Source organism: Lepisma saccharinum, chromosome 14, assembly GCF_977018435.1.
Source record: "Lepisma saccharinum chromosome 14, izLepSacc3.1, whole genome shotgun sequence".
Classification (NCBI taxonomy): Eukaryota; Metazoa; Arthropoda; class Insecta; order Zygentoma; family Lepismatidae; genus Lepisma; species Lepisma saccharinum.
Genome location: NC_139242.1, coordinates 20,724,547 through 20,796,635, shown reverse-complemented (window position 1 = coordinate 20,796,635; position 72,089 = coordinate 20,724,547). Strand labels below are relative to the sequence as shown.

Genomic DNA, 72,089 nt, shown 5'->3' with positions numbered 1-72,089 from the left:
TTACAACCTGCCACATGTGGAGAAATTCATACTCTCTTGTATCTCCACGTTTTTCTTCAGTAGCATTGCCCATTCCGACGATATTCAAATAAATGCACACATGGTGCGAAACTGTATCTCCTCAACTTAAGGCCAGCAACCTAACCATACTAACTGAGCGTTGCAAGTGTTAGATAGGCCTACATTCTTGGTGCCGCGGAAAGATCTTGAAGCACTAAGGGCGCCGTGAGACGAAAACCTTTGGGAACCCCTGGCGTAAATGATTGTTCAACTGTTAAGAATATCTATTTAGGAAGCTAGGAAGGCACATACTAGGGCGGCAGATGCGAACGTAAGCGCGGTTCACTCCGGACAACTATACTCTGCCCAGGTATTTCTGGAGCGGGCGAACGAAAGCGAGTCTCTGCGCAAGCATAGTGACTCAGGAAGACTGACTGATGAACGCGTGCGAGGGAACGGGATTGCGGGGAGGGCGAAGACCGACTGCAGTTACCAGCCTTTCCAGCAGCGTGTACTCCTTCGCTCCGCCCACTCAATCTCTCCTCCTTCTTGCACGGCCTTACTCCAGAGATACCCGGGACAAATTATACATCGTGTGTTATTTCTTAAAATTTACGAAGGTTTTGTGTTCTGGGGTTAAAGGGGGTTCATTTATAACTTTGGTTATACCGAGTTTGAAAATTTTGAATTGAATTGTTGTTTTAAGTCAACTTTATGCACAGAACGGCTATTGAAAATTTTGATTTTCTCAAAATTTCAGAGGGGCTCTATCCCCATCAGCTCCCCCTTGGGTACGCCAGTGCTGTTACTCCTACTTAAATTTAGATCCCTTTCTGATTAGCACATAGACATACACGCCACGATGCCTAGCCAGGTCAACGAAACCGTTTAGCATCATTATTATTCTTTTTGCCAGAAATGATAAACGGAAGTGAATGTTTCCATCGCGGGGGCTGTGTTGTGTTCTTTGCATCGTCATTTGCGCTGCGGAAATGTAAACTGCAGTCAAATTGTTCGTAAACACTTGAAAAAATAACAACAACGAGACGGGCTTACCAATCCGTGCCTTAAGTGCAAGAAAAGAGGGCGATTTACCGCTTCAAGTATCTCATTTTTAATGTACACTGAATATTCATTGTTCCCAGGCGCAGTTTCGCAACTCCAGCTTAGCCTCTCTCCTACAAAGGTTAATACAGTGTTGCCGGACCTACTGAATTGTCAGGAAAATTTTCTGTTTTTAAGAAGAGTTTACTGATCTGTTGAACTTTTTTATTTCTTTAATTTGTGGACAGCAATTTAGGCCATGGTTAATAAATGCATTTTTACATGGTAGACAGGGATGAGCGTCGTCAGAAATTTCTGTAGGGAGGTCAGGTCATTAATGAAATGTGAATAGTAGAAATAATAATTTATATTTTTATAATCAAATAATATAAACCAATAAAATTCAAGCAATTTTATTCAAATGTATTATTATTGTTGTATTCTTGGGGAGAATACCTCCGTTGTGTAATGGTTAGCGCGCTACGAAGTCAAGTGTCCCGGGTTCAAATCCCCGTCTAGGCATGGGTGTTCTTTGTAAAGGTAAAGTTCCCCGTGCATGTAGCACCGTGCCATGAAAGCACATTTTTAAGGGGATATGGGGGTTGGGCTCCACACATTATCGATATCATTTTGGAGGTAATGTGATCAGAATCACGCTCGGGCCGCCTTTACCCCATCGTACCCATTGATTTGAGGCCGGATGAACCCCCTTCATGCGAGGACAAGGGCCTTAGATCAGCCAATCGGGAATCGAACTTGGGTCTCCCGCGCGGCAGTCAGACGCTCTCTACCGACTAGACTACCGCAAGAGTGTACCTTCGTCAATTTCATCTAGGGAGGAGCAATGTATTCTGGAACAGAACCACGGCAAAGAGTGGTTATCAATAGACAATGAATAACCACCAAGACCATTCACCTTGTAAGCACAAACAAATCTGAAACACTCGGGTGGTGGGAGTGTAGCCTGTGGGACTCTTCAGCTGCAAAGAGAGTGAGTGGGTTCGTTGAGCCATATCTGGCTGTTACAGCAAGCAGTTCAAAAATGGAAAGAAAGTTGCTGAGGAAGTAGAAAATAAAAGTATGCCTGAATCGTACGACGCTATATTTCCTGCTGGGTTTTCCAGTTGGACTTGGGACTAGTTGTCTGGTACTTGCTCAGTTTTCGCCTCACACGACACTCGTTATCGACTTTTGTTCCCACAAGCATGGACGTCCGCAGGATTTTTTTCCAAGATACATTTTCCCCAATAATAGTGTTGTTCCCTCAAAAAACATTGCTTAAATTTGAATTTAGCATGTTCGTGCAATAATTAACATACATTATTGTGCCTGAAATTAAATTATATGTGTGAAATATATAATTCTTGGTTGACTTTCATTTCCAGGGCGGGGCACGGCCCCCCCTCTTGCCCTCCCTTCCGGACTGCCATGCCCACAAGGCATTGCGCAGACGAGAAACTTGAGGAAGAACATTGACAACTGGATCTGATGAAATCTTTTAGTTTCAACTATTTTAAACCAAATTTTATATTTGTCAACAAGCCTAGACAACGTAATTGAACAAATAATCTCTGTGATTATGCCATAATGTATATATTAATATTAAATTACAAAGGTAGATACAGATATTAAAGGTAATAATCAAAATCTAATTATTGATAACAACTCGTTTGAACCAGTTTCCAAATTCAAATACTTAGGAGTAATATTAACAAGTGAAAATTATATTAAAGAGGAAACAAAATTTAGGCTTAATTCAGGAAATGCATGTTACTTTTCTCTTCATAAACTTTTGTCTTCTCGTTTAATATCTAAGAAACTAAAAGTTAAAATATACAAAACAGTAATTTTGCCTGTAGTATTATATGGGTGTGAAACTTGGTCCCTTACATTGAAAGAGGAACATAAATTGAGAGTATATGAAAATAAGATCCTTAGGGAAATCTTTGGACCTAAAAGGGATGAGGAGACAGGTGAGTGGAGAAGGTCACATAATTTAGAACTACATAATTTGTATTCATGTCAAGATATTATTAGAATAATTAAATCACGAAGACTTAGGTGGGCAGGCCATGTGGCACGAATGGGAGAGGAAAGAGGAGTTTACAGGATTCTTGTTGGGAAACCTGATGGTAAGAGACCTGTAGGAAGGCCAAGACGAAGATGGAGGGACAACGTTGAGATGGACCTACAGGGAATCGGTAGAGATGGAAAAGAGTATATAGATCTTGCTCAAGATAGGGACAGATGGAAGGCCTGTGTTGTTGCAGTCAGGCACGTATCCAGGAATTCCTCTCGGGGTGGGGGGGGCTAAACTCCATCTTTTTTAAGGGGTATAGATAGAACCTCACAATTATATGTTTAAGGCAGTAGTGGCAATTGGGTTCAAAAACGGGGAGGGGGGGTGCAAGGAAAGTTTGCTTTATCTTGGCAGACAAGGCTTAGCATTAAGAGGCCATAGTGATAGTAAAAGTGTAAAGTGTTCCCCCAGCGTATAGGGGGTGTGGGTGTGTAACGCCCCACACTTTCTTGATCCGGTCGTGAGTGGGGGTGATGTGATCAGCACCACGCCCCTGACCGCCTTTACCCCCCAGGTTTCCCCAGGTACCCATGTTATTCGACGCTGGGTGTGCGCCGGGGCCGCTTCCACCGTTAGAAAAGTTCCCGGATTTGAACCGGCCGGGGATCGAACCCGGGACCTTTAGCATGGTAGTCAGACGCGTTACCGACTGAGCCACCGCGGCCACCCACACATAGTGATATAAATGTGATATAAATGGGGAGCAAGTATCCCCTAAATCGTAACCACTGTTTAAGACTGTCATTTTAATCGGAACGTGAAATCGGAACGTGAAATCGGAACATTTTTTACCAATTGACCCTCTGTATCCATGCACTAACATTGTGTGTCGGAACTACCTCAGTATTTGTGTATGACCATTTCTTCTCATCAGGCATCAAAACATCTATATACCACCAGAAGTAATTGTTTTTATAAAGCTGTTGCACATGCACGGGACAACGCGAGATTCAAACTGTGGGCTACGAACTGGACGCAAACAGTTCTGGAATATTTCTCTCTGATTCGAGCCTCAACATCATAAATGTGTCTTGTTCTCCCATGTTTGCAGCTCTTATAAAAGCCGAAACCCACCAAATTGTTCATATTCAGGTATAAGCACTCGCAAGTGTTCAAAATTGTCTGTCATAGCTTCCGCAGTCTTGTCATATATCGGCACGAAACAAAGGGAGTCTTCTCGAAACTAATGCACAGTGAAAACCCTTCCGTTCCCAACACATGTAATGTTTTGTCTCCCGATATGATCAAATGCTTACTCATTTATATCCAGTTATGTGCCCAAGGCAGGATTGGTTGTGTCCTAACCCAATTTTACCCAGTATTCCTTCAAAAGAAAAAGAACATCAAAGACAGGAAAAGATGGCAAAATAAGGACTGACCACCAAAAATAGTATGCGTAAACCCTCTCCCTTCCGAAAATCCTGGGCACGGCTCTCTTTATTTCGAACACATTTTTTTAAAAATCAACTTACCAGAAGTTTTTGTCATTTCGTATTGGAGACTTAAGATCGTTTTTCCTGCAGGTTTCGCACTTAACTTTAAGAAAGCCGTAATTTTCCATCCTTGTGACTAATCTTCAAGACTTAGGAAGATTTCAGACTGAAGGGACACGCGATACATGTCGTTTGGAATGAACCAATCAACAGCAACGTTTTACACCGTAGCGACACAAAAGGCCGCACAAACCCACTTTCGACTTGTGAAATCCTCAGGCTACACGGTGTGAAACTCGCCACTGTCATAGTCACCTAGAAATGGTAGCTCTTGTTGACCACACAACAATAATTCTTCTCGAATGCCCCTCAGTTTTCTTCTCTCTCCTTTATTATCTGTGCTTGTTCACTATACAGGCAACATCTTACGATTTGACATACACAGGATATGTACTATGTAGACATTTGAACTAAAAATCAGTCGAAGTCAAGGGTGGCTCATGGACACTGACTGATCACTTATCGACTGTATGAACTGAAATCTCATCTCATTAACCGATTATGTTGTGCAGATCAATCGGGGAAATTGAAGCCGCGTATTTATATCCTCATTGATATTCTAGAACGTTCAGCAGATAAAACGATTCGTAAATATTGCCAGTAGTTCGATTCCTTCTCTTATTCAAGAACGTTCCCTCTCTCACATTCCAGAGATTAAAAATTGCAATGAATCGCCCTACGTCTGGCGCTAGCTTTGTTGTGCAGCTTCCAAATGCTGACAAGTCTCTACATAGTGCTCAAGTTCGCTGCGACAACAACGAAAGCGCAAGAAAAGTTTACGTGCAATATCTACCGACTGCTGGTCTCCCTCCCACACTGTTCCTCCGTCACCTGTTATAGCGTGGAGGTCTTAGACCAGTATTGGGGTGACGGGTGATCAGCCCGACGAACCCCCAGCCGTTGTTGTAGGTCTTCTCGACCGGGTTACGCTCACTCACTCGGAGCTTCCCAATTTCCTCACGATGGTGGGTTGCCACCGGCCCTATACGTAGGCCGAATAAATTCCGACCAGAGCCGGATTCGAACCTACGCCGTCCCGCAGCGAACGATCTCAAGACGAGTGAACGCCTTAACCCGCTCGACTACTTATCTCCTCAAATTATCGTCACATTATTCAAGAAGCCAAAACCATAATATTATCTAGCGTAAAGAGAAAAATTACCTGATAGGGGCTCGAGCCCCCTGTATCCTATATTGGATATGTGCTATTAACAATAACAGGGTTATAGAACATTTTCCGTCTTGCCCCGATAATTATTTATCTCAAATTATCATCACATTACTCAAGAAGCCAAAAACCTAATTATATGTAGCGTAAAAAAAATTCTGAAGGGGGGCTCGAGCCCCCTATATCCCACCTTGGATTCGTGTTATTAATAATAACAGGGTTATATAACATTCTCCGTCTTGCCTCGATAATTATTTCTCACAAATTATCATCACATTATTGAAGAAGCCAAAAACCTATTTTTAACTAGCGTAAACAGAAACATTTCCTGAAGGGGGGCTCGAGCCCTGCGTACCCCACCTTAGATGCGTGCTATTGACTTGCTTCGATAATTATTTACCTCATTAAATTATCGTAACATTATTCAAGAATCTAGAAACCTAATTTTATCTAGTGTAATGGGAAAAGTTTCCGGGAGGGAGGGCGGGGCTAGACCCCCTGATCCCCACCTTGGATGCATGCTACTAACAATAACGGGGTTACAGAACATTCTCAGTCTTGTCTCGATAATTTGTTTATCTCCTTAATTTATCATTACATTATTTTATTTTACACCACAAGAAGCCAAAAACCTCATTTTATCTAGTGCAAACCGAAATCTTTCGGGAGGGGCTCGAGCCTCCTAAGCCCCCCCCCTTGGATACGTGCCTGGTTGCAGCCATGAACCTTCGTGTTTAAGAAGGCTAGAGACTTAGTTAGTTAAAGGTAGATATTAACGTATAAAGTTTAAAGAATAGAAAGCTATTTACGAGTAAAATTGTTAGGATCGTGCATCGAGAGAAAATATGATAACCAAGGTATACTTAACATGCTTTCAATGAATTCGGGTATGAGATTCGTAGGATTCATTTTTAAAAAAATCACAGTGGTAAAAATAAAGATTTTACCGGGCATAAAGCTCACGAAGGTTGAGAACCACTGATCTAGAATAGCAATCGTCCAAATTTCTGTTTTTATTGAATTGCCACTGGCAACATTGGATGAGTGTCTCGCACGCCTGCCGTAAGCTTTCTCCACTGCGACTGCAACGCCCGAGTCTAAAACACCAGTTCAACAATCCGTAGTCACCAAGGTCAATCACACGCGTGGCTTTATGGCAGAAAGAGAAAGTTGCAAACTGCTCCACGGATACCTTTCTGCGCCCAGGAGAGGAAAAAAATCGAATTTACGGCCTCAATGATTCTCACGGACAAAAGGTGGCGCTCGTATCGACATCATTTCGCAATGTCGCACGAGGAAGGCTGAGCCAGCGACAACCAAGAACTTCACAGTTACCTTACAATGTCTTTTGTTGGAAGCTGACATTGTTGAGCTTGCGTTACGGTTCTTTTACGTGTACTCTATGTTTCAATGATGACATTTGTGTAACGGTGAAGAGGCTTATATACAAGCTTCCGTCATCGCGATGGTTTGAGAGAGCTCTCCCACATGCACGCTACAGATCTGAAACAGGCATCTTTTGAGATGCGTACAAAAGCCTGAACGCTGAACCACCCATGACGTAAATGACGACGTATGACGCACACACTCCAGTGAGAAAGCAGGGGAAAAGACGCTCAGTGGAGCACTTGTGGGATAACTGGAGATGGCTGTTCGAATCCGTCTTGAACGGATTTGGGCTTCGGTATATATTCCTCGGATCTATCGCGGATCCACGGGGAGGGCGATAGGGGCGGTCACCCCTCCCAACCGCAATTTTTTTTTGGATATATTATTTAGTAAAATATTATTTTTGAAGACTCAAATGCTCTTTTGTTTAACAGGATAGAGAATATATATTTTTAATGTTTGAAATAAGTCCACTTTATGCTCATGATAGGCTAATCCAAACTGGACCTACAGGTTAAATTTGGATCCAAACCATTGTGCAACATGCTTGCCATGGGAACCGAACCCGAGAGCCCTTGATAATGTTTTTGTTTGTCTGTTTCTGTTTATTCGCTTTACGCCTTATATCTAATGGTTAAATTTACCGTGGCAGTAGGAAGATTTATGATAATAACAACAATCTACTCCAGCCTTGATTTTTTGCAATACAATATATACTCAAATCTCTAGAACATGGAAGTCAGTTTGGTTCCTGTTTACAGTACCATACATTGTTTGCATAACATAATGGAAGTATAGGTTAGAATGGATTCTCGGCGAGGTGTGGTATCCGACTGAAATTCGCCCCTCCCAACTGTAACATTTGTATCCCCCCATTGATCCCTGGATCTCATCCGAATCTGGAATCCTGTTTCAATATCCGAATTTTCCATCCACAACCCCTTCTGCCGAGTAGAAAGAGAGAAGGAAAGTGTGTGCGTATGTTTGTGAGAGAGAGGGGGAGAGAAAGAGAAAGAGAGAAAGGAATTGAGAAAGGGGAGAAAGATAGGAGGCAGAGCAAATGGAGGAGAGAAGAAAAGTGTGTGTGTGTGTGTGAGAGAGAGAAACAGAGAAGGAGTTTGTATCTGTGTGTGTGTGTGTGTGTGTGAGAGAGAGAGAGAGAAAGAGAGGAGACAGTGCAAATGGAAGAGAGAAAAGTGTGTATGTGTGTGTGTGTGTGTGTGTGTGTGTTTGTGAGTGACTGAGAGATAGAGAGAGATGGGACATATAGAGCAAAAGTGAAGCAGAGAGGTAGAAACAGGCAGACAGAGAGGAAGAGTTGGAGATATGGAAACAGAAGAGATGAAGAAAACATGCGAAAAGAATTAGAGAGAAACTTTCTTTTTAAATAAACATCAAATACATGAAAAATATTGCAAACGATAGTCTTTAGATGCTTCATGAAACCATGAAGCTAAAAAGTAGCTCATCCAATATCCTGGAAGTTGTAGACGACAAATTACAAACTAACACCGCAGTAATGGTTCACCTAAGGATTCTCCAAAACAAAGTCATGTCAAGAAAATCTCACAAGGAAACGAAATCGTCCAAAGACAATTCTATAATTACGAGACGACAACTTCCTTGTGAGTTGCTTGAGAAAACTTTCAAACGAAGGGACTTTTCCACGAAAAAAAGAAAGCTGTGTAATGGACACGCTTGTTAAATCTGTAGGACGCATATGTCACTAGCAAAACCTGTCGTGATGGAGCAGTGATTGATGGAAACCAAACTCAAATGAGAACGGAAATGAATGGTGGAGAGCGGTTCTGTGACCTTTCCCACCTATTGGTTTTTTTGAAAAAAAAAATTGCGATTAATTTCCGATTCTGGTCAACATAAATGGTAAGAATCCTTTGTATGGCTAGACCCTTCTCTGTATGCCAACTTTGAGTATATCTCAAGCTCAAGGACCAGTGACGTGCGGTGACGTCGACACTTGGGGTAGCTATCAGTGGCGTGCCCAAGGGAGGTTGGTGTGGGCCATAATCCCCATCCCCCCTTTAGGGCCCAGTATTCCTAAAAATAGAACGTCAAAGAAAGGAAAGGATTGCAAGATGAGGAAGGACTACTGAAAAGAAGCACACGTTAATCCCACTCACTTTCGAACCCTGGCCTGTGCACGAGTGTTCCTTTGTAACCACTTTTCATCCGTTTAATTTAATCAACGTTCATCGTCATGGCAGAACTTAGGTAAAGTGATGGAAAACCAACGCTAAAGAAAGGAAAAAGAAAATACAAATAATTTACTCCCAGTGCATCTGCATGGCACTGTGAAATCACTAGTCCAGAGTTCTCTGTTTATGATTGTTCCTCGTGACTTCCATAAGCTCATTAGCTACTTATCGCGATTAAATCTATACAGCTAGAAAAAGTGATGGAAGGTGGCAAAAATTAAATATATTAGAGGGGATGAACAAGTAACAAAACACACTTTTTTGTAGTTTCTTCGACAATATTCATTTAGCTTTTTTAGTTTTGGGATACATTTTTCATTCCAAATTATTTCATTATTCACTGCAGAGTACAACACATAGGAACAAGAATGCGCGCTCGTCACGGGTTCGAATCCCGGCCTGAATTGTTCTTTGAGAGGTCCTTCATCAATTTCATTATATTATTTTATTGGAGGCCAAATTATTAGTATATTTAAATAAAACAATACTAAAACGAGAGCGAGAGAGAGCGTGAGCAAATATTTGTTATTTAATCATTATATATTCCATATTTGAAAAAAAAAAACATAACATTTTTGTCTGCACATAATACAAGTACGTTCCCATTCATATACAAATAAAACTACATCTCATATTATACATACATATTGTACAACGTTTAAAAGGTTGTATAAATACAGAGAACATAAGTACTGCAGAAAATTTTCCCCCGAGTTCTTTAGAGGATTTACCAAGGAATCGAAGGGAAACCAATCCCCTATCTGTCCTATAGGAGATAGACTGGAGGACCTGAAACCACGGGCTTTCAACCATTGGAGCGGGGGGCGAGGCAGCAAGGGAGGTACAGGCAAAAATCTTCCCTTTCCCTTCGGGGGGGGGGGTTGTCTATACCTGGATCTGGTAAGGCGGAAGAAGAGCCAGCTAGGGTATTCAGCCTTGCCAGCTGATCACATCGAGGGATGAGAAGTGCGTGGAAAGAAATGTTGCATATGAACTAAGGCTTCAAGATAATAAATATTGTGATTTGAAAATAATTAGAGACGTGAGATTGATTGATCTATCTCTTCTAGACTAGCTACTCCTCAGTTCACGTCACTGTCAAGAACTAGGAAGGTATTAGTGACTACTAGGGCTAGGATTTTCATGACTTAGCATATTTTTTTGTTAAGGGTGACGTGTTGTTCCATAAATATATAGATATTCATAGTGTGAAGAAATTAATTGAATGAAGGTGCTTAAAAAGCATATTTGGCCATTTCTACGTGATAGAGCTTATTTTTGATGGATTTTCGGTCATATTCAGCATATTTTCGCTTTTTCAAGAAATATAGTCATTTTCGAAGTGGATTCGTTCTTACTGTCATGTTCACTCGTGTTTTTTTGTTTTTTTTGGACTTCAGCAAAATTTTCTTTACTTTTAATTGAAAATTTACAGAAAGTATTCATTGTGGCCCAACAGGGCCCATAAAGTGAACTAAAAATAGTACGTAGCTATATAAAAATATTTGAGCTTAAGTTAGTAATTGATGTTTAAAACTCTAGTTATAAGGGCATATTTTTGAAACTATAGTGCATATTTTGTAAAATTTTAGGTCATAAGAGCATATTTTATTTTGCATATTTTGGTAATTTTTAGGTCATAAAGATCCTAGCCCTATTGATGAGAAAAAAGAGGTTCTTCGTTGTGGAGTGGTTATCACAGCGCACTACGACGCCAGGGGCCCCATGTTGGAATCCCGGCCTGAGTGTGTTTGTTCTTTGTGAGTGCCCCTCCATCAATTTTGTCATTTCATCACTCATCCTTATCTTCGCGATTAGTCAAAAGTGGCAGAAAAGCCAAGTAAAATAAACAAAATAAAAAAAAATCAAATGAGATGGATACACTGCGCTTACCACTCGACACACTGAAACACTGTTTCTTTCCTTTCCTTAAAATTTTCACACGGTGCACCGTTAATCAATGTTCTGTCTTGGGAAATTATATAAAATTTTCACGCCTGCACATTCTTAAATACTGTTGTGTGGAAAAGAAAATTATCTGCTTAAAACTTCGCTAATAGTACCTTTGTAACCAACTCCCGCTAACGCTAACACAAAATGGTATTTCGCAATCTAGGCGCTAAAAGTCTGTGAATAGTTGGGCATTATTTCGTAAAGTTCGTAAAGTTCGTTCACACCCACCATGATTGCGCATTGTCTGTTTGACGTGTGAGAGTGTGTAATCGTACACATATGCTCACAAATATGTAATATAGTGTGAGTATATGTTTTAATATATGTTTATTTTAATTCATGCACAGGGAGTTTTAAGAACATTTCCTCCAATTTATAAACATACATTTTATAACACTCCATCACAAGGTAAATCTTCTAGTTACAAACTCGGCAATAAAGACCAGACAAAGAAAACGATATTTTACAAATGCATATCTTGAGGAATATGGGGAGTACTTTACCAACATCCCCTCCCCAGAGTCAGCGTCTGTGTATAATTGTTTAATAGGAATTTTGTGTTAATAGATACTCTAAACTTTGTTTTTAAAATTCCACTTCATTGGTTGACTGATTTTCGTTCAGTCAGAATCATACACAAGTACAATATGTACAATGATACTGAACAGGTCAAATGTATATTTCAAAAGATTTAATTAATAAAAATCAGCGTACATACTGCCTAAAGGTGGCAACTGAGACACAAGTAAATAAAATATGACAATTACACCATCACCATTAAATGACCGTGGCGGAGTGGTTACAGCGCAACGACGCCAGGGGTCCCGGGATCGAATCCCGGCCTGGGCGTGTATGATTGTGAGTGTCCATTCATCAATTTCATCATATCATCACTAGGTACCGGATTTTTATGCACTAAAAAACGTGTAAATATGCATGCACCAATGCAGAAAAAAACTTGCAAAATATGCATTACAATACACACAAGATTTTCATTGAGGGTGTAAAATCTGATTCCACACAACTTTTTAAGTAACAAAAAAACACGTTCAATTTACATTACGTACATGTAATTTTATTGAAAAGACTCCAAAAAAAAGAACTACAAAACATGCAGAAGAGGAACTTTTACTCGTTATGAAGAGGATGTGAGGTGCTCACATTCAATTTCCAAAGCTTCGGATTCTCTTCTGTAGCAGTTTAGAATTAGATGTTTTAGGTTTTCCAGCGTCAGTCGTCTTCTGTTGTCTCGTAAGATGTCCTTGAAGCGGGAGAAACATCTTTCCACATCACAGGAATTTACCGGTGCATGTTGAAAAGCAGCAATTTGCTCCACTGATAAGGACTTTGTCGCTAAGGGTCCACTGCGTGTACCTGCTAAAATTTCTTCAATGTCACAAATTTCTTTATACCCTGGTTTTTTTCAAATTATGCTGTGCACTTTTTCCTTCCCTGTTTCACCAACTTTTCCAGGAACCGAATTTAGTTTAGAGATGGTAGTTTTGAAAACGTTCAGCAAATCACTTAGTGATGAACTGCTTTTTTCCAGAGAGGTAATGCCCGATGTAAGATGAGAGAAATGAGCTTAAATGAAGGCAAGATTACCTTCTATGTCTGCGTGTTTTAATACTTCCTGAGCAATCTGAATCGATGCTGCATTATGGGGATCAAATGTACTAACAATATCCCTAACCGTTTCTAAATGTTCAGCATAATAAATGACAGCATTGAGCCATGGGAAAATGTCGCTTTGGCGTCAGGATTAAAATTTGCACACAAATATTTAGAAAAATGTAAAATAAAATAGTTTTATGAGGAAAATATGCAGTATAAAAGGAAATCTTCCAAAATAGTATGTCCGTTAACAAAACAACCAAAATATGCATTTATATGCACCATAAACTCATGTCTAAAATTTGGGGAATGACTTGATTCGAACATTTAACGAAGTGTGCATACTTTATGGTTGCAATAAAAAATATGCATTTGCATGAAAATCCGATCCCTAATCATCACCCATCCCATCTTCGCAAATTAGCCAAATGGCACAAAAAGTGAAGTAAAATAACGCAAATCAATCAATCATTACCTAAATGAAGCATAAACCTCAAAGGTATTAAATGGCAAGCGGAGAAAACGATAAATTACGAAAACAGCAAAATACAGTTTTAAGTATGCGATAATAGCAAATATACATAGAAAATGATTAAAGAGCAAGATACGCGTTAGAGCTTGTTATATTAAAATGTTATGCTTAAAGTTTTTTTTTATTTTTTATCAGAAGTCTTGTCAGAAAATCATTGAGGTTGTAAAACAAGCTGGATATCAGTATCTTATGTAATACAATTTGTTTACATTTCAAAAATTCCTGAGGAATCATTAATACATATGTATACTCAAGTGAGCTAGTGAATTGTGGGTCTTAAAAAGACTGTGATATAAAATTCGTATTAGCAAACACACAAAACCATAGAGAATGGAGCAAACTAAATATAGCAACTTTGCTGCGGAAACATCTGTTGCATTTGCGCGTTACGTTGAAGGTGAAAAGCAATTACTCTCAAAGCAAAAGCAGATATCTTACAATGTTGCGAACTATGCGATTTTGAAACGATGTGTGGTTCTTTTTTCAAACGCACACACATCGTAATACAAGTAACATTTTACCTCCTTGCTAGGTTCTCATGTCGTTTCACCATAATTAGTCTGTATTCATTTGCATCAGAAACACGCATCGCATTTTAACAAGTTGTGGCCTTCTTATAGATGCCCGATACATGTAGCCGAGGGACAAATGTCAGTATTTTTTTTCAAGGACGTTTCACATACGTATTTGCGTGCTTTTATACATCCTTGGCTAATAGCGACGACGAAAATGAAAGATGAATTGCTAAGAAGCAGGGGCGGCTCAAGATAAAATTTTCACCCGGGCGAGGTGGTTGGCGCCCTCCCACTTTCCACCCTTCCCCCCTCCCCATCTGTCTACCCTTGTCCTTCTACTTTCCACCTTCCTCCAATAAAAAAGAATGACCATGTTATATATTTACGATTTAATATTTAAAATACTTTAATTGTTACTGTTCAAGACCACATCTATTGTAGGTATGTGTTTATTTAATATTTAATACCGGAATTTATTGGTACTGGTAGCTGTTTTACATAATGGTTTTACTGGGACTACTTTAACACAAGAAAGAAATTAACAAATTTGGGATGAAAAGTCGCTTGGCAGTTTTTTGCCCTCAAAGGGCTATTACGTCACGGAGTTTATTTAACACACGCGCGGAAATTAATCCCACCCCTAAAAGTTATTCCGCTTCCTTTGTAAAAGGAAAGAAAGTGGTAAAATCCTTGTTTCTTAGAAATGTTTTTAGCTCCATTTCAGGTAAGATCTTGCTTATATGTAACATTCGATGTTGACAACACTGTCTCCATTCAGTATTGTAAACATCTTTATCGCACAATGTTGTTGAGATTCAAGACGAATAATATCCACCTGATATCTCCTTCCTCTTATCTACGACGTCATAAAATGAAAGTTTTACAGATACTATTTCTTTGGTTGATATGGAATGGACAAAAGAGAAAATGGCTTTTGTTGAGGAATTATTGAAAAACGCTTAAATACTTACAAGTTAAAACCTATCAAGTTAAAACCTATCTTCAAAAAGAGAAACCTTGCATCGCTTATTGCGTGAATTTCCAAATGTAATTTTCTCCTCCCTTGTAACTGATCAGCTGTAGTTCATTATGTTTCAGTACTTGGGCTCGTGTCGATATCATCCTTCAAGGACATACCGAAGGAGGTGACTGTAGCCCTGCGCCATGTCTGGTATCTTCACACTCTGTGCGTGCGTGTGCGCGTGTGTGTGTTTGTCCTGTGAATAATCATAAAACGTTTTTGGTGCTTAAACTCGACTTGAGTTTTAAAAATGGGGGGCCAATGAGGCACATTTTCCCCAATAAGAGTGTTGTCCCTTCAAAAAACATTACTTCAATTTGAATTTATCATATTCATGCAATAATTAACATATATTATTGTGGCTGAAATGAAATTATATGTGTAAAATATATATTTTTTGGTTGACTTCCATTTTCCAGGGGGGGGCGTGGCCCCCTCTTGCCCCCCTTCAGGACACCTATGGTTACCACTACGCCATCTAGGACTGGGAGGCCCTGGTGTTTAAACTACCCTACTCGAAACACGACGAATTTCTATAATACATAGTTGCACAGAAATTGTTAAAACTTCCAGAAGCAGGAAGTATTTTCTGTGTTACAGTTTTCGTCACAAAACTTAAGTCAGCTTTTGTAACAACGTGCGGGAACATTTTACAGCGGCAACTGTGCGAATGAACTCGGTGACATAATAGAAGGAAGGAATTACAGCACAATTTTCAGCAGACTCGGTTCTCAGGGCATTGCATCACGCTCTTTCCTCGATAGTACCCTCTGGAACCACAAACAAGGTGGGAGACCGGGGCAAGTTGATACAATTTGAGAGTTTGATTTTTTTCTTATGTTGCTAGCAAGAAAATAAAACATGTTATTACTCGAAAGTTTAGCTCTTTCCCTTTAAAAAGAGCAAATACAAATTTTACAGATAGCTATAATTTGTAAGCTCATGAGAACCTAATTAGTAAAACAAGACACTAAGTCTCAACTTGACCCGTCTTGGGGCAAGTTGATACTGGTAAGGGGCAAGTTGATACTGGTATGGGGCAAGTTGATACTGGTATGGGGCAAGTTGATACTAATTTGAAGTAGGTTGATAACAATGTGACAGTTTGACTAAACAAGACAAAATACAACGGAATAATTTTGAATTAAATTTTAGTATTCAACAAAAACATACAAACATGAAAAAAGGTCGTATGATGATAAATAGCCTACATAAAATCAACCACTATCACTTTTTGTTATGCACATATCTGATTTACAACGAACACAGGTGTACATAGAGCTATCATATCCCATCTACTGCAGGAAATGCATTGTATCCATATCTCACCAGGATTAGAAGATGAATATGGTTTGAGGCATATTCGGCACAAGCAGTCTTCATCTTCTGACTTTGATTCTGAATTATAATTCTTCAAATATTTCCTGTTAGGTCTTTATATAGATGTTATATTATCTTAGTAGTATCATGTGTCTTATCATTAATTTAAGAAGAAAAGTACGAAGGGATAATAGGAAAACTTCCAATGTTCTGAATGTAGCATAAACTGTTACGCCAGATTGGGTTCCCCTGTGTATATAAGGCAGATATTACGGACTTAATTAATATCAAATTATTGCAAATGATAATCTGTCCTGACATAAGTCTACCTTGCTACCGATTTTTAATTTATGATTTCATTAGCCGATAGTCGATAGTCGTTAGTCGATAACGATTCCACGGATGCAAATTTGAAACCTCTGACTACTCCAAAAGTTTCATAACCTACGCTCTTATCATTTGTCAATAGAGGCTTTATCGCATCCAATACATGTGCGTTTATTGATTAGCTCACTCGCTATGAATCTTTGATTCACCCAAACTAACCATGTGATATACACTACAGAGGATGTTAGGGTAAGGCCATTGTTGCTTTCTATTATTTCTTTTTAGAATTTTAGTACGATTTTAGTATTTCTATACAATGACTTCAAAACGTGTGTATGTAAGAAAAGGGGAAATATTGTGTCAGATGTTACGATTGGCCTGTCCTGGAAGCTTTCCTAAGCCGTTCTGCAAATTGTAGACTAGTAAATCCATCGTTAATGCGGCAGAAAATGGTTTGATAGAATTATGGAGCAGGTTTCTTAAACTGGTTTATTACTGGACCAGACTTGGTAAGAATGTATAACCTGAAAATCACAACGAACATCAGGATATCTCGAAGAACACACACGCACGCAAAAGGAGAGCGTAACTTCTCAACGGAACTACCGAAACTAACATTATTTCACGCACAAAAAAGCAAAGGACCAATCAAATATCTGTAGTAGGAATTGTAGCTTTCCTGGGGACGTAATTCGAGCAAGTGTTTTCGGGCTACCAGCCTGGTTAAATCGGTGTTAGCTTCCAATTCGAAAACACCTATTTGAAATATCTCTAGACTATTTTGAAAAAAACTGTGGTACCCTGGGGATACCTCAAAATTTTAAATGGAAGGAGACTGATTGAGTAATCGTTTGCTCGACACGTATGATTGGTTTTGATTCGGCTTTTCTGCCATTTTAGTGAATCGAATCGCGACGAACTGAGTCCTCCCCAATGACGTAGTTGGTAACGTAGTTGCCTTGTAATCAAGGGGTCCCGGGTTCGATACCCAGTGGAGGCACATTGCACAGTAGTTCGAATCTCACGTTAAACTGTAGGTCAAGTCCCTATTAGCCTATATGTGCAAACAATTAATCGCGACGAAGTTTCTGCATGGGTCACCATATTCGAATGGTGGTTTAAAAGCTACTTTTTCTTATTTACATTAATGTAATATTGCGATAGATATCGGTTGCACATTTCAATACAGTAACCCCATGCCAAAAGAAACGTCTTGTACAAAATTTCAAAATTTGTTCAAAATCATTTTAGGTAACATAAGGACACGCACACGCACACGCACATTGCCGTCAATGATCCATACGTGGGTCACTGTATATGCCTCTGGTTTCAGAAGTCCATGACCCATAGGTGGTTCAACTGTACGTAGTATGTACATGTTGCCTGAGTTTGTACTGAAACCCGCTCTATGAACAGAAAGGCTAATCTGGACTGGACCTACAGTTTAAAGTGGGATCCGAACCACTACGTGTTTCCACCGGGTATCCAACCCGTAGTAGAACATGTTGTAGGATATAAGGAACTGTAGGAAATATCGTTATATGTACCGTACAAGCAGTCGCACATCTTTCAACTCTGAAAAACCATAATGATAGTGTCACTATAATCCAATCACTGAAGGCGCCAGAAAATATGAGTGATGAGGCAGATAGGGAGGAGGTATTTTATGAGGGGGCTAACTAACTAACTAATTCCCTAGCCTTCTTAAACCCGAAGGTTCATGGTTGCAGCAACACAGGCCTTCCATCTTTCCCTACCTTGAGCAAGTTCTATATACTCCTTTCCATCCCTACCGATTTCCTTTAGGTCCATCTCAACGTTGTCCCTCCATCTTCGTCTTGGCCTTCCTACAGGTCTCTTACCATCAGGTTTCCCAACAAGAATCCTGTAAACTCCTCTTTCCTCTCCCATTCGTGCCACATGGCCTGCCCACCTAAGTCTTCTTGATTTAATTATTCTAATAATATCTTGACATGAATACAAATTTTGTAGTTCTAAATTATGTAACCTTCTCCACTCACCTGTCTCCTCATCCCTTTTAGGTCCAAAGATTTTCCTAAGGATCTTATTTTCAAATACTCTAAATTTATGTTCCTCTTTCAATGTAAGGGACCAAGTTTCACATCCATATAATACTACAGGCAAAATTACTGTTTTGTATATTTTAACTTTCAGTTTCTTAGATATTAAACGAGAAGACAAAAGTTTATGAAGAGAGAAGTAACATGCATTTCCTGAATTAAGCCTACTTTTTATTTCCTCTTTAATATAATTTTCATTTGTTAATATTACTCCTAAGTATTTGAATTTGGAAACTGGTTCAAACGAGTTGTTATCAATAATTAGATTTTGATTATTACCTAACACTTGGTTTCGGCCTGTAAGCATATATTTAGTTTTCTCTTTGTTAACTTCCAAACCTATCTCTTTAGCAGTTTTCAAAAATATTTTAGCATTATTCTTAATTGTATTCACATCATCCCCCAGTAAGTCTACATCATCTGCATATGCTAACAACTGAGTCACACCATTTAATTTTAGTCCTTCTTTAGTTTCTCTTACCTTCCTAACAGCATATTCTAAGGCAAAATTAAAGAGCAATGGAGATAACCTCCTTGTTTTAACTCATCATGAATTGTAAATTTGTCAGACATATTAATACCCACATGAATTTTACTTTCTGTTTCACTGGTGCATATTTTTGTCATACTAACAAGCTTCTTAGGTATTCCAAACTCTACTAATATATTATATAATTTCTCTCTTTTGACCGAATCATATGCTTTTTTGAAATGAATGAATAGCTTATGGACATTTTGATTATATTCCCACTTTTTATGAGGGGGCTGTCACATTTAATATACTGGTCCTCTCTACAATACAAAAGTTCCTATTTGGACTAATATAGCGTTTATTTACCTAGTTTATCTTCTTTGCCGGAGGTTAGGACAGTGATTTATCCACATGGCCCAAAATTTTCACAAAGCAAATGAATGGTGATTCTGGCTCTAAACTTACACTTATATCCCCTAAATATAAACTTAACCTCCCTTTCCCGATCGAATTTTCTGGATTAACCTATGATTAGGTGAGCGGATTGGACCAAGAGGCAGTCGCCCCTCTGGCGCAGTCAATGAACCCAATGGCGATTTGAATCATCGTGACTCGTGAGCACAGATTTCGTAAAGTAAGTTTCCCTAGTTTCGCAGTTACGTTTCAACCCCCGTCCCGTAAACACGTGCGCTCTGGTGAAGACGCCAAGGGCTTGTATAAAATAAATCAAACAATCAGTCGGTCCCAAGGCTTTTCATATCTTCTGTGCTTCGATTGACATTCACATATGAGATTCTATTTACATTTCAGGAATGCCGAAATTTGTGCAGTAAATTGTATTTCACATTACTTGTCTTAAGTAATGCTTTCGTCCAACAAAGTTCTCAACAAGAATAATGAATATTACACTCTTTGGTTCTCAAGACTTGCGCGGAGAACCACCGAGTAACGGTTGCGTCAACGAAGCCGTTTTGCTCGACTGTATCTGGCAACTGTGTTGACACTGGCATGTGTGGCAGGAAGGTGGGACTGATTGTCGATGTGATTTAGTTTGTTTATATAATTATTTTTAGTATTATTCCGTCCATTCAGGTGCCTTCTTTTAATGATTTAGCAAAAATTTTAAGGGGCTAGTAGTAAAGCCTCGGAAACCGTCATAATGTTGCGTTTTTTAAGCAGACGAAAAGGACGTAACGCCCAGAAGAACTCGACTCAACCCAAATCCGGACAACGGCCAATTCTCAGTAAACATCTTTTGCCTTGTAGAGTGATCCTCTTGGATGGAACGGACTTATCAGTTGATCTTACGGTAAGTTGTGTTTTTTCCCTTAATTTTTAAAAAATGTTTGGCGTACAGGAATAAGATAGATTATTTTAAGAACGTGGTCGAAAGACACGCACAGCAAGTTGACCTAGAGGCTATATCAACGCTTCCTCGTAAACGCTGAACGAGTTTATGCACACGGAAGATATCTTATTGTTCAAAATATCTATATTCATATTCGAGAGAATGACTCATGGTACATATATATGATTAAGAGGAAGACAAGTTGTGATTAATCCGAACTATAATTCACAAAACAGCGAAATGGCAACATAATGGGACTTTTGGTTGGACAAAGGATAATAACAATGCAATGTTGAGTGGAGTGTTTTCATATAAAGTTTCTGAAACATAATAGCATTGCACCGTACAAAATACGAAAACATTACATGACTGTTTTTTTCATGGAACTTTGAAGCTTTCAAAATAAAATGAGACGGACAAATGAAATTATATCTCCAAAAATAACACTGATGTCATTTGGATTTTTTTTGCAGGATAGGCAATTTTAGATTAGAAATCTTCTAATTAAAATGACAGCTATGTGTAGGAGTGTTTACTCTGATAGATATTGTCTTAGAGCACACACACACAACATTAGGTATTTAGACAATTGCACAGAAATACACTGAAGTAATTTGTTCATGGCCCATAAAATTTTTGGAATAATATTTTTGGTAACGGTTCAGATTGTTTTATGATTTCTCCTAGCACAAAGACTAATTATTGTAGAATTTTGGAAATCAGTGTCACACGAAATTTGAAAATTCCTTAAAGTAATGAGCACTGTTTGGACTTGAAAAAAAGTTATTTATGTTGAAAAAAACAACTTGAAAATTACCTTACGCACTTCTCATGGACAAAATATGGAGCGATTTTACAATACCGGGAATTTCTCCATTCTGTTTGAAATTCGGCATACTCACTAAATTAGGTCTCCTAATCACGAATCTGAAGTTAAAATTTGGTGCTCACGTGTCAAACTTGCAAAATAAGAGGGTCAGTCATCGCAACCGACAATGCACAATTGCTCATTATTTATCACAATATTTTCCATTTCGAATACTTAAAGAACGAAATATATATATTCCTGATATTACTACGACCCTAAAATTTAACTATGTTTCCTAGCCTAACCTAACCACGTGCCAATGGTTCGTGGGCTAGCGCCAATGGTCCATGGGGCTAGCCATTATTCAGCAATTTCTATCCGTGAGCGCCAAATTTTAAGTGCAGATTCGTGATTAGGAGACCCAAATTAGTAAGTATCCGAAATTTCAAACAAATTTGAGAAATTCCCTGTATTGTTAAATTATACCCAAAATATTCTGTCAACAAGCGACAGTAAATATCATAGAAGTATGGGAATGAATGTAGAAGTAAATCGGAACCTTAATATAATGCATTTTGGTACTTTATGTTAATGCTAAGGGAACCAAATCTAACCTGCCTAACCTAACCACGTAAGCATATATTGAACAAAATCTTAAGTAATCGCTAAAACTCTGCAGTATGTTGTAACAGACATACATCGAAATCGAACCATGTAAAAATTGCATTCATAGCATGATGAAATCGCAATAAAACAAAAGGAACTTGGGCCAATAAGGGCATACCTGTTTACATTATTCATGGACAAATAGATTATGTTCCTTACATGTGCATCTGCCCATATCGTGTTGGGAAGTGTTTACTGAAGTAATGTTAATGCTAACAGCAGTCTTCCTGCTAGGAGAATTTGAAAAAATCAGAATCACAGATGAAATTGTTGCTCCATAAGAAATAATCCAGTCTTTACACTCCCAAATACTTTTGTGTGTGAAGAGTTGTGGGGTTCTCTGTCCTTTTATATGGCTGCACTGATTGTCTGGAATTTAGTTTTTCCCCCAAAATTTATTATTTGACTGAATTATTTAACATCTGTTTTAGATTTTCTGATATGTTTTTAGCAACCAGGGCTTCCCTATGCATCAACCCACCAGTGTTGTGGTAAATACAACACCTTTCAAACAATCAGTATTGTATATAACAAACTATTTTAAGCCTTTATGTACATCAGTGGTGGTGTGTACCATTTAGAAGATGAACAGTATGTCTTCAACAGTATTTCTCTTGTGTACACATCAGTGGCGTGGGGTGCTAAATCAGACAGGGAAACAGGTGACCTGCACTTGCCCCCCCCTTCCCCTCCCATACCAAGTAAAATTCAACCCTTGTTGAAATGAACCAAATAAACATACACGATACATATGTTACAAATTGTCAGAAGTGGCATACATGAACCATGTTAAAATTATGTCAATACCAATGTTAAAGAAAATGTGATATAATGTAAAGAAAACATTAAAACAAAATTGTCCATGCGCAACAAAGAAAAAATTAATGAAGGCAATTTAAGAGTGATCAGAGAAAAGAATGTTTTGTCGAATTCTGTTTCATCTCCTCTATTTGTAGATTACATTAACATTTTTTTTGTAGAGTTGAGCATTCTTGTAATTCAAATGTCCTCAATGCAATAATGGCAATCAGATGGCTGAGTTTTTTCATGACGTTCAGTAGATTTGTAGAAATTGAGAAAAACCCAAACTGTTCCAAACTCCCTTCTCGGGAACAAACAAGGACAACAATAATTTGCCACTGGAAGAGTATCCAGTTAATTATTTTACAGAGTTGTAACTTGTTTGAAAATGCATTGTGTATGTTTTAGTTTTTAATTCGGTTAGGATAGGTGTTGGTTTGCTGTCTTTTCTGTAAAGTTCAATAAACTATAAGCTTTCGTCTTCAGCTGGTCGATCATACAACATTTGCAACCCTATGCTCGCAACATTCACTTTCTTGTCCTGCCACTGTGTGCATCTTGGCTTGGGGCTGGTGGAACAGGTGGACGCGAGCTGTTCCCTCGAAAACTATTTCGCAGTGTTTAGCCAAGGCATTTAGCAGATGCTTAGACTGTAGAAGATTTTTCCAGTTCGTTATGAATGGCAGACACAATTTTGCAATGAGATTATGAAAATTTAGACTTACTACACTCAAAACTATCACTACGATGCAATTGAACTTTAGCACATAGAAATAACTCGAAGGAAAACAAATTCGGTATGTCTCTCGTGGGGAACAGCTAAAGAGTTCAGCTTCCGTGGTGGGAGGTAACACCATAGGATCAAGAGAAATAATTCTGTAATGCAAGTAATGCGTACATACAAGAAAAAGTATCAGTTTTGAAACAAACCTTTCTTCAAGCTCTTTCAGAGCCTTTGGAGGGACATAATAGCCCCTTCTACTTCGCTGCACCTTTTAACACTCCCTGCACTTACCTGTCTATTTGGTTACAATGCATTACGTTCTGGAGCACATGGCACATGCTAGCCGTTCAATGAATGTTGAAAGCAGCAGGTATTTGTTGAAATTTCTGAATTTGAAGCTCACCAACACCAACATTCTGATAGTACAGTATCTACTTGAGTGAACACAATTTCCTTGCATCGGTACAACACTGTGATGCACCTGCGCTACTCCTTGTGTGAGAAACTGCAATGACCTAGAAAGGATGAGTGCATTATGAACCAGACCCTGTGTCAACCAAGTTAATCCATCTATGGAAATTGTTTTTAAAATTAAATTAAATCAGAAGGAACAGACGCAGTAGTAGCAGTCACTGGCATACGCATAATTTATTTTCGGGGGTGCTGCAATTGTAAAGGTGGCTAGCTACTTTCTAGGGAGCGGACAACACAGTGAGATATTTAGTTTTTTAGAACTTTCCACTCTCAAAAATGGTAATCGGGGATAATTACAAGTGAGTTTTGCATTTACCACCCTATTCTTCCTGAGATTTTCACTGTTTTAATTTGAAAATGTTGATTTGTTTAAAATTTCGGCTGCGTTCGCTAGTGGTGGCAGTCTTCAATTTTGGAAAATAACACATTTTGTAAAAATAGATCTGTTATTAAAATATATATATATGCAGGGCAAGACAGCCAGAATTTGTGGAAGCAAATATTTCAATATGGATTTTGTATGGTAAAATGTTGAATTTAATTTCCAATTGTGTGATGGTGTTCACAAGTTGCTCACGAGTATGAGAAATGTATTTGTACTGGTGATGTTTCAGTGATGTTAATTCTTAACATTTTAATTCATTGTATTGTGTAAATTCTTGAAAATGGTACCTGTTCTTTTGTCCAATAAAATTTACGTTTAGTTTCATATTATTCACTGAAATCAAATAATTCAACTGTTTAATGTTTCAGAAAAAGGCAGTTGGAAATGACCTCTACGAGCAAGTATTTTATTCCCTGGATATCATTGAGAAGGATTATTTTGGACTTCAATACACAGACGCAAACAACGTGAAGGTAACTGAGTATTGCGGTTAATTTCGCTCTTTTTATAACATATTTGACAAGTATATGAATATAAAGCAAAGTTTAGTAATGTAATATGTAATACTGAGTTGTTTGTATCTATATTATGGAAATGTGTTCATTTTGTAGCAGTCATAATTTAAAATGTTTAAAAAAGGGCAATATATGCATATATGTTGTTAACTTGAAGTTCTTAGGGTAAAAACACAGTGAAACAAAAGAGAGATTGGTGCTGAGGTAGAGACAAGTCAAGAGAAACACGAATACAGGTAGGTCACACAATGAGGCACTTACAAGAGAAACAATGTGCTGCATTTCCTTTCAGTTTGAAGGTGAAAATTGTATTGAACTGTTAAAATTAAATTTATCGGTTTATTTACACTTATGAACTGTTTGTCTCATGGGAGCAACGTCTTTATAAACAACAGATTGTGATACAAATTAAGAGTGTATTGTACAATCCACCTGTTGCTACACTGAGTTTTCAACCTTAGGGGAGATATAGTATAACACAACATACATATGTATGTATAAAATATATTTCTTGTTCATTGAGAAAATGTGTTCCCTTGCTTTCGATGCCTTGGTGCCCGTATGTTTATTTGAAATTCACCAATGGAATCGTAATTTCTGTGCATTTAACTCATTTTGATAAAACATTAAAAATGCTAACCAAGGCAAATTTTATAGTATAAAAAATTAGTTGGAAGTGGTCGAAAAAAGCCCAGCTTTTTAGTTGGGCTTTTTTCACAAAAGTGTCTCAAATCAATGAAAATGCAGGAGTTGGCAGTATGTTTCGTGTATCTCCCTACTGTAAAATAGACACTCATTTCTAAATATGAAATTCGTAGCTAGACATACAGTGTTTTCAAGAAAGCTGGCTTTTTTGAATGAGTGGTTCTTTCTGAGTGTTATCTTCATATTTCGGTAGGCTTATTAAATATATCGTTGTAGTATAAACATATTTACATAACTAGAGTAGTTTTGTATGTGTTTTTTAATAGAACCTAATAGTATGATATGATTTTCAATAAAGTGAAAAGTAAAGTGTTCCCCTGTGCATAGCACCACGCCATGAAGGCGTATAGGGCGTGTGGGGGTAACGCCCCACACTTTCTTGATCCGGTCGTGAGTGGGGGTGATGTGATCAGCATCACGCAATGTTTGAATTTATTATACGAACATGTACATGAAGCAAAAAAGAAAATACTGCTATACCTTTTGAAAATCTAGTATCAAATCTCTTTACTTTAAATTTTGTGTTCAGTAAGATATATTTGTATTCTGGCTTTCCAGAACATCATGTATAATTTGGTTAAATGGCCGCTAATCCTGGGCACGGAGCAACAAGTGATGTATTTTGGCTGTTTGTTGCAGTGGTTTTCAACCTTTGTGAGACCACAGCCCAGTAAATTTATTTCTTACAAGTCAATGCCCTGATCCCAAGAATTTCACTCATAAATACATTTCTGATCTTTAAAGTTTCTATTGAAATTAATATTCACCCTTAATTAATATTAATATATAAACTATGATATAATCATAGTTCAATTATGTATAGACTTGCTGTCAAATATAAAATTAAATTTAAATTAGTTGTCAACCCCAGGGTGCAACGGACCTTTTGCAGACCGGCTGTTGAAAAACACACAAACAAGACCGAGGCAACACTGAAGGAGCTTTCAGACTGAAGTCACAGATGACAAGCGACACAGTCTCCTTCAGTATGTAGCAAAGCATTCACCTTGCATGCAAGAACAACAGACTGAAGTGGCATGATGCATATCATTGAGAAAATAGTATAGTCCGAGTAACATGCAAGTGACATGTTTAGCTCGTTGTCGCACTTGGGTTCAAAAGGTTGATTGGATTACTGAGGGTCTGCTTCCAAGTGACACATGTCACTTGTTTCTTCGGTCTGAAAGTTCCCTGCTAAAACTGTACAGACCAAGTGACAAGCGACACTTGCAGCTTATGTTGCTTTGGTTCGAAAGATTGCATTTACTTCTAAGGGTTGGTTTCCAAGAGCCACGTGTCGCTTCTGTCTGAAAGCTCCGTTAAACAGGATATATACACACATTCACTTATTACGTATACTTCTGCATATGTGTTGTGAACAGTAAAGATTTTTAATTGTCCCGAAACATCAAATCAAATAAAACACGGTTTAAAATTACTTACATGAAATTTAGAAAATTTCGCACTTCCGCATTGCACAATTTAATGGTTAAATCCTATTAATTTCGAAGATCCACTGTCTTCATTCACAAAAGGGTACGGCATAATAGGATTTAACCATTAAATTGTGCAATATGGAAGTGCGAAATTTTCTAAATTTCAAGTAAGTAATCAAATATTTTGTTTCATATTTTATGACATCAACATTTAAATTGAGACACAAACATGTTAAAGCTTTTTTTAAGTCCCATTTAATGGTCAAATGTGCCCATCAGGACTACACATTCAGTTTTAACCCAAGCTTACCCATGCCATACGAGAAACTTAAATACCGGGGGCGACTCACAGGCCCACACTTTTTTTATCACTAAAATTCAAGAAACCATTTTATTATTGAATCACTGCTTCCTGTGCTAATTACATAAGCAATTATTTATTAATTATATCATGCTATATTTTATCATTAACTAAAACTCACAAAATCCATAATAATATTTATTAATGCTTTTAGTTTGCAGAAGTATATTTGTTTATTAAATATAATAATTATCATCATTACCAACCAATTATAAACTGTCACTGGCATGAGTGTGTCATTCGAAGATGGTGCCTGATATGCCCACCAAGTGCATTTTGCCTCCTAATTACATTATATTTATGTTTTTATGAAAGAAAAGTAATAAAGAAATATTGGGAACAACCCAGGAACAATCTAAATGAAAAATCTAAAAAATAGTGGTGCTGGGCCTGCGAAGCCCCAACTCTCCGGTTAGCTAGGGTTAAACTTGTATTTTAACCAGTATGCAATATGTGTCCACTGGGATTGGCCAATAGCTATCTGTCTTTTGGCTACTACATGATGTAGAATTTTTTTTAGCTAGTTGTAAAATATGTCACTACAAACTTGTAAACTCATAACAGTAACTTCAAGTGAAATAGGTTAGCTGTAATTGGTAAAAAGCCAAAATTTCCAGTTTCTTTCCAAGAAACCCGGCATTTGATAGGAAAAAACTGTCCATTCAAAAAAGCTGGCTTTTTTTGCAACTCTCAAAAAAATATACATAAAACGTAACATTACATTTTTATGTATATTTTTTATACTATAAAAAATTGCCTTGTCAGCATTTTTAACGTTTTATTAGCATGGAAACAAGGCTTAACAGTGTTACCAACTCATTTTGGAGTACGGGTATTGTGGGAAATGGGCAGGATGCAGATACAATTCCAGGTAAAAAATGGCTGCAGTGGGTTCATTTTATAATTTAGAACTGCAGTTTTTGTGCAACCAGTCCAAGTATATTATATAAATGAGTTTGATACATATTCAGACCTACTAGCGTGTTCTACATTTTAAAAAAATCTCCATTGCAGCATTGGCTGGACCCAACTAAAGCCGTGAAGAAGCAAGTGAAAAGTAAGTAATTAATGAATTGGCTGAGATTATTGTTTTTTTTTCAGAACTAACTTGTGGTGGATGGACTCTGTTATTTGTTCAGCTCCCCTTTTAATCTTCTTTTGACTTTTATTAAAACGTGAATTGCATGCAGGTTATTTCTTTTGCAGAGGTTTTGTATTATTAGATGGACTTGGATCGTACTTTATATTTTTTTATTATCTCAGCAGTGTAACACTGAAACATGTCTGCATCCTATCTTTTCTGTAAGGGCTTGTGGGATTCATGTGTTTGTTTTATTGTGCATATGATTTCATTTATAGTGTTTCTGTTTGGCATTCTTCTGTTTCTTAGTAGTTGAAATGTGTGTGCTTTTTAATCCCCTAAAACATTTATATTAGTTGCTTTAGCTGTATGCACCAGTATTTTATTTTATAATTGTGCCTTGTATGCCATATTTGTGCATTACCTATCATTTACTTGTATTGGTATGACTTGAGATGACCGCACCTCTCTCCGATTTTCTTCATATTTGACATAGTTCACTGATTGAGGCCTCCTAATCACGAATGTGAAGTTAAAATTTGTCGGAAACGTCTAGAAATTGTGAACCATTGTCGCTAGCCTCACGAACCATTGGCGCTAGCCCCACGAACCATTGGCACGTGGTTAGGTTAGTTTCGGTTAGGTTAGGCAAACATAGTTAAAATTTGGTGTCGTGGTAGTATCAGGAATATATATATTTGCTTGTGAAACAAAAAAGTTCGCGAAAAAAGACTGTTTCCATTCCGAAAACTAGCACTTTATTTTAGCTTATTTTGCAATTTCTATACGTTTCTGACAAATTTTAACTTCAGATTCGTGATTAGGAGGCCTCAATTAGTGAGTATGCCAAATATGAAGAAAACCGGAGAGGGGTCCGGTCATCTTAAGTCGTTCCCTTGTATTTGATGTTGTTTTTGTACCTTTTACACTAATTATAATGATGAGGATGAATAATGGTTGAATTAAATTGACGAAGAGAGATAAAAGAGTGCCCAGGCTTGGGACTCAATTCTGAAACCACTGGTGGTGAGATTGTGAGTCAGCCAGTCAGGGTGCTCATCCACCAAGGTAGTTTCATTTACTTGTTATGTATACAAGATACAACTTGGGAGACTAAAGCACTTCTAACAAAAGTGCTAACATTTTAACCGAAGAGGTTGGAATATATATTTTTTTTTTACTTCTGTTTCTTCCAACAATTAAGTGCATTCATGATGTTACACAGAAAACACAGCTAAAAATTACACTAGAGACACTGTATCAATGTTGTTTGTTTAACTTGATATTAACATCTTAATTTTAAAGGCATTCTTCCGCCTTCATTGTCTGATGTATCGTGGACTCAAGTTGTATCGTGCATTTTTTCTTTGTAATTGTCTGGTGGGAGTTTTGCATTTCTTGTATTTAGTGATTCCCTCGCTAGAGGCCCCAAACTTTTGTCTATAAAACTACCATTTACTTAAAGTTTGTCTTGAAATTTTGTGTGCACATACCTTCAACAATGTAAAACAGGATCTAACCCCTCGCAATAGGTTTGGACTCTTCCAGTGACCTTCATTTGTTTTGTTCCGTGACAATGCATCTCGGTAGTGTTGCTTCGAATGTATAGGGATTACAATGTACACAATCGAAGAGCATGTGTTCCTCGTTCCCAAATACTGGCAAACTGATTCATTTAAAGCATGTCAAAGGGAATTTCAGACTGAATTTTGTGTGACACTTGTATCTTGAAAGTATATCCAGAAATTGGTAAGAAAGAGAGAGACAACGGGAAATTTTTTCACACAGCATTCAGGAGTCCGGAAAATGTTGAAGAGACAAAACAGGCTGTAAAGGAGCGATTACTGGCAACAAAACAGGATGTAAAAGAAAATTGTAGTGTCTTGTAGGCAAATTATAGGTCCTGTTTTTTTTGTTTTTTTTAACAAAGTGTTAACACTGAAGTCTACCTGGAAATATTCACTGAGTTTGTCAATCAGTTAACAGATAATGAACTAACTGATGGATATTTCCAACACTTCAAATGTTAGCATGAGAGAGATAAAAAGTTTTTTTGGAGACCGAATTATCTCAAAAAATCTGGCCACCAAAATCTCCCAATCTCACCCCACCTGCCTTCTTTCTTTGGGGCTTATTGAAGGGAAAAGTATACAGAAATAAACCCCGCACAATCACAGCCCTGAAAGAAGCTAGACGTCAAGAGATTACCGACGCCACTTTTAAGAAAAGTATTCCAGAATTTGGAGAGACGTGTACAAGAGTGCTTGCATGTGGAAGGGAACCATTTTCAGCATCGGATATGAGCAGATCCTGTTTTACATTGTTGAAGGTATTGCATACAAAATTTCAATACAATCTTTTAAGTAAATGGCAGTTTTATAAACAAAAGTTTCGAGCCTCTAGCAAGGGAATCACCCTGTACTTGGCAACACTAGTGACGTGCTGCTGGATTGTGTCTACTTGCATCCTGTGGTTTCAGTGGGATCGATGGTTGGGAGAGTATTGTCAAAAAATTCACATTATGTATGGTGTATATTACGTTTGGAAACAAACATGCAGTCAAATTTCCGTCAACATGAATAAGATTGAAAAAAAATGTCCCAAGTTTTCTTGGCGTGTAATGGAATAAATATGGTTTCACTTTGCCAGTAGTAACTAAGCCTTTGAGGTAGGCAGAAACTACGATGTGCCTATGTGAACTCTTATCGATGGATTTTTCATCATGCTCAACTTTTAAAAATTAGAATTGTATTTGTCAGAAAAAAAAAATTCACACCAAAGTATGTGTGTCATAGACCTTGCCATTTTGTTTTCACTTTGTGCTGTAGTATAGCACTGGTATCTATAGTTTATGTTCAACTAATATTTTAATTTCTGTTTTCTTCTTGTAGTTGGACCACCATACACATTCCGTCTCAAGGTTAAATTTTATTCATCTGAACCTAACAATCTTCGTGAAGAACTAACAAGGTAACTACGACATTACATATAGTTTTTATGTTTTCACTAGGAACAATAAAATTATATAATTTAATTATATTGATTTAAATTATATAAGTGATTCATATTTGTAAGATAGAGTTGAATTTTTACTTTGTATATGTGTCGACAATAACTGTACATCACCTTTTTGTGCAATTTGCACATGAAAAAAAACGTGTGTTTATTACAATGCTTATTATATTTGCCACAAGTGCAACCTCTGGGACTAAAGGACCTGTCCAAGACCAAGATGGAATGACAATATAAATAAGAGTGGTCAACGGTGAACTACTGTTGCTTAGGATAGAGTTAGATGGAAGGTGTATGTTGATGCCACAATAACTCTGCAGGTTAGGAATACCAGAGTCCATCTCAGGTGTAATGCATTTGGTTTACCAGTGCAAGAAGCATATGTGTCGAATATGTCCAGGTTTATTATTTGAAGTTCACTGAACAAACGTTTTCTTTTTATTTAACAGGTATCAGTTTTTTCTGCAGTTGAAGCAAGATATCCTGGAGGGGAGGTTAGAATGCCCATACCAGACATTCATAGAACTTGCAGCCCTTTCCTTGCAGTGTAAGTACAGTACTGGTTTTGTTGCTGCTTTAAATATTACTCTGAACCATAGATGTGCAATGTGTATACGGAGAAGGGTTCCAACTTGGAGCAACTGAAGCTCCATTATAACTTTAATATATATGGAATATCTGAAGTGGCCATTGGATGCTGTTTTTTTAGGGAAGGATGGTGTGGGATGTGTATTATTCCAGGTAAAGGAAATGGCAAAATTGAGATACTAATAACTATAATGGAGTCACCGTTAAAACTGGTGTCCATTCACAGCGTGGAACAGTTATTTTGAGAATTTGAGAAAATCCTGTTTCCCTGCTGCCTGCTTCAGGGAGGAGTGCTTTCCCCGATGTCGCAGTGGTAGCGTTGTTGCCTTGAAATCAAAGGATCCCAGGTTTGATACCCGGTGGAGGCTCATAGTGGTTCGGATTCCACTTTAAACTGTAGGTCCAGTCCCGATTAGCCTTACTGTGCATAAAGTGGACTTAAAACACCAATTCAATCAATCAATGCTTCGGGGAGGAGGAATTGTAATGTTGCCACTTCTTGACCAAGCAGTAGGCCTAATTGGTGGTTTGACCGCAAGTTTCCTTGTAGGTAAACGCAGCAACAGAGGGCCACTGCAATAAAGGCAGTCTCCGTGCCAGGGTTGCTAGGCCGTCATGGCTATAGATCATAAATATCTGACATTACTGAAATATGACTAAAAATTATAAAGTTTGCCCTTTATTAAGCAGTTTTTTTGGTGTTATTGTTTGTGTTAGTGTCCCAAGTGACAATATTTTTGGGTGAACACCTGCATTCATTCCTCCCTCTTACAAGATCGTTTCATTTTCTAGCTGAGCTTGGTGACTATGAAGAAGGTATCCACACACCGGCTGTTGTGTCAGAGTTCAGGTTCTGTCAAAACCAAACGGAAGACATGGAAATTGCTGCATTGGAAGAATTCAAGAAATGCAGGTATTTATCTTCGTTGTCATTTCATAATTTATTAGAAGTTGGAAACCAAATGAAGCGGGCTTCTAGGTTTTGGATGCTTAAGATAATCTTTTTCTTCACTTCTTGTTCATATATCCATTTCCAGTGTAGTGGCAAACACACATCTCGTAAAAATATTCAAATGTATGAAGAAAGTAATTATTTTCCACCATGTGACACCCATATATAGAGATTCTTTACTTGTGATTTTTTGGTGGAGCAAAAATTCAGTAGTTTAAATGCTTATTTGTATGTTAAATTGTAGGTTCAGTCCCAGTTAGCCTTCATGTGCATAAAGCAAACTTAAACTTAGCTATGATCATTTGAAGAATTCAGCATTACAGTTGCTTGAATGCTCTTCATTAATTACAGCAAATAATGAGTATGTACTGGTAATTTTTTTTCAATACTTCCCAAGCTACATTCTAGGGTTGGAATTTTAGTTTTTACCATTTTTTTTCTTTCTTTCAACTGTGGCCAACTGTCACCTTGTTATCGAGGGATGCCAGGTACAATCTTGGTGGAGGCATACAGCACAGTGGTTCAGATCTCACTTTACACCGTAGGTCCAATCTCGATTAACCTATCTGAGCATGATGTGTGCTTCAAAGTATTGACATTTTTTTAAAATGTATTTTAAGGCTCCTGCAATTGGTATGCTCGAAGAAAACCCAGAAGCTAGTACAGCATATTCCAAAGTAAAAAATATACATGTAAATGATCATTATTTTGTGTGTGTTTTACTCTTGCAGTCATTCCCATTATCTATCATTGTAACAATTTCATCACAATTTACTGCAAGCCAGATGTACAAAGGACACAGATTAAAATTTCATTGAAAAGTGGAAATTTTTAAAATTGACTAAAGAAAATCTCAAATTATGATTTTGCACATGAACTTGTTTGAGATGGAACCAAATATTGATAAATTTTTTAATTTAAATTTTGGTAATATTAATAAAATGAAGGGAAATAATCCTTGTGAATTTTCCATCTAGAAATATGCACTTTTGCTCTACTGCTTGCATGGGATTTTAATCATGTTGTTGCAAATTATGGTTGGTATTTACTAATTAGTAGAGGCACATATTTTTGGTAAAAAAGCAAAATTTCGGTACAAAAACAGTCTATTTCGGGTTCAAAAGCGGTAAATAAAATACAATTTCGGTGTTATAGCAGTGAATAATCACATCAAAAGTGCTATATAAAATGACATTTTGGTTTTAAAATTATGAATATAATCCTAAATTTGATTTAAAAACTGCACTTATTACACAAAATAAACTTATCCCTTCTATATAACGGTAATTAAAAATTTAAATAATAAATAGGGGCGTTTAGGGTTCGAACCACTGTTACGTTATTTAAGGCATGGATGTTCTTTCTTGCTAGGAGAAATTAAAATGTACCATTAAATTAGTCACGGTCCAAAATTCGGCCGATGGAAAAAAAGACGATGAAGTTCCTTTTTCATCGGTCTTCGTTTACAAGCCAAATGTTGTTTTTACATGTAGGAATCAAAAATTGAAAAAAATCAGAACACTGGACACTGAAATATGTTACAAAATAATGTTTAATACATTTCTGTTGATATACTTACAATCTCTGGTCCCTCACCGACACAAGACAAAACACTCCCGGACCCATGATGCACCGGGTCAGACAAGTTAGCAACGCAGACCGCTGATGGTCGATGCTTCTAGCACCATGGCCTATCCAGTTACGTTAAAGAAGTTTGAAATCACAAAGCTAGGACTCTATGCATGGTCCAGAGTAGAGAAAACAACTTCTCTCTGACCTATAAAGGTGCTGAAAGTTTTAACTGTGAATGTTCTAAAACTGTCTCTCTAAAAAGTGAATGTCGAACTGCCAAATCGAAATGTCTATTTCCACTGCCAACTTTTTCACTGCCTACTTTTTACTGCCAACTTTTTACTGCTTCTTTTAAGTCCTTACTTCCTCTTTTCTTTCCGTTCTCCCAAGAATTGTCCTTCACTCTATTGGTCGTTGAACTTTTTGCTCCGCCCACACGTGGTCACTTCTGCATGTAGGGGCGAGAATCGTAACACACGGGGTTAATAAGGGTGAGAATCCCTTAACATAAAAACACAATAGCAACTTGTTCGAGAGCTGATCTCGGGAAAGAAAAGTATTTTGTTCTAATTAATTCCAATGCTCACAACTCAATTTTTATTGCTCGCAACTGGGACACTCCGTTAAAGTTATGCCTTCCTTGTCTGCCAAATCCCATCGAAGCGAAGAGATACCAAGAGAAATGTTCTGGCAGGGTTGAAGTTCAAAATTCTGTACTAATCACCCTTGTCACTGAGCTGTCTATGAGCTGAGACTAGCGGGCGGTGGTCGTGGAATTTATGCGTCTCGTGGAGGCTGCCATGTGTAGGGCCACCTGCAAGTCTCCCGAGAACAGACGTTCCTTGTTTTAAAACGGGGAAGAAAGCATTTAAATTTTAAATGCCTGAAGTTCCAGGTGATTAGCTCCTTCTCGGCCGAAATTATCTTGATAGGCTCCATCTGGGCTGAAATTATCTTGACGTGGACCAGAGTCTAGATGAATTTGTACGGGACAGATATGGGAGTTTATTGCCGGACACACTGTTTCCTTCACCTTGAAGTAGGGGTGGTGATATATGGGAGGCTTCATGGGAACTAACGCTCGGCGAGGCAGCTGGGTTTCTTATTTCGTGACAAAACAGGGTAGAAAAATGCACCTCAGACCTTTCAGAAACATGAAAAATGAACATTACAGCATGTTATTTCATATTTTGTAGTTTCGTCAAAAACGAAATTTGCACCTCTACTAATCAGCTGTGGGTTTGAATAGATGGATGGTGTCATTCGGGGTTTTAGTATGTAATTTTTCGATTATTGGTTTGTGGAGATGTCTGCATATACTTCCAGGTAATTACAATTCACTATACTTGCCTTTAGATCTTTTTTAAAGAACAGAAATTATCATTTCTTTTTCAGAGGTCAGACACCAGCACAGGCAGAAATAAGTTTCTTGAACAAGGCCAAGTGGTTAGAAATGTACGGTGTGGACATGCATACAGTATTGGTGAGTTTCATAGTCTGTTTCTATGTAATTTATTTAATCTATTGACTGATACTAGCCAATACTTTCCTGGAGTCCAAGCATCTCAAATAGCATGCAAATTCCAAGATTTTCATTATTTTTGCAGTGAGTATCTTATGAAATTTTTACTTTTTAAAAAACTAAATTCTGCTAGATTTGTATGGTACAGTTACGATGGGTGTGGGAATCGTTAAGATTGTCAGCATTGGTATTGGTATGAGAACAAAGTAATATCAGTCAGCCCTACTTTCCACCCAAGGGAAGTCTCTATTTTGTGACTTAACCTTTAGGTGCCCGATCGTCTCGATCGAGATGCTCTTAGGTAACCCTTGGGTGCCCGATTGTCTCAGTTGAGACGCTTTGTCAAGGTCGTAGTTTTTACGTTATAACTTCGCTATTTTTGGCTAGAATTCAGATTTTCTTTTTTCATATTTTTGTTAACACATGTATTTATCAGAAATGATTGTTGCACCTCTTTTTTTTTCATGAAAGTGGCAGGAAAAAGGAGACTTTTTTTTGCATCTTTTTTCAAGGGAAAAATTTTGCCGACAAAGGAAGGCTGGCTTTGTTGTTCTAAAGCAATGTGTTTCCCTCACCCCTGAAAACTGTGTTCGAAGGAAGTTTGTTTATGGGTACCCGAGGTCAAAAGGAATGTTTTCCATCCTTTTTTTTTTTCAGGGGGTAGGGGGGAAACCCTATTTTTTTTTAAAAAAAAATCTCCATATATATAGTATGCCGAATTTGAATAAATTTTATATAATCTGAATCTCTGGTTCATTCCACGTACAACGGTATATCATTCATTTCTCTAGGTCAATTAGCCTCTGAGGTACAGTCATTTCAAGGTAACGCTGCATTGTGAAGCTTGAATCAGTGGCGTGCTGACCATTCCTTTTGGGGTACAACTCACGTTACATTGGTCAAACGATAATAATGCCAATATTCTTGTGTGCTTACATGCCAGCGATAATTTCCATGTGCATGTCGACACTGTCATGGAGGGAGGGGAGAATCCCCATTTCTTTCCGAAATTTTGGAATTTTAGGGGTTATCCCTTCCCTCGCCCACCACATATACGTCGAATTTGCATACATTTTATATAGTCTGAATCTCCGGTTCATTCCGTGCACAACGGTATGTCATTCATCTCTCTAGGGCAATTAGCCTTCGATCTACACTCATTTAATTGAAACTCTGCATTTTGCTCAAAATCGGCTCGGGCAGCAAGGGATTTTGTGAAAATGGCCTTGGGCTCCTAAATGTTAATCTTAGGACATTTACAGTGGACGTGTCAAGGTCACTGCACTTTTTGACAGTAGGTGTGGTGTAAGTGTCAGGCTGTTGCAAGGAAATTGTGTTCAACCAAGCTGTATGCAAGAACATGGGTGTTTCAAGTTTAGAAGAATGAACAAATGCCTGTCTCCTGTTATAAATGTTAATTTCGTTAGCAAACACCACGTGATCACACCACTCTGTGAAATGGTGCAGACACCAAATACACTACGTGACACCAAATCAACAAAGGAGACAACTTGATGTTGCACTTTGTAACCAACTAGTCACGTGAGTGCAAAGAGAGTCAAAATGCATTGAACTAGACAGTGCTGCTACTCTTTCCATGCATAGTAGGAAGAAATGTACAAACTGTTAAAAAAAAAATTCCTGAAATTATCAATATTACATTTTCCTATTGCGGAACGGGAATGTTGCATGTATTTTCTAGGCACAAAATCTAGGGCTAAATGTCATTTCATACAGTGTTATGCGGCGTATGCTTGTAGAAGGAACGTGAGTTCAGCCAATACGCAGCTAGTGCTATTGCCATATGAACTGCTAGTGGAAGGGAAACACAGAGAATTTGCTGTGTTCAATATTCAGATTTTTTTTATATATAATGCATGCACATTATATTTGAGTACAGTGAATATTTCTACACAGGATTATAATATCAAATCACCTCAGCATATAATAGAAACTGGTACCTGAAAGAAGTTTGAAGTTATTTATTGTAGAGGAACTACATGGTTGTCATCGCTCTTGTTTCTCTTTTCATGCATGTTTCCCAGGAGATTTGAATAGGGGTTCACCTGTTTCTGTGGTAGATATTTTACCCTGTTTTATAATACACCTACACCACACGCTATAGCCGTAAGTTCTCGACTCTGAGAAAACACACACTTCTTTCGACGCCAATTCATTGAAGTAAGAATACGAGGGCTGCTGGAAAGGTTTTTGCAATCAATATGAAAAACGACACGTGAAATTCTTGGAATGTCTTCATTGTTTTTCAAAGTATTCACCCTTAAGATCGATACACTTTTGCATCCGTTCAAACCAATTTTGAAAGCATTTTTTCCACTCTGAAGCTGATACCTCAGAAACTGCTGTTCGGAATGCGTCAACAACTGCTTCAGGCGACACAAATCGCTTACCACACATCTTATTTTTCATGTGATAAATCAGGTGAGTACGGACAATGAGCCATTAATTCGACATTTTTAATGGACAAAAAATCAACAGTTTGGTGTGCTGAGTGGGAACTGGTGTTGTCGTGGTGAAGAATAATGCGTCGATTTTACGCATTCATTGATGACCTCTCAAAAACAAATTGTTGTATACACTCAGCATTTACAGTCCTTTGATTTTCTAAAGCTATTGTTGCCACATGTCCGGTATAACCGAAGAAACAAGCAATCATTTGCTTTGCAGCAGTCCTCGAACGAATAACTTTTGTTGGTTTTGACTCACTTTGAAACACCCAAACAGTGGATTGCTGTTTGGTTTCGGATTCGTATGAATAGATCCAAGTTTCGTCCCTTGTAACGATGTAGTACACCAAATTTGACTTGCCTCGGTTGAATTTTTTTTTGAACATTTCTTTACACCAATTTACACGAGCCTGTTTTTGAGCTTTGGTCAAGTTGTGTGGGATCCAATGGCTTGAAAGTTTCCGTACGTTCAGGTGACCATGCAAAATTGTATGTATTGCTTTTACATCAATGTTCAAGGATGCCTGAATCTCACGGTATGTCACATGCCAATCTCTCTCATTTCATGCACAGCATCAACATTACTGGCAACAACAGACATGGATGGACGACCTTCACGAAATTCATCACTGAGAAATGTGCGAGCATGCTGGAATTCGGAAAACCAATTGTACACTGTCCTATTGGATGGTGCTTCATCCCCAAAAGTCAAATGAAGTCGCTCGATGCATTGTTTCAGTGTTAAACTACATTTGAAATCATAAAAACGTCATTGCCCAAAAGAGTTCACGAGAAATTTCCATTTCTCACACGAAACTACTACTTCAAACTGCTGTAAAAAATAAACAAATAGACTTAAACAAACAATCAAAGATAATTTAAACATAAAGAAGGTCCATTCTTCCAATTTTTATAATAGCGGAACATTAGCACAACTGTTGGTGGTAGTTTGCAGAAACTTTTCCAGCAGCCCTCGTACACTTTAAAAATAAGATTTCTGTCTTGTGAACACATTATTTTACCCTCGGTGCCTGTACTACTGGTGCTAGGTTTCGAGAGCGACATTATTAAATAACACTCACGGAACACACACTATTACACAACAATTGAACATAAGGGCTGTATTTCACAGCACGTTATGATGCCTGGGATCCTGAATTCGAATCCCGGCTGGGCATGGGTGTTTGTTTGTAAGTGTCCCTTTATCAATTTCATCACTTATCCTCATCTTCACGATCAGCCAAAAGTGGCAGAAAAGCAAAGTAAAATAAATCAAATCAATCAATCAACATATAACCCGACCCTGTGGCCAAGTGGTTAGCACATCGCGCTGCGACGCCAAGGGTCCCGGGTTCGAATCCCGGTCGGGCTTGGTTGTTTGTGAATGTCCATTCATCAATTTCATCATTTCATCACTCATCCCCATCTTCGCAAATTAGCCAAGAGGCACAAAACGCGAAGTAAAATAAACTAAATCAAATCAAACATATTGAATCCTCTCACAAGTGTTCTTCGTGGTATACGAGTAAAATAATTTCACACCGACCTTGCTACGAAAATGCTGAACTCAAACTGACTCAGACTCGCAATGTTTGTGAACATTCATCAAAATTTAACACCCATTGCTTCCAAGAAACAACTCGGCGGCGTCAACGCCGCAGTCTCCTAACTGTACAACATTGCACTCCTGCCATTGGCTTGTCGCCAAGGACACTCTCTGCATGCTCCCACCCTATAACTCTTCTAAAAAGGTATCGTATAGGTGGGAAAAAATTATTTGAAGCATATGGCTTATAACAAAACCTAAAATTCCTGTGCGATCACTCCTTACTAAGTCAAATTTGATCAAGTTTGTAATTGTAGTGCTTTTTAGTGTGGAATGTAGCTTGTGAGGCTTGAGTGTGAAATATTTCCATAGCACTAAATGTTATCATATGATTGATGTGGAATTTGAGGCTATACTGATAGTAATGCTGCAAATAAGATAATCAAACAATTACCATAAATGGTACACATCAATCTATGATATGGTTGACTTTATTTTAAGCTATCGTACTCATTTCTGACCACCACAATTCCTTAGTTGCTCCAATTATTTTTCTAAAAAATAAAAATAACCTATTTTTACATCGTGAATTGACTCAGGATAGTGGAAAATTGCATTATATTTGTGTTCTATGTAATGTACTCTCATGCACATACTCGAAGTTGATAATTATCTTTTTTCTCCTAGGGAAAAGATGCGTGTGAATATTCTTTGGGTCTAACACCAACTGGGATTCTTGTGTTTGAGGGAATACAGAAGATCGGTCTCTTCTTTTGGTAAGTTTTAAAACATTTGAGCCACATGTAATCAAAAAAGTAACTTCATCAGATCTATGTATAATATTAATGTTTTATGTTTTAAGAATAAGGGGGTCAATAACTTTCCAATCATCAATGTTCGAAATGTAAGAGTCAACAGTAGATTGCATTTATACAGAAATTGTGGGATCATTTTATGATGTGCTTGTAACCTTATTTTATGACTATCGCTATTATTTAGTTGCTTCATTAATATTTCTAAATAAAAAATAAAGATCTGAACCATATTGGTACATCAAAATGGTTGGGATGAGAAGCTAAAATGCGATGAAGGATGCATAAGAATTACGTCTAGTTTTTGACAAGTTAAGATTATCATTAATAGGTTAAAGCAATTTCATATTAAAACAGCACATTCTTAGTTTTTCTTGTGTATGTTAGGAATCAACCGAAATATTGCTTAGAGATATTGAGATTCTTTTTATATCATATGAAATGCAACATTGTCGAGGAATCGTTTGGCTTGGTGATAATTTTGGCACACAGTGTTACAAAGTGACTTTTCCATTCCAGGCCCAAAATAGGGAAGTTGGACTTCAAAAAGAAGAAACTTACTTTGGTGGTGGTTGAGGATGATGACCAGGGCAGGGAGCAAGAACATACATTTGTATTCAGGTACACATGGTTTTATTTCATTGTTTATTTGGTTTAACATCCCTTTTTTTACCTCATTGGGTTAAGTGTAATGATTGGGGCCCGGGACTTTATGTCAAGACATATTTTATTTGCCATCAGATCGAATGTTTGGGTGAGATCTTCACGTATCGGATGAAAATCAGCCGAAATAGACGAACTTTATAAGGCATGTTTTGATATATTTTACAATTTCACATTTTTACAACATATTTCCTCAATTTTTTCGTAATAATACATATTTCTATAATTTCGTAATTTTTTTTGCATGTAATGGGTTATTTTATAATTCTTCATAACTTTAGCACAACAAATAGTTTATATTATCGATAGCAGGGGAAGGAAATTACAGACGAAGATATTGAAAGCAGATGCAGTCTCGAAAAATAATAACCCCCTTCCAATTTTTTTATCCCACCGACAATTGATAGCCGGGTGAACGTTATTGAGGAAAAATGTTCCGTCATTGTTGTGCAGGTACGAGAACTACCCGGGCCCTAGTAATGATGATTTGATGAGTGAAAAGAAAATTACATTGTGCACTGGCTGGGATTTAACATGTAGGGAGCTTTTGTACCAAAGCGACAAGCAACACTTATGTGCAACCAACAGACTGAGGTAGCATGATTCGCACTATTGAGAAAATGACCCAGTCAGAGTGACATGCGTGTATGAAAGGTTGACTTTATTTCTGAAGGTTTATTTTTAAATGCCAAGTGTTGTTGTTGCTTCAGTGTGAAAGCTTCCTACAAATGTCGGAACAAGTGTTGCCAACACCTCATATTTGAATCTAAATGTCAAAAGTAAAAAGTCAGTATTGAAGCTTTGTAAGAGTTCCAATGTGTAGATTTATATGTTTGTTCCTACCACACAGATGCAGTTAACCCAGTGAGCTATCAATTAAAAATATAAATACAAATTACAAAAATGGAATTTGGTGATTACTTCATGTTGAATTTTAGTTTTCCCATTTTTTCTCCTGTCAAAATAGAGGTTAAATATTTATTTCTGGTTGTCCCATGATCCACTTTGTTATTGACAAGTATTTGCATTTTTTAGTGCATTCCCACAAACTCTTTTTGTCTTCAATTCTGTTTTTTTCAATAACTTCTCACACCATATTTTAAATAAACCACGGGTAAAAATATTATCATTGTCATTATTATTATTATTATTACAGTGAAATCACAATTATACGTTTCGCGATAGTACAGTTTTTTTCTGGCGGTCCCTGCCAATTCCCCTAAGGCTGCGTGATATTAAATTTCAGTTATACGATTTTCAGATATAAGACTGTTCAGTTAAACGTTCGAGTTCAGTCCCAACAAGGAAAAGACTTCAGTTATATGTTTTTAAACTCTGCTTGCTGGAAAGAATGCTGCTCGTGGAGTTCAAAATTTCCGTGATGATAACATCTGCCACCCATTCCCATACAGGTTTTCTTATCAGCTGTCAACATGGGACCCGACTCTCGACTTGGAATTCTATTTATGTCACTTGCATAGGAGGGCGTGGAATGGGCAATGAATGCACCTTTGAACCAGATTGGCCTCTGCTACATAATCTTACTTTTGTTCTTTGCATTGCTGTGCGCAAGTCGTATCTGCTCAGAAACTGATATCTCAAGCTGTCAGACAAGTCACTGGCGCCACACTTCTCAGCCTGTCGTAAACATTACAAACAAACTGAAGAAAGGGAGGGGAGTCAAGATGGCCTGCAGGGGAGGGGAGTTCCGCTGTGTCTTATTATAGTCATATTTAAAGATAATACAGTTGTTGAAGACAGAGAAGTTTGCAGAACATTTGTTTTTGTGCCAAACTAAATCACAGATAAACAAATTATTGAACACTATGACTTATTTTTACCATGGGAATGGTTCTGAAGAAATGCAGCGATTGTATTAAACATTGTGTGCATCTTCTTTCTGCAAGCGACATTTGAAACAAAGAACACTTGTGTTTCCCTTTTGTTAGTATGGGATAAATTGAAATTAAAGGCTATAACTTCTCAACCACAGCATCTTTTTGAAAAAATTAAATTCTAAATGTAAGAATGAACAAAAAGCAACATTTTAAGAAGCATCCGACAATTAAGGGCCCAGGGGGTAAGTGGGGGCAAATGCCCAAAATTAGAATTTTTCCGTAATTACATAAAATTTCTGAACACCGTAATTTCCATTTTTTTTCGAAGTTGCGGTGCGAGCATTACATATACTAATAGAGCAGTCTTTTGTCGTGCTTCCCTCAAAATTTGGTCCATCCAGCATCCATAGGGCTGACACTAGAAGCGAAATTCCTTAATTACTAAAAATTTCCGAACGCCGTAATTTCTTTTTTTTTTTTTTTCTTTTTTCAAAGTTGCAGCATGAGCATGAGCATTACATTACATCATAGAGCGGTCTTTTGTCGTGCTTCCCTCAAAATTTGGTCCATCCAGCATCCATAGGGCTGACACTAGAAGTGAAATTCCTTAATTACTAAAAATTTTCGAACGCCGTAATTTCTTCAGTTTCTTTTGTTTTCTTTTTTTTTCTTCAAAGTTGCAGCATGAGCATTACATTACATCATAGAGCGGTCTTTTGTCGTGCTTCCCTCAAAATTTGATCCATCCAGCATCCATAGGGCTGACACTAGAAGCAAAATTCCTTAATTACTAAAAATTTCCGAACGCCGTAATTTCTTCAGTTTCTTTTCTTTTTTTTTTCTTCAGAGTTGCAGCATGAGCAATACATTACATCATAGAGCGGTCTTTTGTCGTGCTTTCTTCAAAATTTGGTCCATCCAGCATCCATAGGGCCGACACTAGAAGCAAAATTCCTTAATTACGGAAAATTTACGAACGCTGTAATTTCATATTTTTTTCCCTAAGTTGCGGCACGAGCATTACATATCCTCATATAGTGGTATTTTGTCACGCTTCCCTCCAAATGTGGTTAACCCTAATTTTTGGGAAGCACAATGTATAAATTTTACCTCACTAAAAGCCCTGTCTTAATGAAAGAAAACAAAACCAATTTACTTCTCTCTAGAACAATTAGTTCTCGAGCTACGATTTTTTTGTACTTGCGGCAAGTTTGAAAAGTGCCAGCTTCAACTGGAATATAGGCATGTGAAGCTTCGTCCGCTAAAGGTTTTAAGTCCACTTTATGCACAGAAGGCTAATCAGGACTGGGCCTACAGTTTAAACTGGGATCCGAACCACTATGTGCCTCCACCGGAACACCTTGATTACAAGGCGACGACGTTACCAAGATGCCATCGGTGAGGCAAAAGAAAAGAAAATGTATACATAAGGTTCCCCTTGAAAATCCTGGGCACGCCACTGTCTCTAGTGTCAAAAGGATTAATCTTGTGTTATCTGCAAGATAATAGTTACAGTTTTGTTTATGAGAAGGCAGCAGAAGAACTAAAAGATGCATCCTTTATTTTGGATGAGTCATTGCTGTCAAAAGAGATATCTGTCAAGGGACTGCTTTGGAAGAGCTAGACATAACACGGGCGCTGGAAGCAGCCTGGCAACAACGCACAGGTGGCTGAGTAGAAGGTCCTGCACGTTTTAAAGATAAAGCACTTGTTGAGGACAAGAAAAGCTGGACTACAGCATTATTTTTTTTATTTTTTTATCAGCAGTGTGCTTATTCCCGAACCAAGTTGCAGAAAGAAAGGGGGAAGGATTATTGTATTGTAAGGGACATACGAGCAATATTAGCTATGCAGATAGGTGCATTAAAAAGAAGGCTGCTTCATGAAATTATTGCATAGCCCTGAACAGCAGTTGCAGATTAATTATCTGTTGTGAGAAGAGATTAGAGACTTTTTTTTTTTTGTTCCTAAACCAATATCAGATAACTGGAGTTGATAAATCCTTCTAACTTCTTTCCCGGCAAACAAGAAGAAAGGAAAGTTTTCCAAGCAATGCCCCCTCCCTCTCCCATATACTAGGAACAATTATGTAAAAGCGTATGTAAAGAAGTGCGAATAGTGATTGAGCCATGTTCTCAGTTGACCACATATATTTTTGTGGAGAAAGGGAAAAAAAAGATGCCTGAATCACACTTTTAGAATGTGTTAAAACCCTAGAGAAAGCTGGATTTAGTGACTATTGTTTTGGCAATTGTGCGCTTGTTCCCCGATCGTAAAGCAGGTGTTCAAGGTTGCATGGTGAATGAATGAGACTTCTGCAAAAGCAAGGGTTCTAAGTTATACGTTTTTGAGCTTCTGTCCCCCATAAAACGTATAACTGAGATTTCACTGTATTATTATTAGTGGAATATGAGTAATATCTCAAAGGTTTAATAGCTGAACTTGTGGAAAGCTACAATATGAACTTATGATGTATAATTTTGGATTTAATGAATATTTTTATGTTTACATATCCAATTTTGTATCCTATTTTGACATAGTGATGTAGTTGGTTGTCATACCGTGCTCATCACTCAAATGCATACTTATTATTATTAATAATATTAATATTTTAAAGAAATACCATTTAATGCTGAAGGCATATTTAATAATTTTGGGAATTTCTAACTGTAAGGGAATGTAGTCTCCAGTTTTCTGTGAATTTAATTGTAAAATTTTGTTCCATTCTTTCTGTGCGTAGGTTACACAATGAGAAGGCTTGCAAACACTTGTGGAAATGTGCTGTGGAACATCATGCATTCTTTAGACTTCGTGCACCAGTAAAAGGCCCTTCTGCAAGGCAAAATTTCTTCCGCATGGGTTCACGCTTCCGATACAGGTAATGTCTTAAACTTTAATGTCCATGGTAAATTAAGAATTGTAGTACAGTGGACTCTTTTTAATTCGAAGTCCAACGGGCTGCGAAAAAAAATCGAATTGTCCAAAATTCGAATTAACCAGAATATAATAAAAGAAAAACACACCAATGAAATAACACACTGTATTAAACATAAAACTGCATTAATATGTAAACAGTACACCTTACAACTGCTATGTTTCATCCATATCTTCATCCAGGAACAGTACACTTATTGGAATATTCGCATCACGTGATTGTTTGAACCACTTTAAAACACACGCCAATATCGGGGAAGTCTAGCATGCTTTCTCTTTCGCACGCACTTGAACTTTCTTATCTGATGTTAAGCTACTGTACGCAACATGTTTCGACATTGTGACTCCACTAAAACACAGACAAATGGCACCTTCTGTCTGGCTATCTGCTCCCCTCTCAACTTGCTTCTGAGAGGTGAAGGTCACATTCCTACAAAAAAAGCTCTGGGGGATTCCTGCTGCCCTCTCTTATCTGCCGTCAACACATCTGTTAACCATAAAAACAAACTTTTCAAGAAGAAAAGGGGGAGGAGTCATCTGTTGGAATTTCTTATGTAGCAACCACTTTGGTCTTTCTTGGAAAGATTTATGTTAAATTATTGGAAACCTGACTTCGAATTATCCAAATTTAACCTTCCAAATTTGAATTAAGTAGTCATTTTTAACATTATTTTAGATAGGGGTTTTAAGGGGAATGTGCTTTTGTTCGAATTATCCAATAATTCGAATTATCCAAGTTCGAATTAAAGAGAGCGCTCTGTATAATGATATGTAGAAATTTCAGCAAGAAATACTGGCTCGACCAGAACTGAAACTTTGGTCTCTGCCATACCATTCCATTGCTCTACCAGCTGAGCTACAAAGCCAGTCCTGGTTTTGCATGATTTTTCACTCTTGCGGTTTTACCTGTGTGAAATTGTCTCTGCCGGTGCTACTGCAACGGGATCTGTTTCCTTTGAAATGCTGTGGACTCTGACAGACCTAGTTTCTCCCAGCATAGAGTTTTAAATTGCCATATGTTTTGGCACACATGGGAGATGTACTATGTAGAAATTTCTGCGAAAATTCCACACTGCATCTGATAGATAATTCATAAAAGATCTTATTGTTTCACATTGTTATTATTTCAGTTAATTGGATCTGAAATACAATAACTGATTTAGTGAAAACAGATTGTTCTTGAGGCAGAACAGATAGTAACGCATTGATGTTGATAAGAATCCAGTTAATCTTTTATCAGTTCAGGCTGATGAAATATTGATCAGTTCTCTGTATAAATAATGAAATGAAAAAATTAGCTTACTGATGGATAGAGGCACATATTTTTGGTAAATATAAAAGCAAAATTTCGGTACACAAAAAAAGTCTATTTCGGGTTCAAAAGCGGTAAATAAAATAAAATTTCGGTGTTATAGCGGTGATTAATCACATCAAAAGTGCTATATAAAATGACATTTTGGTTTTAAAATTGCGAATATAATCCTAAATTTGATTTAAAAACTGCACTTATTACACGAAATAAATTTATCCCTTCTAATAGCACATTTATGTAGTTACCAGAGTATTAAGTTTATTCCTGTGTAGTGATGGGACCGATTAATCGGTACTCTATCGGTATTGGCCGATATAGGCATATCGGTGTATCGGTTTATCTGTAAAATTACCGATTATTTTACCGATCCGATATATCGATAATTATCTGATAATTTAGTGCAAAATTCTGCCATTTTGTTGTAATTTTTATGGATAATATCCATGCCCTACTTTCTAAAAAAGTAAATGTCTAAATAGGCAATTTATCTTGCACTGCAGTCACCTTGAAACACACATTTATAAAAGAGGTCAGTGAACCTTTCAGGTTCTTCAAGGGCCATTTCTAATTTTATATCGGATCGGTAGAATATCGGTTATCGGTATCGGTAAATTTTATATCGGTACTTTATCGGTATCGGCCAAAATTTCATATCGACCCATCCCTATTCCTGTGTAAAGGAGTCCATTTTTGCTTCTCAAATATTTAAATTTTCCGTGAATTGCATAACTCACAGGATACTTCAGACTTCAGAGAGTCTCTCGTCTGTATATAAATGGTAAATTTCGTGTTTAAGAGTCAATTTCGCATTTTGCAGTTCATTTCGCATTATTTCGTGACAAAACAGGGTAGAAAATGCACCTCAGACCTTTCAGAAACATGAAAAATGAACATTACAGCATGTTATTTCATATTTCGTGTTTTTGTCAAAAATGAAATTTGCATGCCTCTACTGATGGATATTGTAAACAAATATCATAGAATATAGTTAGTCAATATAATATTGCTGGACCATTATGGAATTTTTGCTCATACTTAAAAATTACCTAGCTGATATGAAATTGCAAATATACCATGCAGAACATTAATGGTACAGGGTGTGTACCAGTCAAGAAATCAACAGGTAGATCAAGCAAGTCAAGAAAAAGTCAAAAAATCATCATCAAGAATTTTTGTTATTTTTTAGAGTATTGTGAATTTACATTGTTATATACCTGTACTGGGATTTGTTAAAATTTAATATTTGGAAATCTAAAATATTGAGTTGTGGTTAAATATTTGTTCACTTTGTTTCTTAAGAATTTCATTCTTGTATGCGTGAAGTTTTGTAAAAATATTAAATGAAGTAATGTGGTCATTCCCCATTCAGGATGAAGTCTGAAGCATTAATTTTGACATGCATTAATAATTAGCAAGTCTAAGTCTCTTCTTAAAGTACAGTTTCAGTTTTCATCTTGACGGATCTTGTGGTAGGGATTTTTCATTGAATAAAAATAAATATTTTCTTAATTTCTAAGTATACCTGGAGGCGCATAGTGGTTCGGATCCCACTTTAAGCTTTAGGTCCAGTCCCGATTAGCCTTACTGTGCATAAAGTGGACTTAAAACACCCAACTCAATCAATCAATTAACTGTACCTAAGTAGGGGGTGATTAAATAAATGTTAAGATAAAGGAAAAAAAGGTCAAGCAAAAGTAAAGAAAAAATGGATTTATTGTTTTGGTATACACCCTGTGGTACAGTCACGGACAGTTCTGGGTTGTGACGATTCATTTGAGCGTTAATGGAATAATTACAACCCAGAAGTGTACGTGACTGTACATTCATCTTTTTAATTAATGCCATTCACTAACTGACTCCAATGGGTTATGCTTTGAAAAGAAAAAAAAAAATATTTAAACATGTACCATACGAAGCCAAGTTAGAAACAAAAAAGACAGAGGGACAATTTATATTGACAACTCAAAATGCAGTAGGCCATTTTAATGTGGATTTGAAGCAAATTATACCTACCTCTTCTGAAGAAATAAAAAATTCTAACTTAAAATGGGGTAGACAAACAGTGATGAATCCTGCAAAATCATATGAGTATGGCAATCCTTTATGTGTATATTTTTCATATTAGTAAGTGTATGTCTGACATGAGATATAATATGTACAGGTACATTCAGTGTGGTTACTACAGTTCTGTTTTTTTCTTTTCATGTTTTAGTGGAAAAACAGAATTCCAAACAACACAGCAAAATCGAGCTAGAAGGACTGTACAGTTTGAAAGAAGACCAAGCCAGCGATACGCACGCAGGCAATCACACGTTTTAAGGGAACGAAAAAAGCAAGATAAGGAATCTGATGAACAAAGTTCTGCTGCAGCACCATCTGACACTGCATCATCGTCAACCTCAAAAGTAGAGGTTGCGATAGTCACGCCCCCTGCTTCCCCTACCAAGCCAAAAAGTTCCTCTAGTTACGCAGGACAGAGTTCGGCCTCCAGTGTTACTCAGTATAGTCCGTCACCTACAGCCAGTATTGTGTCTGGAAGTACTGGTAATGGTACTCTCAAGAGAACCTCACCACAAAGTACAATGATCAACGGACCCGAAAAGCCAGCAAGTCCTTCATACAGTCCAGTAAACGCCACGCAAACAGGTAAGGCATGTCTGCACTGCTTCAGAAATGTGTTTGTATTACTTTTGATGTTTCCATGAAAAACAAAATGTCTATTTTCAAATACTTTTTAATGCACGGAATGCTTATTATTTTACACATTCCACTTCTCTGATGAAGAAATACAACAGCCTGACGTCATTATAGATAGGCATAATAAGTAATGGTGTAGCGGAACCTTACAGAAACCGCAGTTAAAAATCAGAATTTTCCACCTAATGACGTGTGTGCCCCTTTTATCAAGTAAGTGCCAATCACATTCACCGCTACAGTATTAAAAACTGTGTACCTCTTGTTATTAAATGTTTAGTCTATATATTTGTTGCCTTTTGACAGGAATCTATAGGAGAAGAGTAACAGTAGGACCATGTTACTGGCAAAAGTTAAGTTTAAAGTTCCACATCATATGTCATCATATTCCTGGAACTATTGTCGCTCTGATGATGATTCTGCTGATGGGAACGAAAGAGTAAATTGGATATTTTGCACCATAGAAAACAAGTTTTAAAGCGACTAGGTGTATCCGATACACAGCACGTAATTAATATTGTGATGAATTTTACATCTCTCTAGGATTCAAACAAACTGAAACAGCTATTGAAATTTCTTATAGTGTACAGACGAATTGATAGAACTGATAAAAGTTTAGTCTATGTAATGGAAGGTGCAGGTGCAGTTTCATATCTCCTTGATGTTTTTACTCCAGAGTTTCAAGTAGTCCATTGCTTTCATTAATCTCTATGTATATACTGTGTATGTGTGTGTGTAATAGAAAAATAGCTTGTTTATGTTACGAGTGTTGGGTTTGAAATTTGATGCAATAATTAGTCTAAAATTATTTACAGATGCTGAGGAAAGATTGGATAATCTCTTAAAAAGTTTGGCAAAAGAAAAGATGGGTTCTACAAATGCAGAGGAATTGAAAAATGATTTGTCTGCTTCCACAAGTTCAAATAAATCTGAAGGTATGCATTATGAACCACTAAAAATAACTGTGTTAGATTATTTTGCATCTGTAGGAAGCAGTGATTTTTTATCTGTGTGTGTTAGAGAGAGAGATATTGGAATGGGATTAACTGAGGATAAAGAAAATATTTGGGGTTTCATATTTTCACCTTGAAAACTTAAGTATTAAGACTTCTTTAGCATCTTTTGCCTTTATCATTGGGAAAACTACAAGTGAAGAACTTTCTTCTCTTTGTGCCTTCCCTTTAACAACAGGAGACGGTTACAATGTGATAGTTTAGGTCGATAGATAGCGTAACTTGCAGGATAATTCAGACTTTAGAAAGTGTTTTTTTTTTCGATAAATAAATTCTTAAATTTTGTGTTTAAGAGTTTATATTTTGAATTTTGCAGCATATTTCGCAGCATTTTATGAGAAAACATGCTAGGAAAATGTAACTCACACCTTTCAAAACCATGTAAAATGAACATTACGCAGTGTGTTATTTCACATTTAAATTTTTGTCAAAAACGAAATATGCATGTCATAGTGGCCGCGGTGGCTCAGTCGGTAATGCGTCTGACTACCATGCTCAAGGTCCTGGGTTCGATCCCCGCCCGGTTCAAATCCGGGAACTTTTCTAACGGTGGAAGCGGCCCCGGCGCCCACCCAGCGTCGAATAAAAATGGGTACCTGGGGGGTAAAGGTGGTCAGGGGCGTGATGCTGATCACATCACCCCCACTCACGACCGGATCAAGAAAGTGTGGGCCGTTACCCCCACACCCCCTATACGCCTTCATGGCGTGGTGCTATGCACAGGGGAACACTTTACCTTTTTACTTTTGCATGTCTTTAGCTATAAGCACTTATTGCCCCTAGTAATTTAATAAGTTACACTTCTGTTTTACCCCATCAACTACGATGTGTAGAGCTAGCCAGTATGCCTCACATGTTCAATTTGTCCATCTTCTTGTAGAACCTCTTCCAGATGTACTCTCATGTGATTGACAAGTTGAGACAAATCCCCTCCCGATCCCCAGAAAAAGGCAATGATGTTGGCTTGCACTTGTTCTATAGGTGCAGTTCTCTTTAGGTGCACCTTCTTCTCTAGGTAGCCCCACAAGAAGTCACATGGGTTAATATCGGTGCTGAGTGGGTGCCACGTTGTTCTGCCAGGAAAATGATTGAACATGACATGAAGGCCAAACTGTGCAAGAAGTCCAAAACAATGTTTGCTGTATGCGAACATTCTTTGTTTCTGCAAAGCACCACTGTTTTTACCTTCTCCTGAAGTGATATTCTTCCCTTGTCTGCCATGTTGCACAAATTACAGCTGGGGGCAGGGTGGGTGCCTATGTGTCACATTGTCACGGGCTGCCATCTGTTGAACTATGCATGAACCAAGCCACGTTGTATGAAAATATAGTACTCCAACACCCAACATTATTAAAAGTATACGCCATTCTCAATGAGTGACATTTCGTGCCCCATACTGTACATACTCAGTATTGGCAGCTATAATTTAATCCTCTTTGCACATGTTTCCAGTACCAGACATTTCACATGCCACTTGTGTTGCAAAATAAGCAGAAAACATTGAGGACACACATGTATCTTATTTGAATTTGTATAGCTCTTTTTTACATATAACTATTATTCTTTTTGCCTCAGAATTGGACACTGGACCATCAAAATTAAAGACTGTCGATTCTCCTAGCTCGGTTACAAATGTATTGGTAACCGGAAAAGAAGGGCATTCCGTCCCAAATAATCAGAATTCGAAGTACCTGAGTCTGGGTGGGGCTAGGCCCCTACCTCCTGAGCAGCTGAAGTGCAACATCCTGAAAGGTATGTTTGTCGTGTTTAGTGGTGCACAATTTCAAGCATAAAAGCTTTTATGAATGCTTTTTCATGTTTTGTGGTGGTTGGTGGAGATTTAAGCTGCATGTACATTACTTTAACAGCTTGTTTAAATTCAAGCATTTAGAGCATGTTTGAAACAAAATATTATTTTATTAAGTGCTTTGTTCCATATTTAAATTTAAATAAATTAGTAAAATTCCACCCCTTTACTATATTGAGAATCATACCAATTCATATCTCTGCAAACATTTGTACTTTTACTGAATCACAAATGAAAACAAGTCGTTTTGATTTAATTGTGGAAAGGTTGAAATTGTACCTACAGTGTGGCTTTGAGCGTAACCTTGTTTTAGAAATTCACGCTCGTCTATTTTCATTTCAGCCAAGGTAGAAGAGGAGTTAAAGAAGTCACCTTCTTTAGTTGTCGAGCTTAATAACAAGGATGATTGCAAGATGTCCAATGTTACTGATGGACCATTCGGTGACAAGAATCTTGTAAATGGGTATGTGTGCTTAGAAATTAAAACTTGTGATTGTTAATGAAGTTAGATACTCGTGTTCGTTACAAATTTAGCTGCTGTTTTAAATTTTTGCATTGGGTTCGCATTGTACAGCTTGACCAAGATATGAATGCCGCTGTAGCACTGTAGTTGCATGGTTCACGCACTATAGAAGGGGAAGCAAGAGGGGAAAACAAATGACCGTGCACTTTAGTTTGCAAGTTTTCCGGGGACATTCTTATCTTGGCTAGACTGTAATCGTTGAAGTGAGAAGTTGAAAGATAGTGCTTATATTTATTCCAGATACGGTAATTTCCCACTCAGTTAGTTAATTTAACATAGGGATGGGATCGATTTCGGCTGATATGTTTTTTTATATTTTTCATTGACATAAACACAATATCCATTCTGTACTTTTTTGAAAGTAAGTGTCTTAATATACAGCTTCTTGTGCATTACAAAAGCTTGGTTCAATTGGAGCATACATTTTAGGGAGGTAAATGAACCAATTGGAATTTTATATCAGATCGGTAGAATATTGGTTATTGGTATCAATAAATTTCATATCGGCAATTTATCGGTATCTGCCAAATTTTCGAATTGGCTCATCTCTAATTTAACATTTGTAGAAGGGACACTAGATTTCCTCCTCCAAGGTTGCTCAATTCAAATGATTGCCATATTGAAGTAATGTCGACAGGGTATGGTTGGTGCTGGATAGCCACACCTTGATCATCAACCGAAACAGAATGTGAGGCAATTGATCTTGGCATATTTCCTGTGTATCTTCCTGTGGCATGCAGGACACAAGAATTATCTTTTAGTCTTTATTGTTCTGTTCTAAGATGTATAAAGTGTAATTACTTAACTGTACGAGATGCTGAAAATAGTTCATTTCTCTACACAATGTGTATTCTGATTGAATAAAAAGCTTAAAGAACAAGGAAATGCTTGTGGACAAATATGTGTTGGTTAAAACTGTATTGCTTCTTTTGTACAGCCAAGTACTTTTATGTAGATGTGTATTTAATGTACCTGTAATTTTTTAGCTTGCAGCTTTAATGTTTGCCTCTTCTTCAACATATTTTGCACTGTTAGTTATTAGCTTTCATTCAAAATTGTAAATAAAATAATTTTGGTACTATCTTAAATTTTTACTCTTTTTTTCTACCTTGTTTACTTTCTTACATCTTGAATTCATGGATCTGTTGTATGGTTGTTTCTTCAAGCTTCTATTTTTTCCCAACCTATATTTTCATTTCTTGTTCTTTATATTTCTGCCATGTTCAATGCTTTGATATCATTGTGCATTATATATATCTTATTATTAGTAGCACTATTAACTCTTTTGCTGCGGGATTTTGGCACACTGATTGCTTCATAGTTTTTTGGGGAAATTTTCAGAATTGCATAAATTTGTAAAGAAAAATATTCTGAAGTACTGATATGAATTTTATCCTTATTCTTTGAAGAAAAGGTCATAGTCGGGAGTTACTCTTAGATTTTCATTGTTATTGAAGTGGATACAGTGGCGTGCTGAAGGAGATGGGGAGCTGGGAAGGGGGTTGGTAGGGCTTATAATCCTTCCTTTTGGTCCATCATTCCTGAAAAAGAGAATGTTAGAAAAGGGAGAAATAGCAAAATGAGGGCTGACTACTAAAAAAAATGTATGTATCCTCACCCTCTTTCAAAAATCTTGGGCACCCACTTAGCAAGATAAATGATCCTCATTGCCATTGTTGTTTACATGCATATAGTGGCATGTACATGTTTTTTATTTGTTCAGAACCAAATAGAGTTATTTCCTTCAAAAATAGTTCAAATGACAGAGACTAGATGGAAGCATGTTCTGGTAATGCTTTTCTTATGGGTCAACTTCGCTCGACACCAGCAGCGACAAGAATATTCAAATTCGATTGAAGTTGCTTTTCCATAAGTTAGGCATATCGTAGGAAATCGATTGAAGTCGCTTGCTGCAGCGAAAGAGTTAAACAAATTTTTGATTTACTTATTAGGAAATTAAATCATTGGGAGTATTGGTACAGATTGCTGAAGATCCAGGTGTGATTTCTGATTGCACCACTATTTTCAATAAGTTAAGATCTTGTGTACCGTAAGTTATTTCATGTAGCTAGTTCAATTGAAAGTTAAGGTTTACCAGGAAACATCTGGATAGCTAAAAAGTTGTAATTTGATACTTTTGAAAGTGAGCAACTTGATGTGTTGCATGTATTTAAGTGGATACTCGACTAGGAAAATAATACTTTATTGTAGAAATTGTAGGATAATTTACATTCTTTTTGCTGAAACTTGTGCATGCAATGTTGATTGTTGTAGAGGAAATGTTTTGAAAAAGTTTATGCTGCAGACTTTTTGAGGAGGGTGGCTCTGTTAGAATGAAGAGTAGTATTACTGCTCCAAAGTTTAAAAAAGATGGGCCTTTCTCCCTCATGATATTCCTGTGTGTGGTCACTACATTCCTTCAATGTTACCACCTACATAGCAAAGGCATTTTTGGATATGTAGTGGAAATATGGTCAACAGTTTTAGATCTTTTCCAGGAAAAAACAACTACTTTAGTTTTATTTGTACTGTACTGAATACCTTGTTATGCACTGTGGCCGTGCAGTGTAAGATGTCAGGCTATGGGTTGCCCACTGGTTGTATTCCCCTGGGGAGGGGGGGAGTGTAAAAACTTTTCTCCTGAGATTTCGACCAGTTGCCACTCCCCAACACGGTCATGAAAAACCTACAATGACGATTGATTTGTTTGTCATGCCGACCACACGTCACCCCGTAACTGCATGTATGATCTCCCCCCTCAGCAGGTGGGAGTGGGGCTGGCAGTGGACCCTGGCCCTCACAGGTTGTTGCGCCGTGGGTTGTTATTGTATTATGGTGAATACCTTGCACAGTTAGATTTTGGGTTGTGGTACAATTGTGGCTTCATATTCCAGTGGTCATTGTGCATGTTAGTTTGCTTTTTGTGTTGTTGTTATGCAGTGTGTTGATGTGAAACATGCGTACGTTTCATTTCAGTGAAACCTTTCCACGCAGCAAAAATCAAGCATGTAAGAATCAGATAGAGGCAGGGAAAGAGCCTTTAGATACTTTGAGTGCAACTTTCGTATCAGTGGTGAGTTTTCTTAAGTACTTTCTCCATTTCTATCTGGTATAGTGTGAGTTTCCTTTGATTCACTGAAGAAGACTGAGAGGAGCAAGCACACTTTTCCAAAATTAATATTAATAGCTTTGTCACATTTTACTTGCTAACAGATGTCAGCTCTGTACTTTTAAAACGTAATATCTTATGATGTGAAGGGTGCCTCAAAAAGATGGGACATTTTGAAACGGAGGTATAGAGAAGAGAATAAATAGTTGCAAGAGATTTAATCATGGAAATGAATAGTGCAGAGTTACATACCGCTGAAGAGATGGGTATATTTATTTCTTGAAGATTACGTCCAGTAGATGATGACATTTTCTAAGCAACGATTTTTACAGTCATCGAGGGACATGTCCCAGGAATCAGGGATTCTTCAGTTGTAGCAGGTCGAGTCGAAAGAATCTTGAGGAAATCACCCAGATTCATGTGGGCATGTTACTTCAAGCTATGCAGGATGATGAGCCTCAACAACTTCAGAAATGTTTGCTTAGAAAGGGATGGATGCAATCCTAATAAACCTACCCATCTCTTCAGCGGTATGTATATGTAATGGCATCCTCTGCACTATTCATTTCCATGATTAAATCTCTTGCAATATTTATTCTGTTCTCTCTACCTTTGTTTTTTTTTTGACACCCTTTATATATGTTGCAGGATTTTAATGTGATAAAAGAACATTTGAAAGCCAAGTTTTTCAAGTGCGGAAATTTACAATTAAGAATGCTTTAATGAAGTCGCAACTGTTCTGACAGTAAAGTTCAGCTGACTGATACTTTTCTTTTGCATTTACCGTTTTCCATTCAGTTATTAAATCAGTAACCAAATCTACAAAGCTAATGTAAGTTGAGCTTTCAAATGTTTGCGTAACATGTATGTATGTATTATTAACTCTTAAAAGTGCACCAAGATTTCTGGAACACCATGTATATGTGTAAATTGAGAGCATTCCACCCAACATTTGTTTTGGTAGCCAGAGGGAAACTAGAGGCAGAGTTGCTGTATCGTATTGCTGATCACACCCAATTCATCCACTCTGAAATTCAGAATGTTGCAACCTTACTTTACACCTCCTACATGTTTCCCTAACACGAGGTTAAAAAAATATAGCAGCTGTATTGTTATTTATCTTGCAGTTTATGCTTCTTACAAGCACATAAACACAATTTTTAATATAACATTTTGTTTAGAACACAGGCCCTCTTCATCAAACATTTATTATTTATTCTTGTTTCATTGATGTTACAGTTATAACAATGCAGTAAGTAAGAACTGTACAATGAATAAATAATTCTACAATGCAAGCAATACATACATTCAAGAAAAACATTCTTCCAAATTCAGACAAAACACTTAGGCTTAGATCTGTAGATTAGTCCTTCCTGCTGTTGCAATGCAGTTTTTTTTTCAATATTATGCAATTCCATTGTAAATATGATACAATAACTTATCCCTTCCATTCAGTTTATGGCTCCAGCATGATGCCATACGTTAGAAATGACCAGGTCAAGAATGCATGTATTAGATACTAATGTGCAGTTTTGATATGCAATCTGGTTTATTTTGCTTCCTGTAAATATTTGAATTACTTGATATCCAGGCTCTGGTGTTTAAAATCAGTATAGAAATGATAAAGACAGCCATGTTTTTGGTTTTATTAGTATGAACGCAATTCCTGATCAAGTGTGTCTTCCAGAGGTTCATTGGAAAGTTTATGTTGCATGTATAATTTTATTAATAGAAAGCAGTGGCTAATGCAGGTCAGGCAGATCTGGATATAACTTGATGTTTAATAAGACATAGGTTAGGAAAATGCTGTTTATTTCAAGAGGTTGGAATAAATTCACTACATTTGTGTATAAAGGGCATATCATAAATAATTGCACAAACTGACACAGTTGAAAGTACACGATAATAAAACCAAAAAAATCTCAATTAACATGGGTCTGCAAACGAGCCGTTTTCAAGATAATTGCGATTATGTGGTTAGAGTGGCCACTGACTTCATTGCTTGTAAATGTCGTCCTAGTTAATGCTAATAATGTGTGCGAATGTGTGGTTAGAAGCTATCACTGATTGAATTTTGTAAACACAGAGTGCTTTACTGCTTGCACGTTCCGAGGTTTGCTCTTTGTTGACAAAACAGAATATTTCCGAGAGGTGGCGTTGTAATCAAACAGGATGGATAAAATCAGTACACAGAATTGTACAATGCTTGTGACCAATTTCGAAATGAACTAGGTGTGTTCGAAAGAATTGAAAACTTAATGCAGAATCGCATACAGTATTGCATCCAGATGCAAGGACGACACTTTGAACACCTCCTTTAACACGTACGAGTGTACAGTAATTGTGACATGTAACATACTAACGTTTGTTAATGTAAGTAGAATATTCAATTGAGATCTCCAATGACTTTTCTTACTGTATTATTAGCATTTTACGAACTAGGACGACGTTCACAAACAATGAAGTCGGGGGCAGCTTGCAACCACACATTCGCAATTATCTCAAAAACGGCTCATTTTCAGACTCATGTTCACTGAGACTTTTTTGCTTCTATTATCGTGTACTTTCAACTATGTCAGTTTGCACCATTACTTACGATACACTTTGTGTATATATATGTGGCCAAGGGGAATTTTGTATTGCAGTGTTTATTCTCCAGTAATCAAAATGTTCACTTTGCACATTGTGTTATTCTGTTAAATAGCTTTTCAATCCGTTTTCATACATTTCCTTACTTTTTTGTTCTTTATATTTTCCATGATTTCATTAATTTAAACATTGTTTCAAATAATAGGAATTAACAAAAATTACAATTCTTATAGCTTTTTTCTTCTTTTACCATGTAAATGTGAACTATATAGTGTGTATTCCTTCTTTATTTTGTCAAGGATTTTGTAAATATACTCTACCAATACTTCTACATATTCAGATAAAACAATGCAGGTAACATATTTGTGCACAATTTTGCAAAAAAAGAGTAGAAAATTTTCAGACACCGTACATTGAGAATATAACATTTCTAACGCACTTTAGTTATTCCAGTGCATATTTTTTGCATAAATTATTTGTTGAATGTACATCACACAAGACAGTTGCAGGAATTTCTTTTTTGCATGTTAGTTAAATATGAAGCATTTGTGTTTTTTAAGAAAACAAGACAACTTTATTGTAAATTGTCATTATTGTAATGTCTTATTTGGAGAAGTAAGGAGCATACATTTTATTTTGTTGGTTGCTTTCTTACACAGTCTGCATATAACATATCGTCGGTCCAATGACATAACGACCTATCTAATTTTTTCCAACTTTTCAGGAGAAGCAAGAAACGTTTTCGCACACACTTTCGTAGATGTTTGTGTGAAAACTATTTACCCCATAACAATTTTTGTTTTGTCATTAAATTGTATTATGTTTCTGCTGTAAAATAGTGTAGTTGAATGTTACATGTGTTGTGTTACGTGCTTGAAATTTCATATTTTCTTGACATACGTCGGTATGTCAGATCAAAATAATTACTCATACAGAAATATCTTTGAGATACGCCATGCAAATTAGTATCAAGTTACAGCATCATGATTTGAGAAATCTTCTTTTTTAGTCAAAATGTGAGCAAAACTATAAAATATATATGATTTTATTGTTCATGACGCTTTTTTTTTAAAGTGAATGGTTATTTTTATTTTGAAGATCTGTAGATTTACATGCTTTAAGTATGTGTACAAATTACAAAACTCTTCACTACAAGTACAATTAAAAAGCTATACATGCAAAATTACTACATAACAAGAGTACAACATTAGGAGATAATTTGGCTACATTACATAAACATCAATAAAACATTTTTGTGGAATAGAGTGGAGAACAGATTCAGTGATTCAAATTTGCATAAAAGTTTTTGCAGTCACTGTCTAGAACAACTGGAAAAGGACCTTCACACATTGACAATAAATCTTTATATTTCTCTTGCTCTATTTTCACAAATTCTTTGTTCAATGGAGGTGTCATTCTCGCAGCTATATCTTTAGTATTACATCTCTTTACTACAATTTTTGCGGGATTCTCTTGCAGTAAACTTGTTTTTACGTAGATAGTATTTGGCTTGTTGCTCTGCAATCGTAGTTCATGAATATCTTTCCAACTGAACTTAATACTATCATCGGTCTTCTTAAGCTGGAAAAGCCTCAGATCTTCAGCAATTGCCTTAAAATTCAGAAAATCTTCCTTCTGCATTGTGTACACGATGTATGGTTTCTTCGGGCTAGTTTTATGATGGGTACAAGTTGAGAGGGGGCAAATATATCTCCAACTTTCCGTAACGATCTGGAGATTGCACTGTGCGCAGTGTCTCACTCGTTTTGCCCATGATGAGGTTCAAAAAATCTGAGCACAATTTATTTTATATTCTCTGCTTTTAGCATTACATGCATAAGCGCAGCCACCACAATCCTATTCTTGTTTTGGCCAACACAACTGTCAGCATATAAGTGAACTGTATTCTTCTCTTGGTCCACTTTCATTAGATACTGGTAAAGACATGTTGCTATTTCACATGATCCACGCTTGCTGATCCCTTCATGCCACATGAAACAATGACAATTTTTCGTGTTCAGTTCATTTACAGGGAAGTTGTAGTTAGCCAGATGTCTGTTGTAGAACACGGATGAGTGGTTCGACATAGGCAAGTGAATAAATTGTTGCAGATCAAAAACAGCAGAACAGGTCGCTGTATTTAATTGATTTGTTGTTTTAAGTCCACTTTATGCACAGTAAGGCTAATTGGGACAGGACCTACAATTTAAAGTGGGATCCGAACCACTATGTGCCTCCACCAGGAATCGAACCCGTGACCCCTTGATTACAAGACGACGACGCTACCACTGCGCCATCGGGGAGGCCAAACAAGTCACTGTAGTCTTACTTATTGCTTTCTTATTGCTATGTTCACTGTCGTACGTATAAATCGTTCGCTGATTCCAAGAGTATTCAAAAACATCTTCTTGCAAACCTCCAGCCTTGTTCCATCCAGGGAAAGATAGTAAAATTGTGTTTTCGTACGTCTTGATGCTTGTTTTGTGGTTTTTTGTCTCGTGTCTTCTACATCAATGTGTCGTGCTACGTACTCCCTTTGACGTTGCAAGTTTCCAAGATCGAAAAATCCATTTAAAATAATTATTCGTGATTTCTCATTGTTCTTCAGTACATAACATTTTTTTCCTTTGTGGGTGCAGCCTGTGCAAGGGTGTTTCAGCAATCTTCTTTTCTTAACAACCTTCCCTGTAGTTGAACTGAAGTATTCATAGCCTTCATTACGTAACTTCTTACTCAGATTTTTCTTCCCTCCTTTTCTAGAAACTGTAGTAGAGCCTTCTTTTGGTGATCCGTCGACATCATAAACTTTCAGGATTTGTTGCAATGTGGTCTCTAGTGATGGCATTGCTATCACATATTAAAGAATTGTTATCCTGCACTTTGTTTACCACACATTTTGAATTGTCAATAACGCCCCGTTTCTTGTGTAATGTGCAGTCATTATGTTGAACGAAATGATCCCAGCAAAGCAGGATGTGACATTTGGAACATGAGGAGAAGACTCATCCTTGCATCTTCTTGCTTCACAATGTTGCGATTTTCCTGGCAAATAATCTGGATCATCCGAGTCACTGACATCTTCAAGAAATTCACTTTCAGCATCAAAGTCACTCTCGTCCTGTTCTTGTGTAGGGGATGATACATCGTCCTTCTTCTTCAGCAGATAAGACAGAAGTACATCTTCGTCAGATGATACGGCAGATTCTTCATTCAATGTTTCTATGACAGTCCCTTTGTACCACTTCCTTTTTGGAGGCCAGTAAAATTTTACAGATATCCCAGCTTTGATGTTATTTTTCCTCTTTCCGATCACGTGTAGCTCTTGATGGAACAATATTTCTTGAGCCATCTTCCCAGAGCACTAAGACGTCCATCTTATTCATAAGGTTGCTGATCTCAAAATGATCGGGACAAGTTGAAAGCTTTGAGAGTATTTTGACAATGTTGCATATTGCCTAACAGAGGTTACAAACAATGCTTAATATACAGCTTTGATCCTTCTTTGAAAAACCGTGCCGCTAATGTTAAATTGTGCTATTTTCGACATCAACAAAAGGTTTCTAACAATTCATTTTACCTCTTTTTCCTTATCCTTTGTTAGACCATTTCGCTATTGTTAAGATTGTGACCGCTGATTTGTAAACACCGAAATATACATTTCTGCATTGCTTTATTTTCCTCTTTGTGAGTGTATTGGCCCCGATTATTGCATTTTTCTGCTGTAAGCAAAAAGAGATACGCCAAATTGCGAAACAGTTTAGGATTTACTTTATCTGACATAACGACGGAATTCAAGATACGCCGCTATGTCATACCAAAATTTTTAACAAATTGAGATACGCAAAATAAAAAAATATTCATTACTTCCTTATTAATTGGATTTGAGTTACGCCGATTTGCCAGGTGATGCAGGGCACCGGTATGATCACAACGATGTTAATAACTCAATTTCGCAAAAAAATGAGAAACGTCGTTATGTCATTGGACCGACGATATGGTTCTTAAAATGTTCACATTCTGTTTCATTCATGCTGCAACAAAAGTGAGAACTGACACACATTCTTCAATTCAGAGACAAGTAGGTGAACTGAAATGGGCCTTTGTTTAATTTAGTTATTTTTACTTTGCTTATAATTTTTTGAACGATCTGTTAATTTCTTACATTGTTTATAGAATATTGTGGGTCCTTTCCCTTTGTTTGCTTTTACATTGTTGAGTTGTGATGTACCTGTCCGAGGTTACACATCCAGGTATCTTTCTACAGTACAGTAGTTGCGCTTTGAGTTTGTGTGTATGTGTGCAGTCACACCATTATGTCCATCATGAGATTACTACTTTAAACTGAATGTCAGATCTCTTTAATTCATTATTTTATTTGTGGAAAAATGTCAGTTCTCAGTAGCTTTTGTTGCGTTATTTAGTCATAGCTTAACTTGCATTTGAAACTTTTTTCGTACACACACAGAAACTTGAACACTAGAGGTTTATTTCTTGTATTATGTTTGTGATTGTGCTTTGTATATCCTTCTGGTTTTACCATACTAAGGCAGGTAGAGTGCAATTTTTTTTTACATTATATAATTGCATTGCTTTGCTTGCTGATGTAGCCAGCAGCTATATTATAGATTATTTTAATGATTTTTTTACCATTTTTGTTTTTATACTAATGCTTGTTTTATTTGGGTGGTGTAGGGAGGTGACAAACTCACCCTGTCTTTAGGGGGTGTTAATGTTACCAAACCAGGAGGTGCTGCAGAATGTACTGGTCAAGGAGCAGAAGGAAAGGGCACAGAACAATCCGTCCACTACACTCAGGGTACTCCGGTCTCTGTCACCCATTTCTCTTGGAACGACCGGGGGAAGTTGGAAAGGGTGAAGTTGCCCTCCGAAAGTAAATTACACCCTACCTCTCCCACCGCAGCACACTCACACACACGTTCCAAGACTAGCCCTCCAGAATCTCCAGTTGGTGCTGCGGACACCGCCAGCAACTATAACCCTTTCAATCCTTTTAACGTGAGGGCCACGCCAAGAGAGGACAAGTCGACCAACCCTTTTCACATGGAATTCTCAGACAAATCCAACCCGTTTCTCTCGGCTGACTCTTCCAACCCTTTCGCACAAAAGGAACAGCTGACTAACGGCATTTCCTTTAGTAGAGACAAATCTATAATATCCGAATCTTCTAATGACACTGCATCGCTGCCCACCAGCGTATCTCCCGAGCCTTCATCTCCTGTCAAGAAACACTCCCCTAAAACTGTGGAGAAGTCCCCTGCGGTGGAGGGAGGTTTACCCCAAGGGCCGATGACTGTTTCTAGAGTAAGTGAGAGGCTTCTTAATATGGCACCATGCATGTTGACAGTTGAATGTGCATGCCAGTTGGTAGGTGGTTGTTAAGTAGTTGAACTTCAGGCCTGTCTTACATTTGTATATAATGTTCACAATTTTGTTTGAACTAATTTAATTTTTGGTAGAAGAGAGATGTATAGTTCAACCAGGTGCAAGATGATTCACTAATACATAGATGAACAGTTCGTATATGTTAATTTTGACAGATGCACCTTGTTCTTAGTACATGCATGATGAATGAGGTATTGTGGACCATCCCCAGGTGTAAGGATTTACTCATATTCTTATTTTTACTGTTAGGTACAATGTCTGTGCTAAAATTATTTCTTAACACTAAGGGCCTAGACAATAAGTTTCTTTTTGTATGACTAATGGACGTGTATCCTTTTTTTTATTGTAATATAATCAAAACACATCACACATCATATGCCATTAAGTACCACCACTTCTTAATGTGTCCAGGGCAGGGGGGTGAAAAGAAGAATAATTCTTATAGTGCTTTTGTGTTAATTGTTGATTGCTTCTATTTGAGTGTGGCTTTAATGTCAATTTCAATACATGTGTTGAATTGGACTTTTCAGTTTTATGGTTTTCTGTTTACCAAATTTTGCACAGTAGTTGGCAATGCTTTCGAGAAAAATGTTCTGCTTTAGCATTAGTCAAAACTGTGGTGCTTTTTTGTGTGCTTAATATGGCAATTATTTTTTAGTCCACATTTTTTGTGACATTTGTTTATAGCATCAGTTTGACTATGCATAAAGAATTGAATTAAATGTTGGTAGTTTACTGGACACAGGATAGTGTGATAAATATTTTGTGCTGTACTTGTTTACGGCAACTTAACTTCCCATTTTGTAGGCATTGCACATTTTATGTATTTCTTGCATATGTATTACGTTCATAACATTCAACATGTTTTCACCAACTTTGAAATCGTAGATAAGGAAATTAACATAAAGTCAGGGTTAAATAAAAACATCAATTTACTATGGCAGAGGTTTTTACTTGAAATGTAGTCCCTTTGTAACTGGGACCATGGCTTTTAGATTTTCACACTTAGGTTTTTGTAAATTGCTTCACTGTGACCCTTTTATACGTAATATCATATGGTTGCAAATATTAGTCCTGAACAGTTTCTAATTTGACCTCTCTTTCTAGTTCGGTTATAATATGTTGCATTTCTGCCTCTTGAGTTATCAGGAAGATTGAGTACACCATGAATGAAGTTACAACTTAGGAGGGAAAAGTTTGAATCTTTTAAATATGAATACTTCCTCAACAATTTACCTTTCTTTGTCTTAGTTTGCATTATACAGGATTATTATTTAATATTATAAAATTTAGCTTTGTAATTAAAGTAGCTTATTTCTGAACAGCTTAAGTGAATCTCCCCTTTCATCAGGAAAATTTACTTGCATTATATCTTGAAACCTCAGAAATAAGGCTCTCTGAAGTTACGCAAGTTACATTTTGTAATATTAATAATTTTTCAATCATTGTTTTAATGTTTGTTTTATTATTTCAATTCAATCAATTTTAATCCTTTCAACAGCTTGAAGATTTAACACAGTAAGTTTATTTCAAAGTGGTGTAGAAGTTATGTAGAAACAGCTGGAATTCCTGAAAAAGTTAGGGAATGTGAGGAAAATAAATGGGAAAGTGAAGTGGATCCTATATACATATGTATCACAGATATTAATTATTATGTGGAAAAATATAGAACATGCTGATAAGTGATCTTACCCTGCCAATTACTGCTTCATAGTTAACCAGAGAGTTCAGGTATGGAACTTCCAGTGGCATTCCCATCTAGTATTGTATTGTTTCTCTTTTTGTTTGTTTAGATATGTCTTGATTGGGCCACAGTCTTGCTGTACCTGATACTGGTACTATATTTGAACACTTCAGAAATGTAAAATTAAAACTAGAAACCTTATGATGCCAATTTCTTAGATTCACATATGCAACAATCAAAAGGCTAAAGGAAACCCCTTTTTTGCACATTTTGCAGTACTTGTACTCTGAAATTCTATTGGCAAGCATGTGCATTCAAATTTTGAACTAACATTTTCTGATATTATTGTTGCCTTGACCTTGGTTTAACATGATTTTGTAAAAGTTACATAGGATGTGTGCTCATATGCAACATAGAACTTGATAAGTTTTTTATTGCCTTTAGACAAGTTGTCACTGAAGAATTGTGGAAGATATGAATAATTGCTTGTAATCCAGAGATAATTAATTGCTCTGTACACTTGGTGAGTTCGTAGAAGAAACTTATTTTAAAATAAATTTAGCATATGAGGGTAGTTTGAAAAGTAAGGTAAATGAAGCAGAGACGGTAGCACCATAATCGAAATTGATGCAAGGTCCAATCCCTGAAGATGAGAGTCACGTTAGCTCTCGAAAGCTCGGAAGCCTTTTCAGAAATCACCTGGCTGATGTCCTGAGAGAACTTCATCATTTGCCGCCAGGAAAGCTTCAAGAATTACTTCAAGGTCCATAGTTTGATCCTTCAAACCGAGCCCTTGCAGAGTTTCAGCCCAGTGCGTTGTGAGGTTATTGTTTGATCACACGAAGTAGGTGACGCGCTTTCAAAAATGTGCAAAACCACCAGGACAATCCACCTGTTCACATGTCAGTGGTTTCCATGGCTAAAATCCATGAACCTAAGTTCGAATTGTTGGATCATCCACCCTATTACCCTGATCTAGCTCCCTCTGACTTCCATTTGTTTCCTAACCTCGCAGATGGCTCGGAGGACAACGATTTTCCGATAACGAGGTGATTCGTGCTGTGAACAGCTATTTTGCAGACCAGGGAAATCATTGTATAAACAAGAACCTCACAACGCACTGGGCTAAAACTCTGCAAGGGCTCGTTTGAGGGATCAAACTTATTGATCATGCATCGATTTCGATTATGGTTCTGCCATCTCTGCTTCGTTTACCTTACTTTTCAAACTACCCTCGTAATTATATTGTATTTATACTTGATAAAATGGCTAAGGCCCATTTTACGTGTCGATAAATATCAAATCCTTTCAAGGAAACCTGGAAAAACAAGGAAATTTCATCATTTTGTAATAATGATTTGCCTAGGCATAGTGTGTGTAAGTTAATTAAATTAATATTTTTTCTATATACAGGAAGAAACTAAGTTATGTTACTACCATTAACAGAAAACTACATTTTACTTTGCAGGAGAAAACAGTTCCAAGTGCTGAAGGCGCCAAACATTCCATATCGACAGGAATCAACAGTGTGAAGAGCAAGAGTCCTGCCGCTAACCACACCAATTCCTCCTCCAGTCTAAATCAGTTGTCACCATGGTTGGTGCCGGAGGAAGTTCCAAGCAAACACGAAAAGTCCGTCATCCAGAGAAAGACTGTTATTACTACCGAGCTATGAAAATTTAAATAAGCAATGGAATGTTGGCATTCCCTTGTATTTACATTCCTCATTGGTTCATTTATTCATTATATTTAAGTTGTAAATGTTGTATATGATAGATAAAGTACCTTTAATTTTATTTGTTGTAATTTGAAACTGCCAATTTGCTTTTGGGGCAGTTACTTAGTGCCATGAATATTTCAGTTGGTTCAGGTTCTTTGTATACTTACTCGGTAAGTATCTATAAACGTCCTGTTATAGAGTTGTAGCTGTGCATTGGAAATGTCTTGCAGTACATTTAATTTTCTATAAAGTATTACTATTGTTATGAAGTAAATCATTTCGTTACTATTGTTATGAAGTAATTCATAATTTCTTAAGAAAAATTATTGTATCCGGATCTTCTGGTAGAGCATACATCATTGTAATAATGTTGCAGAACTCTTCCCAGGTAATGTTACCTATTAAAGGATGCCTATTGTTCATTAACTTTTAAATTTTGACATTATTATTACGTATTGTTTGAAAAGTATGCATTGGTTTGTGAATATTTGTGATATAAAACATATATTTTATACTTCCTACTTTTACGAAGTTTTGCTAACATATTCCATAGTAATATGTCAAGTAATGCAGGTCATATATAAGCTTGCCAGACTTTTTATAACAGAATTTATTAACAGATGCATGCTTGAAGCTGACTGTAATATTTTTTCTAGTTGGAATTTCTTTGCAGGAAAGTATTAAATCATATATATTAAGAACTTCTTAATTCTGTAAGGAATTTCTGAGTGTGAAATAAAAGTATTAAAAACACATGTTTGCCTGCTTATTCATTGTTACCCCCCAGTCTTTCATAACAAATGCATTTGTCCCTAGTGGCAACTTGTTCCTCCTCAAAATTCCTCAAGAAGTATACACATTATACCAGGGGTGCCCATCCCCCCTCCCCCCCCCAAGACCCTAGGGGGCTAACTCTCAAAATTCCAAAATTTCGGGAAAAAAAAATTTGGTTCCCCCACCCTACCCCCAAGAAAAAAGTACATGACAGTGTCAACATGCACATGGAAATGATCGCTGACATGTAAGGAACACAAAAATATTTGCATTATTATCGTTTGACCAATGTAACTTGAGTTGTACCCCCAAAAGGAATGTTCGGCACACCACTGATTCAAGCTTCAAAATGCAGCGGTACCTTGAAATGACTATAGCTCAGAAACTAAATGCCCTAGAGATATGAAAGATATACCGTTGTACGCAGAATGAATCACAGATTCCCCCTCCCCCCCCCCCCCCGAAAAAAATGACAAAATGCAAAATTTATGCAAATGTGGCGTATATATGGAGGAGGAAGGGAGAACCCCCCCAAAAATTATTTAAAAAATTGTCACTTCACCCAAAAAATGTCCTCGCACTTGGGCACAAAACGACACCTACGCACAACATTCACGGACGAAAAGCTAGAATGCAGTGAAAAATGAGCACCGATTCTTGCTGCTGCTTGAAATTCTATTTTTAGACAATGCAGGGTAACCCCTGTCACAACTTGTGGACACTTGTGCTAAAAAAAACAAAGGTTTCCTTCAGCGTGCTTTGAAATTCCATTCTCACAATGCAGATTCAACAACCAGTCTTCCCTTTCATTTTGACATCGGATACTGATAAACAAGTTTCCTTCGAATGCAGTTAACGGGCGGGAGTGAAAAAGCATTGCTTTAGAACAACAAAGACCGTCTTCCTTTGTCGGCAAAAAATTTGACCTTGAAAAGAGACTCAAAAAAGAGAAGTCCCTTTCCCACCTTTTCACCTCCATTTTCATGAAAAAAAAAAGGTGCAAGAAACATTTCTATTAAATACATGTGTTAGGAACAATATATATATAAAAAAATCGAAATTCTAGCCAAAAATAGAAAAGTTATAACGTAAAAACTATGACCTTGACACAGCGTCTCGATCGAGATACTTGGGGCCGTGAGGCTTACTTTTGGGTATCGATCGAGATACTTGGGACACAAAAGGTTAAATAAGAAGATAAGCGAGTAATATAAAACTCTGTATCTAAGATAAAACCGAGATGTTTGAAATTAGAGTTTGAGAATCTAGAGAAGTTTTCAAGAAGCATACATAAGTTTAATATAGAATAAGATTCTTATGATAAATATAAAATAATATATAATACATAAAATATATAGAGAGAGTAATTCAGGGTCCAATGGGGCCCGTAGAAAACTGGAGTGGCCTTGAAATGAAGACCACCAGGAACAATAGATAGTGGGGAATAATATACAGTAAGAGAGAATATAATAATACAGAAAATTTACAAGATGGGAACTGCGGGCAGACCAAGAAGGCCCACCACAAGATGCAGAAGATAAAATAATGTAAAATGGACTAAGATTCCCCCAGAAGCTTAGAGAGTGCCTGGTCGTCTTCTGCTGCACAGCATCCACTCGTGTTGGAATCAGCTCTGCACTACGAATCTGCTTCGAGTTCTTCCAGCTTTTACCTCTAATGGAAGTTATGAAGAAACGTACCTGATCTCTTCTTGCTGATGATCTTCCTCAGTGGTCACAGTAATGGCTGATCTCAGTACCCTAGTTGATCTCCTAGGTACATCCTGAACTGCGACAGTCCTACGTATAGTAGAACCAAGAGTGGTATCTCTCTCTGTGGGGTCAGATCTTCTATACTCGAATTCCTCATTGCTTGATATTATATCTGCAAGCTTGTTGACAATATTGAAGGTCTGCTGGCAGCTCACCATCTGCTGGAACGAGCCTCCTCTTAAATTAATCCTCAGATGCCGAACGTCGTCAAATTTCTCGCAAGTTAAAAGGGCATGTTCCGGTGTATCTATTACTCCACATTTCTGGCACTTATCATCAGATCTTAGTCCGAACCTCTTTAAATAGGAACCGTAAGGGCCATGCCCTGCAATGAAATGAGTAATACCCTTTGATGGTCGGAAGAAGGAGTTTTTAGTTATTATCTTCGCCAACGGCAGAAATCCTTTGGTACGTCCGGAACCGGGATTCTGTTCCCATTCCATCTTCCAGGCATTTTCTAAGTGTTGATCAATATCCTGAAATGTGTTGAGGTTTTGACCAAGAAGGGCTAGGATCTTATTATGCTGCCCTTTCCTCAGCCAGTATCTGGCTGTGTATCTCTGAACCTGAAAATCGAGAGGAAGAACACCGGCAATTACCATTACAGCAGCTGTAGCGGACGTCCGAAAGGCGCCCAGTATTCTCAAGAAGATATTCCTCTGTGCTGCCCGTAACTTGACTTTCACATATTGGTTGAGAGTCATCATTGCCCAGGTAGAGGATGCATAACAAACGGTCGGCACGAACACCGCTCTGTTATAGCATTGCTATGTCAAAAGGCAGCCGGTATGCCAAGTTACCCATGCTCATAATGTTATGCATAGTGGTTTTTGCTTTCGTCAAGACATTAACTATGTGAGAGCGAAAACCCTGTTGTTTCTCGATTAATATTCCTAAGTACTTGACTTCCAAGGCAGCTCAGGCAGCTCGAATGGAACAATTTCCAAGCTTTATTACTGGAGATCTCTGTAGTTTACCTTTTAGCAATATCTGATGGGTTTTTTCAGTAGCTATTGTTAGCTTACTTTTCGATGACCATTCTTCAAGCCTTAACATAACATTATTAGTCTTCGTTTCAAGGTCTCTACGATTGTCGGCACTGAAGATAATTAGTAGGTCATCAGCGTATGTAACTACATCAGCTACGTCAGTCATGTGCAGGAGCTCCACCAGAATTGGCTCCATCGTGATATTCCATAGTATGGGTCTTAATACGGAACCTTGAGGGCAGCCTTTATTGATATTTCTATTTA

The 72,089-nt window shown here is 37.3% G+C and overlaps 1 protein-coding gene across 2 annotated transcripts; it reads left to right on the top strand.

Moving 5' to 3' along the window:
* The first annotated feature begins 20,202 nt into the window (after window positions 1-20,202).
* yrt (erythrocyte membrane protein band 4.1-like yurt) lies at window positions 20,203-69,045 on the top strand. 2 transcript variants are annotated; one of them, XM_083135220.1, is made up of 17 exons: window positions 20,203-20,534; window positions 24,800-24,904; window positions 28,463-28,505; window positions 31,421-31,499; window positions 31,991-32,088; window positions 32,922-33,042; window positions 36,049-36,136; window positions 40,877-40,965; window positions 41,521-41,622; window positions 46,243-46,380; window positions 49,961-50,394; window positions 51,258-51,377; window positions 53,031-53,207; window positions 53,605-53,725; window positions 56,762-56,858; window positions 64,176-64,805; window positions 68,039-69,045. In XM_083135220.1, exons 1-17 carry the CDS (start codon window positions 20,385-20,387, stop codon window positions 68,243-68,245), a joined length of 2,799 nt encoding a protein of 932 aa, XP_082991346.1. In that variant the 5' UTR covers window positions 20,203-20,384; the 3' UTR covers window positions 68,246-69,045. The 2 variants fall into 2 exon arrangements, with proteins under 2 accessions (XP_082991346.1, XP_082991347.1); XM_083135221.1 differs by lacking the exon at window positions 64,176-64,805 and having other exon boundaries at window positions 20,204-20,534.
* Window positions 69,046-72,089: the final 3,044 nt, after the last annotated feature.

Excerpts from the sequence above, each read along its gene's own strand:
- yrt (XM_083135220.1), top strand. The coding sequence starts at position 20,385 with ATGTTGCGTTTTTTAAGCAGACGAAAAGGACGTAACGCCCAGAAGAAC. Across the intron at positions 31,500-31,990 it reads CTTCGTGAAGAACTAACAAG|GTATCAGTTTTTTCTGCAGT; the intron begins GTAACTACGACA and ends TTTATTTAACAG. Across the intron at positions 32,089-32,921 it reads TGCAGCCCTTTCCTTGCAGT|CTGAGCTTGGTGACTATGAA; the intron begins GTAAGTACAGTA and ends TTCATTTTCTAG.